At 38.5% G+C, this 68,995-nt stretch overlaps 11 protein-coding genes across 14 annotated transcripts in view; 8 read left to right on the top strand and 3 right to left on the bottom strand.

Moving 5' to 3' along the window:
* Positions 1–3,199: 3,199 nt before the first annotated feature.
* Positions 3,200–4,756, bottom strand: LOC112189050 (peroxidase 25). The gene is made up of 4 exons (XM_024328314.2): positions 4,484–4,756; positions 4,221–4,400; positions 3,967–4,129; positions 3,200–3,723 (listed from the first exon to the last, which is right to left on the bottom strand). Exons 1-4 carry the CDS (start codon positions 4,676–4,678, stop codon positions 3,302–3,304), a joined length of 960 nt encoding a protein of 319 aa, XP_024184082.1. The 5' UTR covers positions 4,679–4,756; the 3' UTR covers positions 3,200–3,301.
* A 762-nt stretch (positions 4,757–5,518) lies between these two features.
* Positions 5,519–7,775, bottom strand: LOC112189339 (SPX domain-containing protein 1). The gene is made up of 3 exons (XM_024328648.2): positions 7,404–7,775; positions 6,801–6,927; positions 5,519–6,175 (listed from the first exon to the last, which is right to left on the bottom strand). Exons 1-3 carry the CDS (start codon positions 7,677–7,679, stop codon positions 5,739–5,741), a joined length of 840 nt encoding a protein of 279 aa, XP_024184416.1. The 5' UTR covers positions 7,680–7,775; the 3' UTR covers positions 5,519–5,738.
* Positions 7,776–19,288: 11,513 nt separating this feature from the next.
* On the top strand, positions 19,289–20,429 carry LOC112186973 (ethylene-responsive transcription factor WIN1). Its single transcript, XM_024325557.2, has 2 exons — positions 19,289–19,598; positions 19,696–20,429. The coding sequence occupies exons 1-2, from the start codon at positions 19,516–19,518 to the stop codon at positions 20,228–20,230; spliced, it is 618 nt and encodes a 205-aa protein (XP_024181325.1). The 5' UTR covers positions 19,289–19,515; the 3' UTR covers positions 20,231–20,429.
* Positions 20,430–22,880: 2,451 nt separating this feature from the next.
* On the top strand, positions 22,881–26,526 carry LOC112186972 (TBC1 domain family member 13). Of its 2 annotated transcripts, XM_024325556.2 has the most exons (9): positions 22,884–23,399; positions 23,767–23,859; positions 24,640–24,744; positions 24,856–25,008; positions 25,098–25,196; positions 25,378–25,506; positions 25,695–25,874; positions 26,009–26,125; positions 26,202–26,526. In XM_024325556.2, the coding sequence occupies exons 1-9, from the start codon at positions 23,070–23,072 to the stop codon at positions 26,385–26,387; spliced, it is 1,392 nt and encodes a 463-aa protein (XP_024181324.1). In that variant the 5' UTR covers positions 22,884–23,069; the 3' UTR covers positions 26,388–26,526. The 2 variants fall into 2 exon arrangements, with proteins under 2 accessions (XP_040370896.1, XP_024181324.1); XM_040514962.1 differs by lacking the exon at positions 26,202–26,526 and having other exon boundaries at positions 22,881–23,399; positions 25,992–26,118.
* Positions 26,527–26,721: 195 nt separating this feature from the next.
* On the top strand, positions 26,722–30,610 carry LOC112186971 (phospholipase D alpha 1). The gene is made up of 4 exons (XM_024325555.2): positions 26,722–27,023; positions 27,477–27,597; positions 28,020–29,919; positions 30,038–30,610. Exons 2-4 carry the CDS (start codon positions 27,502–27,504, stop codon positions 30,469–30,471), a joined length of 2,430 nt encoding a protein of 809 aa, XP_024181323.1. The 5' UTR covers positions 26,722–27,023; positions 27,477–27,501; the 3' UTR covers positions 30,472–30,610.
* A 1,463-nt stretch (positions 30,611–32,073) lies between these two features.
* LOC112187670 lies at positions 32,074–33,253 on the top strand. Its single transcript, XM_024326560.2, has 2 exons — positions 32,074–32,474; positions 32,585–33,253. Exons 1-2 carry the CDS (start codon positions 32,318–32,320, stop codon positions 32,851–32,853), a joined length of 426 nt encoding a protein of 141 aa, XP_024182328.1. The 5' UTR covers positions 32,074–32,317; the 3' UTR covers positions 32,854–33,253.
* A 5,774-nt stretch (positions 33,254–39,027) lies between these two features.
* LOC112189327 lies at positions 39,028–41,389 on the top strand. Of its 2 annotated transcripts, none has more exons than XM_024328631.2 (3): positions 39,028–39,156; positions 39,666–39,822; positions 40,964–41,389. In XM_024328631.2, exons 2-3 carry the CDS (start codon positions 39,671–39,673, stop codon positions 41,124–41,126), a joined length of 315 nt encoding a protein of 104 aa, XP_024184399.1. In that variant the 5' UTR covers positions 39,028–39,156; positions 39,666–39,670; the 3' UTR covers positions 41,127–41,389. The 2 variants fall into 2 exon arrangements, with proteins under 2 accessions (XP_024184399.1, XP_040371084.1); XM_040515150.1 differs by having other exon boundaries at positions 39,041–39,156; positions 39,669–39,822.
* Positions 41,390–41,772: 383 nt separating this feature from the next.
* On the top strand, positions 41,773–44,723 carry LOC112189326. The gene is made up of 5 exons (XM_024328630.2): positions 41,773–42,152; positions 42,605–42,861; positions 43,716–43,806; positions 44,152–44,224; positions 44,344–44,723. The coding sequence occupies exons 1-5, from the start codon at positions 42,094–42,096 to the stop codon at positions 44,395–44,397; spliced, it is 534 nt and encodes a 177-aa protein (XP_024184398.1). The 5' UTR covers positions 41,773–42,093; the 3' UTR covers positions 44,398–44,723.
* Positions 44,724–60,844: 16,121 nt separating this feature from the next.
* On the top strand, positions 60,845–64,378 carry LOC112186700 (EIN3-binding F-box protein 1). The gene is made up of 2 exons (XM_024325201.2): positions 60,845–61,086; positions 61,690–64,378. Exons 1-2 carry the CDS (start codon positions 61,062–61,064, stop codon positions 63,594–63,596), a joined length of 1,932 nt encoding a protein of 643 aa, XP_024180969.1. The 5' UTR covers positions 60,845–61,061; the 3' UTR covers positions 63,597–64,378.
* Positions 64,379–66,388: 2,010 nt separating this feature from the next.
* Positions 66,389–67,216, top strand: LOC112189250 (EPIDERMAL PATTERNING FACTOR-like protein 8). The gene is made up of 2 exons (XM_024328546.2): positions 66,389–66,722; positions 66,824–67,216. The coding sequence occupies exons 1-2, from the start codon at positions 66,650–66,652 to the stop codon at positions 67,084–67,086; spliced, it is 336 nt and encodes a 111-aa protein (XP_024184314.1). The 5' UTR covers positions 66,389–66,649; the 3' UTR covers positions 67,087–67,216.
* A 253-nt stretch (positions 67,217–67,469) lies between these two features.
* Positions 67,470–68,995, bottom strand: part of LOC112189249 (CBL-interacting serine/threonine-protein kinase 24) — a 4,869-nt gene continuing 3,343 nt past the window's right edge. Inside the window, exons 11-15 of one of the 2 annotated variants that reach the window (XM_024328544.2) lie at positions 68,982–68,995; positions 68,449–68,565; positions 68,148–68,204; positions 67,972–68,046; positions 67,470–67,853 (exon numbers count right to left, since the gene is read on the bottom strand). The exon at positions 68,982–68,995 is cut by the window's right edge and continues 106 nt beyond it. In XM_024328544.2, the coding sequence (XP_024184312.1) occupies positions 67,812–67,853; positions 67,972–68,046; positions 68,148–68,204; positions 68,449–68,565; positions 68,982–68,995 (305 nt within the window). In that variant the 3' untranslated portion in view covers positions 67,470–67,811. The remainder of the gene's footprint in view (positions 67,854–67,971; positions 68,047–68,147; positions 68,205–68,448; positions 68,566–68,981) is intronic. The other variant, XM_024328543.2, reaches the window with a different exon arrangement.

The raw sequence follows: 68,995 nt of genomic DNA, 5'->3' as shown, positions 1-68,995 counted from the left end.
CTGACAAACATCGGCCGAGGAGTCCGTTCAAGGAAGAAGTCCTCACAAGAAAAGAGTTCAAATCAATTAAGGATTTCAATTGTGAAGATTCCAGATATCAGTCGAATCATAACATTTATGGACGAATCAATCAAAAGGAAGGAGAATCCTACTTAAATTCCACGGCTTGGAGGACAAGTTAGGTAGGGTTTTGATTTGTATATATAGCACCTTGTAATTCATTGTAAATGGTCCTGCACCACACAAACAAATCAATATACAACTTTTATTCACAAACTTCTCTCTTACTATCTCATAGGTACTTTGCCTTCGATTCAACTTTTATAACTTGTTTTCATTTCTAGTTTCTTATTTCAATTAAGTACTTTACATTCAAGCACCTTACTTTCTTGTTCATTTATTTTATATGCACTTTAGTTTTCGCACTTAGGAGTAGTTCGTAACGTAGAATTATCATCCATTGACCTCTTTTGGCCAGTCCGGATTGGATCGATGCGATTTGCTATTCACACACATATCATCTCACAACGCTTTGATAACCGAGTCCACTTCACCTTCGTCTTCACCGTAATTTGCGAGTACAATCACCCGATAGATCTCTCGCTTGTCACTCGAACCTTTGAGTTTACCCAAGAAGTAAACGTGATAGAAGATCCCGGTCAAGTTTGACGCCTAACCGAAATCCTTGCAACAAAGGCATTAGAGTCTAACGGCCGAGAAATCCTTGCAACAAAGGCATTAGAGTCTAACGGCCGAGAGGGTTCCTTCCTCGGCCTACAATCACTTGAAAGCAGTTAGATACAAGCGCAAATCAGATCTAAACCTCGCCTGGCCATTCGGCCCCGAGTTGGCACGCCCGCGCAATCTAGAAGGACGATTCAACCACAAGTCCCTCGGCCCTCATTTCGGCCGAGACGATTTTAAGGCAAACAAACCCCTGATTACAATAAGCATCTAGAGTATTTTCTGAAATAATATCAGAAATCTCTACATGAGACTTATATTCTAACAAGCACCAACTAGCAAAGAGTGCATAATTAGCTACTCCATTTGTTTTAACATAGCAGTGACGCAGCGGAAAGATAACTTGATATGTAACCCGATTACAACATACCATAATTACCAGCTTTAGCACAGCTTTCCTCCTATGTTGCCGCCGGAGAATAGATCCAGCGACACTTAGTCTCACCCTGCCACTAGGCGGTAGCGACCACTTGACGAAGCAAGGAATTTGTATCCTACCCAGAACAGATAAGGCACTTTGAGTGCATACACAGGTACAATGCCAGACTAGTTCTACACAAAAAGTGTAGGTACTTATTATGGGCAAAATGCGCAACCAAACTAAATAACATAAAACAATAACATTTAGAAATAAAATAAGAGCCCAGGCATGGCCCAATAGGAGAGCCCAGACCCAAACACTAGCAAAGAGATCACATCCATGTAAGGCCCGACCCAATGCACGCAGACCACTCTCCGACTGCCCACTACCCCCGTCGCACCACCACCTGCATGCGGTCGCCTCCTCCAGCACTCCACAAATCAGACAGCCCCAATAAGGTTGCTCCGCCACCCACGCTCTCCCAATAAGGTCATTCCACCTCCGGCGCCTTCCATCAACCCCTAAAACCACCAGATCCAGATCGGATCTGAGCATGAACAGGGCACCGACCCAGCCCAGAGCAAAACAAGAATCGCCGACTCTGACCGCGCTGGACTCAGTGACCTCAGGCAGACCCAATGACGGCATCAGCCTCCAACCTCGCCTGTGAGAATAGGACCACCACCCGACAACGAACCCGATCTCTCTTCCCACCTGTCCCGGCTCCCCTCGATCAGGAGCAACCTGAGGCACCATACTGATCCATCAACAACACCCATCTGAGGACAGCGTCCATGGATGCGCCGTTGGACGGAGACTAGAAATTTTTTGGAGAAACCCTAGTGCGGCTCTCTCTCTCTAATTTAAAAAAAAACAGACCTTGTTCTGAAAACTAATAAAGTAAGAAAAGTAAACTGTTGCAAGGAAATTCGAAATGACACATATTTTGATGGAAATTGAAGTGCAGAATTCAGACAATCAATTTATTCATTTATTTCCACAGAGATTCATAATTTCTAAGTATAGAATGCTAAACGAGGTAATTCATGTTAAGAAATTATGAATTGCTTATTTTCATTTAAATTGCATCTTTTTTTCCTTCATTCAAACACACCGTTGAGGTATGTGTTATTCATCTTGTTTATTACTCCCATGTTTAAAGATTTGAAGGGAACAATAATAAATCTCTAAGGATTTCCCAATATTTGACACAAGTAATCAATATGGGCATTTACAAAACATCAATATACTAATCATACTAAATAGTAGCCTTAATACGATATTTCATGGTTTTTTAGATTAACGGTATTTTAGGTACTTTAGGTTGTGTATTTAGTAAAATATTAGAATAAGATATTAAATGAGTGGTGTATTGAGAATGAGATGTGTATTAAGTAATTAGGAGTGTGTATCTAAAATTTCTCAAAAAAAAAAAAAATAAATAAAAATGAACAAAACAAAAATGAAAACAAGGAGAGAGAGTTCCCTGAGGTTCAGGTCCTGGCAACTAAAAAGAGAACACCTTACCCAACTACGCCACTTCACACTTACATAAACATTTGACATTTTTAATTTACATATTATATATACATGCTCTGAAATCGGCCGCCCTGCATATGAGCGCCTGTAGCTCAGTGGATAAGAGCTACATTCATCAATGATAAATTGGGAACCTTGAGCTCAATAATCGGCACTAATAATTGTAGGCTAGCTACATTCTCTATTTGATCGGAAATGTTGATTAAAAAAATGGTTTTTCGATTTTGTGTCTTTTATATGGATATTTTAAAAAAAAAAAATTAAAGAATAAATTATTCCGATCATTGAATTGCATAAATAAATAACAAATTTTTTTGAAAGTTTACGCTTTTTCTCTGGGCGAATGTTCACTCCAAGTTCGTTATGCACAGCTACTATCTACTGCTCTGTTTGACCAAAAAAAAAAACTATCTACTGCTCTAGTTTCCCATTGATTATGTTATTTAGTTCAAGTCCAAAGGTAGCTCCTCTTCAATAGTGGACCAAGCAATGGCAATTCTTCCTCTCTTTAATCTCTTCCTTTCAGTAGGTTAAATTCAACTTGAGTCTATATAGTTTCATCCAAAGAGATATATGTAGATAAGGCTTGGATACAGTAGTTGAAGGTGTGATTCACCTCTACACATGTATTTTCTATTACAATCACCCCGTTTGGTGCTAGTTAAACTTGTAGCACACTTTTCTAATCTCTCCTTCTGCACCAGTTTTCACCTCAATATTGCTCATTTTTATCATAGCTTTTGGGAACTCCAAGTCAAATCTAAACCCTAGCAATCCTCTTATGCTTCCAGCATAGTTTTGCAGTATGTTGCTCGTCGTAGCATCACCTAAAAGCCTCTGATCCGACTCCAGGACTGCGTTACCATCCCTCACATTCTTGAAAAAACTCGCATCAAACTTGGTCTGGCTACCTTTATCTAATGCCACACGTTTGGAGCCATCACCATCTTTGGGGCAGAGAGCTTGGAGTTGTGCTAGAGATGCTTGGCTTATGGTTGGGTCAGAATTTCCGGTAGCTGTGAAGTTGTACAGGCGGTACCTGAAAAATAAGCAGTCCGTTTGGCCAATAGTATGTGCCCCTGCACGAAAATAATTCAATCTCCTTCACTAATTAGCATTATACCGCAACAGTTTGGAATTAATAAAGGTGCCTAAATAATAAGCTACTGTGAAAAAGTAATACTATTTTGAATAAGTTACTTCCAAATTTTTACCAAACACTTTCTGCTACTTAAATCATTTGATGAATAGTAATTTATCAAGCACCTCGTTATTTCAAAACCAAACTAGCCGTAGCCCCTTTAGTACTAACAAAGTCTCACCAACTAGAGTTACAAGATCGTGATCGTCAAGGCCTTTAGCAGCAAATTTCTGCCTTTGGACGGCAATGGAATCGAGAGGAGATGGCAAATTCGATGCCTGAGACGACGAAGAGATCCTGCCGTCTCTTCTTCCGGCAGGTACTCTCCAACTTGGACCGTCACTCTGAAATAGAAACCATATATGCTGTTAGTGTCTTATAACAACATATAGCAACAGTTATTTGGACCAGTGAAGCCCACAGAGATATTGTTACCAAATCAACAGAATCACGAGCAGCCAATGCAATTATATCAGCACATGAAACAAGTCCAGGACACAAGGCCTCTAGTTGTGCCTTTGCATCATCAATAACTTCAAATCCTCTTAGCCCCTGATTCGGCACAGCATTCCTCTCCGCGGAGGAACCCTTTATCAAAACCGAAGCATCACAACCCTGCATAACAACACAAGCATCTATAGGAATGAAACGAAACAACCCCAAAATGTACAGACTTAATAAAGCTGGAAGTACAAAACCTGAACAAAGCAGTCATGGAAGTGAAGCCTAAGCAAGCCAGCTGCAATACTAGGATCTTTGTTGTAGTATGACTCAACCGTGGACCGGACAATGTCCTCGGCTTTCGGACATGAAGAGGAATAAAACCCGGTTTTCAATTGACCTTTCACAGGCAAAAGCATCACCAGAATGACAAAGAAAACTGACTCTTTCATATCTACAATGAACAACGAAAACACCAAAACCAGTTGTGTCTATAGCTAGTTTACTCTCCACTATATACCAAAACATGAAGCACTAGATCGTTTATAAATAGATTTTACTATTTTAGGCCCTGCAATCCTTTCATTAGTGGAACGTGTGGGGCCGTACACAAACTTTCAAGTGGATTTCACTGTATATATGCTTGTTGTAAATGAATCTGAGGTAATGGAGTAGGCCTCTCTGGTTTTCTTTGATTCGATCTTTAGCTTTACACCTCGATCCACGCGTTTTTCCCCATATAGGTATATATATTGATGTTCGTGGTTTCAAGGGCTTTCGGCTTTTTGCTTGATTTGGTTTCACATTTGCTTTTGCTTTTCTACTTTCGCATGGAAACGTTTGCATGCAAATTGTTTTGCTTAATCGATCTGATTTAGTGCAGCACTTTGAGTGCCTAATCTGATTGAGTTCATGATTTAGTGCAGCACTTTTATATGGCACAGTAATGTGAATGGAAGGAGCAAAGATATTTGTATTGAAACAGATAACCTTTTATATGGCACGGTAATGTGAATGGAAGGAGCAAATATGTTTGTATTGAAACAGACAACCATTTTATTTGCGAAAACATTGCCCAGAACACCTGGAGTTCAAAGTTCATCTATTTGAGATCTCTCTAAGCCCGGTAAGATTCATCTACAGGTTCCATACGGCTACAAACTTGCTTTTAACAGTTGTTTATATTTGATCAGTATATCATAATCATTAAATCATATATATGAGTCACTGATTTTTTTAACTTCAAAACCAAATCCAGACCAGGAACAAGAGTTTTCAAAAGTTGGATCATAAGTTCAGAACATGACTGCTTATATTAGGCCACAGAGATTATTATACAGAACTTATCAAATTCTACTGAATTCATTACAGCTACAATTATGGATTTTACATCTTTGTGAGTATATAAAGTATGCAGAGCAGATGCATGTAAACTTTAAAAAAAAAAAAAAAAAATTACAAAAATATAAAGAGAGGGACAAACTTGTCCCCTATTACATTTGCATAACCTAACTACTTAGCAAGCTGTTCCAGAACAGGGACCTTTTTCCAGGCATCTTCTTCTAATCCACTTAATTGCAGTGGTGGCAGTGAAAATGCGCTCACAGTTGAGCTTCCGCTTCTAATTTCTTTCAAAGCTCGCAATGCCGATATAGTGCTTTTCATGTATAAGCTCTCGATGTACTCTATCTCTGCAAGTTCCTTGTTTACTCTGCTAAGTCCGTTACTCTTGGAAGTTGAGGGACCATCATCTGCATCATCAGATGCTTCATTTGAAGCTGGCGGTTCACACATTGCAAACAGCTGGTCAAGGGTGCACTCGCACTCCTTCACAAGCTTGTAAAGCAAGTCAGTGGTGAAGAAAGGTTGTTGCAGGACCTTCTGAATAAAGGGCAAGCGCATAAGAGCACCAGTTCTTTTATCGTACTTCTTGAGTATCTTTACCAGTCCTGTAAAAAGAAAACAATTGAGCTTTCAATACCAGAAATTTCAAATAACACCAGACTACAAGTACCAAAAGGCTCTAAGATCCACCAAATATAAATTCCAGGGAGACATCGATTCTAACCAAAGAAAGGCATCGAATATTTTCATTGTGTAAATAAATATTCCATTATAAGGTACACATATAAGCAGAATATATCATCAACATATCTATTTTGATGAAAGTATGCATATTAAACGACAACCTTTTGGAAAGTCATATCAAAATGATCAACAGATTCAAGTCACTAATTTTGTCAAACTTGGTTGATAAAGAAGACTAAACAATGTAATGTTCTTTGGAACTGATCCATACAAAAGTCTGTGTTGTCCATAACTAGCTATCATTCTTCTACATATCGACACCATGGCTCATACCAAGTTATTACTGCTACCCAAGTGCAAATCTTTATTTCTTATTAACATGCATTAATTTCTCAAAGCCTTAATGCAAATAACAAGGCTCTCACAACAAGTTTTAAGAACCTGTATGCCTCGTTATATATAACTTAAGCATGAGCAACGCTAACGAAAACCATATATACTCGATCAACTGCTAAGGTTCAATAACGAAAACGATAGAATCAATACCTGTATAGTTGAGGGCGCTGTAATTCTCCAACAAAACCATCTCTCCATGAAAATCCACTATCTCCTTGCGTATCTTCATAACCTCTTCATTCGAATGCTTCACTTTCGCCACACTATCTTGTATCTCCTGCATTCCATTTCCATAACATAAAAGCTATTTAGAAATTCTGCTATTCCAACAAAAATACATTAGCAAAAAACTAACGCACGAGAAACCAGGCGCAAAAGTCAGCATTCGTTAACGGCGTTTATTCACACTAACGGAATATACAGCCGCCTTTTTATAAAGAGCGGTGCAAACCAGCTCAACGTGGCAGGTGGCAGCCTCTCACGCACATGAAGTTACGTGTGGCTGACGTAAGAACTAAGAAGCAACCACAAATGAGTGAGTAACGGTCTAACGGTCCCGTCACATTAAACGGAGAACAGAGATTCCGAGTGAGCGAGCGGAGCTCAGTACTCTATACGGCGACGACGTCGTTTTGTGTGTAATTAATGTTCTTTAGATGAAGATTTTTCGAATTTCTACTCCAAATTTACAACTAAATTCCGATCCCGCGGCACCACCACCAAGAAACTAAATATCTCCAAACGAAAGCATACCTTCAATCTAATAATATACTCTTCCTCCTTTTCGACGAAGAAGGAATTGAACTTCTCCAGCTCGTCTTCCAGCAGCTGAATGAAATTGATCTCCTCGGACGACATGTCGTCGCCGTCGAGCCTGGGGCGCTTGGCGGGGCGGGTCGAGGAGTCGCCGCCGCCTTTGGGCTCGATGAGCTTGAGGCGCTTCTTCAGCTCCTTATAGGAGAGGAACTTGTCGCGCCATTCCGGCAGGGTCTCGTCGATCTGGCTACTCAGGCTCTTGCCGAACTTCATGTTTCCGAATTTCTCAGTCGCTGAGTGGGAGTAGAGGTGAGGAGAGAGGGAGGAGGGGAGAGGAAGGGGAGGAGGGTGATATAACGGTAAAGGGTGGAATATTCGCGGGATAATTGTTCGAATATCCTATTTTGGTTTCAAAGAGTATATCTTGGGTTTTATTCCCTTCCTCGCTTCACAAGTCATGCCTCATTAATTAATTAATATATCTTAGATTTTTTTCTTTTTTTTTAATATATATTTTTCTTTTTTTTTTGAAACTTTTACATTCTTTAGAGAATGGACACGTGGGTCTGTCTTGCTTGCTTTTGCAGTGGCTAGCTCGAGCCTCGATATCTTTGTTATCCAGCATCTTTATCTTAGTTACAGTTACGTCTAATGACTTATCGGTCACATTTTCGCCACGTTTTGCAGAAAAAATAAAGTAAAAAACAAGCGATAGTTGAACATTGTAGCGAGTCAACAAATATTAGAGTGAAGACCATACTGTTTACTGGTTTGACTTGGATAGTATTTAAATTAGTGTCACATTTGCACCGTCTTTTAGTTTAATCTTTTTGCGAGACGGTGGTTCTAGTTTTCTAGAGGATTTAATTTGTGATTTCTTTCTTTATCAAAAAAAACATATATATGATCAAAATCTTTGCCTAAAATAAATACATTATAATTATGCATTTTCCAAGTTGCACCAAAATCTTGGTAGATTTTGAATGCCAATTGTAAACAGAACTTTGATATCAACAATTGATTATCTCCTCAAGTAGTGCCCCTCCAATCATTGATCAAGAGCGGGATTTGGAAGTGACATAGATAATATTAAACTTTGAAGGAAATTTTGCCACGTTATCCATTTAATAGAAACAAATAAGAAGAATTATCTCATACTCTAAAAAATTAGAAGAAAAAAATAAAAGAGAGAGGCTAAAATCGAGCCAAGCCGAGTAGAGTAGTGAGTGAGCTGGGTTTGCTGATTAGCGAAGCAAAGTGTTTGGTATAATTCTGGAAATATCCCCTTATCCCTATCTTGTTCTGGTCTTACCAAGAAAATGAAATTGAAAAAATACCACTAATGAATGCGTCCAAGTTCATCCATTAAATTCTTGATTTTGGGCTTTTTCGGATTTTGGGCTAGCAGGACAAGATTCGGATCTTCCTCTCGGATATTCTTCACTTCCTTGAAATCAGGAGTCTTGGGGAGTTGGAAATTTCGCTCTCTTGTTCTTTTTCATCTCCAACCTTAGCTTTACAGCCAGGCAAATGATGTTGTTTCCCTTGTCAGCACAATGTTCTTCATTTCCTCTTCAGCTTGGGGTGAACACGTTGAAGAATGATTCATAGCTTCTAGATTCGGGTATCAAGATCGCTCGATAACTTTTTGTTATCGAGCGTCTTTATTTTAGTTACGTCTAACGACTTATCAGTCACATTTTCTCCGCGTTTTCAAAGATTCAAAGTTAAAAACAAGCGATATTTGAATACTGTAGTGAGTCAACAAAAGTTAGAGTGAAGATCATAATATTCGTCAGTTTAACTCGGATAGTGTAGTTAAATTATTAGCCCATAAAGTTAGGCCAACTAACTATTTTGTAACATATAGTATAATCCAAGGCCATCAGCATATTCTTCTTTAGGTCCGTTTGTGCTTCTAAATCTTATGCTTCAAAGTTGGCAGTTTTGTCAACGACGTACTCTTTCATCAATTTCCCCACCCAGAAAACCACTATTTTTACGGGTTTGCATTGATACTGAGAATAATACTAAATCACTAACATACTATATCTGGTCGTGCCCATCTCTATTTTCTACAAATTTGAACCCAAAAAAAAAATCTTTTGCCGCTTCACAAATCATAAACAACCATGACGAGTCAGTTTTCCCTTCCGGGTTTGTTAAACATATCTTCGAGTTTTTAATTATGAGAGTTGCCTTAGTTGCTTGGTGCCTTGGTGGTAGTGATTTAATTAACAAAAACAAGCATATACCTCGTATAAAAATAGGTATAAGATCCCCATGTTGCAGTTAATTACTAATTAATTTAGTAATTAACCTTAATCTTTTTGTCTTTGGCCCAGGCGTATCTATGCTGGTCCTAATTCCTGGTTCATTACAATTTTTCTGGATATTTTTATTGACAGTATTTTTAAATTATGAAATGTGTTTGATGTTTCGAGGGGTTGAATATTGAATCATTATGGGCCTGCTATGACTGAGAATATTTGATATGTCCCCATTTCTTCACATCACAACACTGTTGTTTATGATCAATGCCCATCCATATGAAAATTTAAACAATTTTGGACTTCCAAACCCAGCAAACCCTGAAGACTCAATTACCAGAAAGAAAGCCTTTAGGCCTAGTGATGCAAATGATACATCCATACATCTAGCTGAAAAATGAAAACAAAACTTGTTTTTAACTAAAAAAAAACTAAATTTGTTCAAGTGTTTTTAAATTATTGTATCTACCAAAAGAAATCTGTTGATCGATCATGTTTACCTGATTAAGGTTCGAGTGGAAGAAAACTCCAAGTTGCTGATCAACTACATGCATCAAAGACTATGTTGTTACTTTGTGTTTAGTCCGTGAGATTCAATTTTAACAACTCAATTTCATTATTTTATTTATCTCATAAATTTCATGAAACTAATTTTGCTGCAGACATTTTAACTAAAGTAGAATATATTAATAATTTCAATCAATAAGTTTGGCAAAACAACCCATGCCCCTAGGCTTCTATCGTTAATTCTTTGTTTATTTTACAAATAAGGGATTTGGAGTACTCAACGCACTTGCACGCGCCCTAAAGGCAGAGTTTGATTTGTGCATTTCCGCTCGTCCGGCGGCGCACGATGTCTGGGTGGACACCAGCTTTGCCGACGTTTCGTGGCCTGCTGCCGGACGGGTGATTTCATCAATGGGCTCGGGGCAGTTTTCTTGGAGTGTTGGTGCTTGAAGTTTGGCAAGAGCAACTTTAACGACGGCAAGTTTGCATCTCTGAAGCATGGTGGTAGGGCTTATCTAATTATGAGAAGGACAATGGCGAATTGGGAGGGACTAGATGTCGATCTGTTTCATTTCCAAGCGGCGACTCTGACGTCAGGTGAGATCCGTCGATCTAGCCTTTGTGTGAACTCAAACATGGTTGTGTTTGGTTCTTGCCTGGGGTTCAAGGTCTGGGCCTCATGGGTGGTCAGAGTGGCTTCGTTGTGGTGACCCGAGAGGGGGGTCCCACAGCGCCTTGACCCCGAGCCAATGAGAAACCGACATGTCATGAATGACATCCCGATAACTCATCAACCCGAAATCGCAAGGCCTTTTGGGTCAAACTGTTGGTTTACAAAACACTTTCTTGAACAAGTCGTTCTAGCAACCAAATAACACATTTTCAAAAGCGGAATTTGAAATGGGCTAAGAATTTTGGGCTTGCAATCGGAGCCCAATTCGAAAAATAAAACAAATCACTAAGTAATTACAAGCACGGGAGACGCGCCCCAGGGTTACGGGTCTCCCAGAATTTTTTTGGTAAACGAGTAGGAAATAAATAAATAAAAAGTAAATAAATAAGTTACTTTAAAATCCGATAAAGGACCAAAACCTTCTTTAACAAAGTCAAAGAGAAATACGCCAAGCCGGGCCATGTGCCTCTCCTATGCGCTTCCCGACCACATGCTTGAAACCTGCACACTGTTGTAGGGTGAGCTTTCGTCCTCGCATGCCCAATAGGGGCCGACCCAACCATGCTAGGTTTGAAAGATAATGTACTTGAAAATATCTACTACATAATATTGTGCACATTTATCGAAAATACTTTAAAAAGAGGCAACCACAAACATTTATTTTCTTTTATAAAACATATGCAATATGCTTCACACCATTTGGAGCTCCGAGATACTTACCTGCCGGCTAAACTCAAACAAATCGGTGACCGATCTGGTTCGTCATCCTTCGAGAACCGGCCAACTACTCTATAGTCCTTATGACTACAAGTAGCGAAAGTATCCATTTCCTGGCCCTGAGTCTCCTATGACTGGTTCACTGTTTGTACTCACTCTTCCTCGACAAACATAGGAGCACAGCCCCCTCCAGAGGTTCACGGTTATCGACACCAGGGGATCCCTAGGAATCTACGCGTCTAGGTCCCATTCACTTTCAGGTCACAAGTACAAACATACAATGGGGTACAATATCTCAACATACAAGTCTAGCCTCGATTTTCGTAATCAGCAAATATCAGTTATTGAAACACAGATATCACGAGGCATCGACTAATGAACAACCAAAAACGTATTTACAGGCAACATACTATCTTAGAATAGCATTCCACATATACCGAAAAGCCTCTAACAAGGAAGGGACAGCTCACCCTGCCTGGAATTGGAGTGCTCGCCCAAATTTAGCTTCGTTTCCAACTTTTGATACTTCTTCCAATTTCATGTGCACACGCTCGAGTCCTTTAACAAAGATTATACCAATAAGTAACTTAACGTCATTATAACTCAACCAACCGAGCAACCAAAACATTTACTTAATTTCCTTAAAGTCCATCGGATTATCTTTTAACATAAAAATCTACTATCCATTCCCAAACAATCCAAATGATATTGCATTTGAACCATTTAGGATATGGTGATCACACTCCTTTCAGTAATATAGTTCGGGTCAAATATTTGATGTCATTGTCTAGCATTTCTTTCTTAAGCAACAAATACACGTACCATTCCCAAATAATCCAAGTGAAATGGCACTTGAATCATTTGAAATATGGTATCACATTTAACACTTTCTTTAGTTAGCATCTCTACATTAAACAATTAAATAACAGTTACCATTCCCAAATGATTTTGTTCTCTACGCTCATTCGGGGATATGGTAATTCCCGAGTTCTTTAATTGTAATTCAATTTGTGAACCTTACTAGCTTAACTTCCTCATCATCAATTTTCCGTCAATATTAGCATTTACTCAAACTCCTTAACTTCCATTAACAAATTGGTTTGCTTCTCAATTACCACCAAATTAATTTCTCTTTGTTCAACTTGTAGAATGACATTTCCAAAACCAGACACATCTTCTTAATTTTCAAAACCAACTTTGTCCATACATACAACCAGACTCATTCTTGTCCACTACCATGTTAAATTCCCAACATAAATAGATATCATATCAAATAATCCAGAAAACCAGGATTCCACCAAGCATGAACAACATACGGCAAAATAGATCCAAAAACCCAGACCCTTACCATGTCCCTTACAGAACTCTTCGACGCAGTGGTGGCCTCAAACTAAGGTCCTTCATCCAAAACTTCGCTCTTCATCCCCACCACAGAACAACTATTTTAATTAGTCAATCACAATAACCAACTTGAATTCATAATCTAAAAGGATGGGATTCTTACCCTATCCCGATTCTTGCCAAGGTCATGAACTTAATGATCTACTGCACCTCATGGCCCTCATCAGTCCTTCCTCATCTGGTTAAGAACAGAATCAAAAACAAGACCAGAAGCTTTCCATCCAATCTGAGTCCATGTTTCGAAATTCGTAGCGTTATTGACTTCAAAGCAATCAAAGACTCCTTGAAGTAAAGAAAACTAGCTGCTAACGTTATAATCATTTGAAGATCTTTTCTTGACCACTTTTAGAAACGTTGCTGGTGATCCTACTAATACCAGTACAAGGGCGTGACCCGGTGATCTTGAAGTGTCCTAACATTTTCAAGTACGTTGCTGGTATCGCAATCATTTATTTTCCCAACAATTTCCCTGATTATAGGGAACACAATGGTAACCCAAGAATAGTTTCTGTGACTCTACTAGTCATTTCTCACTTTCGTGTGTTTCTCAACAAAGTAATCATGTCAACACAACGATGCAACAATAGATTCTCCCAAAGCAACAAGGCTTCATATCGTTCCACAATTTAACAACAGGATTGGGGAGATGTCAAGCTCAAGCAATACTTAATTTCATGTTTGTGTTGCCTTTACAAGTTTCCCTGTTAGTCCACTAGTTGGGGAACACTTGAGAGGTGTCTACCTTACTCGAAATTCACACATTCTTTCCGTAGAGCATCGATGGGGAACTGCTGCAGTCGGGCCATCGCTCGGAAGGAAGAAGAGGAAATCGAGTGAAAATATGAACACCACCTATCCAAATGACTACATAGGGGTCATTATCTCACTTTTTACCCCAAATTTTCACTTTGATCCGCCCAACACTATATATATATATATATATATATATATATATATATTTTTTTTTTTTTCAATACGTGCAACAATATATGTAGTACAACAATTTAATTCATCAATACAATTTGCTCTACAACACTAGCATGGGGGCACACAAATATTCCTTTCAACTTCATTTCGAACCTACTTTTCCGAGTATCAACTCTCCCAATATAACCTCGTTCACTCCTTGATGCTCAATCCCCTAATAATTTATCCAACACTTTATCTAATTTTCATACTTACTACCTTTGGAGTGTTTGTGGTCGATCGAGTGGCATCATGACGGCATTGGCAATTTTAAAATTTAAACCAAACTTTAAAGCACCACAAAAACAAACTAAATAATTTTCCAAGAAACCTCAAAGGTATCTTTACTTTTCAAATCCAATGGTAGTTCTTTGAACAACTCGAAAATAGCCTCAAGGAAAAATATCAACAAGTGAAATGAGGTAAAAAGGTATCATCCAAAAAGAGTAAAATAAAAGAAAGGATCAATTTTTTTTTTTTTTTTGCCCAAGAAAACCGAGTGTTTTGCTCAACCAAATTCGACACTTGAAAATTTTGAAAAGGGTTGCTAGTTTTGCAAAACCAATTTCCAAAGTGCTTCGAAACCTAGAGCTCTGATATTCGTCAGCGGCATCTGGGATTGGAATGATGTGGGCACGGTGGCGCCGTAACGGCATTGTTGTGGTGTGGTCGTGGCTGGTGCCATCGTGCAAGGAGATGGAGACTTGGGTCGGGTTTGGGTCATTTTTTGCTAGGGTTTTGAGCGAGACTCTCCTTTGGGCTGCAGCCAATTGGGCCTAAATGAATTGGGTTTGGTAGAGTCTAGGGCTACCTTATGGTGGTACCTTTGTTTACTTTCAATAATTCCCTAGCTTTTTAGGGCTATGCACTTTTGTGCACCTATGTCTTTCTTTAGGCTTGCTATTTACTATGTCTTTTCATAATGAGAAAAATGCACCATCAGTGCCTCAACTCTTGTGCACCGGCCAAGTTGATACCCGGACTTTCAATTGTATCAATGTGATACCTGAACCCATATTTTGCTATCAACGAGGTACTTCCGTCACATTTCACTGACAGCTCCATCAGATGTCTGACGTGGCAAACACGTGGACCCCAAAAATGCCATGAAATGACTTAAATGACCCTAGACTCTACCACACCTTGATTTCCCGCCATTTTCCATAGGGGATGACCACCATTCCCTCCGTCGTCATTTTCCAGAACCGCCTGCCTCTCCGACCTCCACTACCTCAGCTCTAAGTTTAAGCATACAAAATGTTCAATGCGATTTCGATTTCAGCTCAATCCAAAGTTTCAAACTTTACTAAAGCAATGCTCCATTAAACCAAAACCCAGTTCTAGATCTAATCACAACCAAAACTCAACAAATTGCCAAAACCCAGTTCTCCAATCACAACCAAAACCCAACAAATTGTACACAAACCTTCAACAGGGTACGAAGCAAATTAATGAGGGAAAGTGAGGTTGAAGAAGATAAAGAAAAGGGCCCAGAATACAGATGGTATGAATGCATTGCCATTGTAAACCAGACGCAAACAGATGCAGGTGCTCCACTATCCCAAAAATCTCAGAGCTTCAAATTAAATTGTAGAAATTCCACTTGCAAGTCTTGACCAAAATTGAAATTCGATAACAAACCAAAACCAAATATGGAAAACAATATATTATCCAATCAATTGGCATTTGACATCATTCAAAATCAAAACACCATCTGTTAAACATAAACTCAAGCTTTATGCTTTCTTTCCTTAGGAGCTAGATCAAAAACCCATTAATCAATACTTGCCCAAAAATCACTTACAGCAACTTGGCGGTGAACTCGAGGCTCTGGTGGGGCGGAGGCGGCGACGTACTGGCAACCTGTACCGGCCGAAAACGCCGACGACCGGTTCCAGATCAAGATGGAGAAGCCGATCTACTACACGGTCAAAGAGGACGAGTACGACGCGATCATCGCCAAGCGCCGCGAGGAGTTCGGGGACTTCATCCAGGAGGATGACGGCCTAGGGTACTGTGACGACGGCGAGGAAGAGGACTGGACCCCCCGCGGGCTTCCGACGTCGTCGGATGAATCAGACGGTGATATGAGGCCCAGGAGGAGGAAGAAGGTGGAGAAGAAGGAGAAGGAGAAGGAGAAGGAGCCGCAGCCCAAAAAGCCCAATTCGTCGCTTACGGCAGCGGCGGCGATGATGGGGGAGCAGAGGCTTTCGTCGACTGAACGACTAAACAGAGGAAGAGGAGGAAGAGAAAGAAGAAGAAGAAGAATAGAAGAAGAGGAGAGGAGAGAAATTGTGTAAAAAAAAAAAAATTGGGTTGCATTTGGGCAAAAAGACGTATTTGCCCTTTTTTTGGGCAAATGTGATTGACACGTGACTTTTTTAACATTCCCGTTTGAGAAATTTGACAGAAGTACCTCGTTGATAGCAAAATATGAGTTCAGGTATCACATTGATACAATTGAGAGTTCGGGTATCAACTTGGCCGGTGCACAAGAGTTGAGGCACTGATGATGCATTTTTCTCTTTCATAATTCATAGGTTTGCTTTACAACAAGTGAGCATGGATGTTCGTTAATGAGTGGTACTAGATATATATACACCACGTTTTCTAGCTTATTTGCCCTCTGTATTTAAGGCAGTGGAAAAGTATGTAATGTACGTACTACTCTAGCTTGAGACTATAATGAAAAATCGTTGATTTGATTAAAAAAAAAAACAACCCATATGCCCCTAGACCCCCAGTTACTACTACTAATAAGTTCCAATTTGATCAACAAGGGCCGGGGAAGGCTGCTCTCGCGTGTGATTTTTGTTTGTAGTTTGGTTGTGCTGTATGTATGTACGTTTATCGCTCTAAATAACCTTCAAATGTTAAAAAATAAGAACTTTTAAAAGCAAATTAATCTAGATGATTAGTTCAGACTTAGAAAAGTTAATATATATGATGATACATAGCACGTACTCCATTAGAACTAGATTAATACCACTTGGGATATTATTTACACGGGACCAATGGACCCACATTCGGAAACATAGTACTTAATGTGATGGCTGCCGGTGAGGTCTATTTACACAAATAATAGTCTCCGGCCGTTCGTAATCAAATTCAATTCTCAAACAACGTAGTACAAATCTAAGTGAGCTTGGGGTTCACGCCTTTAGGGTGCCCTTATCAATATCCTTCGAAGAGCTCAAAGACCAAAGAATTAATCTGCGAATTACTCTTAACTCTTAAGTTCATCAGTTCATGTAAAATTATATCATGCATGTTCTCATGGAAAAAGTATATATATCGATATGCAGAAACAAAAGAATTACAGTTCTCTCACTGCTATACTGTAAAAACTTCCTATAATTGGTGTAGGCAATGAGCATGTATATATGTTTATATGCATTAAAAGCTAGAATGAACTATGGAAAGGGGAATGATGAAAAGGAGACTTTGAATAGTCTATTCAGACACGGGAATGATGAAGGAAAGGACTCAAAGGAGACTTTGAATAGACGATTTGACACCAGCAAAGTGCCCTTAATTAGGGGGGTAACCGGTAACTAATCACTCAACAATGACCAACAGACCAAGTCATGTATCTGCAGATATATAGATATAAAAATGCCGGTGGCCGTCTAGGTCAATTAATTGTCCATCCGGCCATCCTAATTTTCCGATAATTACGGGTGGTTATAATTCAAACCAACTAATTAAGAAGAGACTAGCTAGTGCGGAATTGCGGAGTATTCAAATTTAAAAGTTATCTGGCTGATACAGGTATTACAGCCTGTGCCAGTACTACACTTGAACTCATACAACTGAATCTTGATTCTTGGATATCTGTTACGGGATCCAATAATTAATTAACAGCTATATGTTCTTCTAAAATCTAATCCTAACTGTATTTTTCTAAAACTATTATATGTAATTAAAGCCGTCACGGTTTCCGGAAATCTTAATTATCCAAAACGCCAAGCTAATTAACACTTGAAACAATTGATAATAGTTTATATTCTTCATATCTATAATGCAGGCTTGAAGGCAGCTGCACCAGTTCTTATTTCAAAAAAAAAAAAATAATGTAGGCATTATATCAGATTATCAGACTTAATTAATTGATTAAAGCATTTTAACTTGGATCTATATAAAGTTGAGCCGTAGAATGTGTAATTAGATGGAGCTAGGTCTGACGTCACACGTACAGTAGTACGTTATACGTATTAGCAGTCGACCCCAAAGGCTGGAATACATAGGCATCGATGGATGCATGAACCAAAAAGTCGTATCTATGACTTGCATATATGACATGGAGATCTGAGGGAACAAACTGCACATGAGATTCATTCAGGAATACACAGTTCGATCACCATCTCATAGTTAGCTAGCTAGCTAGTACTCCTAAACTGAATGAAATTTGATTAGCATGGTATCTCTACGTACATACCCGGCCGGCCCTGTATAAACCCTAGCTAGGTAGCTGACATATAGCACCCTCGATCTCTTAATAGTTAATTGGCACGGCAATTGCCAGCAGCAATAGAATTCGGTCCCCGGACTGGTCACTAATTGAACGGAAAAAGATCACTTTTAGAACCGAATATTCATGCCAAAGCGTGGATAAATTCGTCCTCCCAAAATACGGCCTCTTTGCATTTGTGTACGTATGTGTATATAAAACTATATATTTTTCTTTGACAAGCATCAATGATTAAAGTGGTCGAGCAGCTCTCTCTATTTGGTAAGCTGTCAACTTGCAGGGTATAACATGAAGAGACTAGCTAGCACTGTAGCAGGGAAGGTACAAATACCGATTAAAGTCTCGTCTGTTAGCAGCTGAAACTTCATATATAGCGGTCATGCATCCATCCATGACTAAATTGTCACGAGAGTCCATGGAATTCATTTATTTTCAACTCAATGTACGTGTACGTTTGAAATAATGCAAGAGTTAGAAGTAACTAGCTAGTAAATGAGTTTTACAAGTGCAAATCTAGCTGCTGCATAATTCTAAAGGGTGCGCTGACAACGTGTTTTACGTTCTTAGATTTATCCCAATTAACAACAGAGTAAAAAATAATTAAGAGTAAACTAGCTCGAGCTCACTTTCCTTGACCAACTGACTATCAAACAATTTGCTACTGCAAAAGTGCAAATATGAAGCACTGATCTTAATTCATGTTCACCAAATGGTGGAGCAGCCCCCTCTTTATTTCGTGCAAAGGCAAAGAGACACTTGGCTAAACTACGTGCAAGTCTTTAATATATGAGAGGGATCGAGAGCAGTGGGGGACTACTGACGATCGATTCATCAAGAGGGGAGCAAGTTATTTATTGGGAGGAGAAAAGGCACAGTGTATTATGGGAGTTGTAGCTGAGAAAATTTAATACAAGAGCAGTGTGCCCTAAGCTAGCTAGCTTTTAATTCGCCGACACTGTACGTTCCCTTTTCGATCTCTCCTGTTAACTACCAGACTCTTTCAACGTTTCTGCACCTGCATTCTATATATTCTTCCCGGCCCTCATATGTGCATGCTTAGAATATTCCATCTCCTAGCTCTCTATCTCTTTCAAATTGGCAAAAATGGTGCAGTCAACAAAGAAGTTTAGAGGTGTCCGGCAGCGGAATTGGGGCTCTTGGGTCTCTGAAATTCGTCATCCACTGCTGTAAGTTAGCTATACATCTTTCCAAACATTGTTTACATAGCTTTTAGAGTTTGTTAATTGACTAACATGATGTTATCGTGTGCGTGTGACACGATAGGAAGAGAAGGGTGTGGCTAGGCACATTTGACAGTGCTGAAGAGGCGGCAAGAGCATATGATGCAGCTGCCATTTTGATGAGTGGCCGAAATGCCAAAACAAATTTCCCAACAACTACTCAAACTAGTAGTAGTACTACTCCGAAAACTAGTACTATTAAGGATTCTTCGTCAACACCAAATGATTTATCAGATATCTTACGCGCAAAGCTGAGGAAATGTAGCAACGTACTCTCTCCATCCCTGACGTGCTTGAGGCTGGACAACGAGAGCTCTCATATCGGAGTCTGGCAAAAGCGAGCAGGTCAACGATCGGATCATTCCAACTGGGTCATGACTGTCCAACTTGGAAAGAAGAATATTAAAGCTGATGATGGTACCACAAACCAGCAAAGTGTTTCATCACCATCAATGTTTTCAGAGTCTCCAGCATCATCATCATTAGAAAAGCCTAAACTAATAGCAGATGCTTATGAAATGACTGAAGAGGAGAGAATTTCATTGCAGATGATAGAGGAGCTGCTTAACAGAAATTGATAAACGAGGGAGGGAAAGCTATTACTTGTAGCATACCATATGTACTATAATTACTAATTTACTTTTACGTACATATATATATATATATATATATATGTTCTTGTTGCGTGTAATAGAAGCTATATATCTAAATAGTTTGTATATGCATATAAGGAAGAAATGAATTAATAACAGTAAACCCTTACTGGAAAACAGGGTTTCTAATCAGAATTAATCATAGCTATCTGTTTATAAGATAATGAAGGAGGAACTTAAATATTCTTGTAGCTGTTCTTGTTTATCATACATATTTTCCATATCAAATTAAACTTCGCACTAGAAAAACTCGAAGACTGTTGTCGGTTGCATGAACGTCGATCTCTGTCTAGCTAGGAATAGTACGTTTATGATAATGAAGTGTACCGGTGTACGTGCTTGTCATCTAAACTTGTAATAAATGCCAAGGTTTATATATACAAGATTGTAGACTACTTTATATATACATATGTAACATCATCGAGCCTGCATTTGGGAAAAGAACATAATCATTCAAGAACGAGTCAGACACATACATACGTCTTTACGTCTTTTGTCCCAGAAAAAAAAAAAACGCATACATACCTGTCAATTGATTAATAAAGAAACATCACTAACATGTATCGATCTTTTGTATAACAAATGTAATGTTGATTTAAACACGTCTCAACCAATTAACGACTTCTTTTATAGGTCACATGCACTGAAGCACCTAACGTACTCTGACTACTCTCACACAATTTGTGAGGTTCATCATTTTTTTTTATCAGATAAATAACTCAGATGCTATAACTAGTCTTTCGTGAGTCGAACGCACAACCTCCCACTTATGAAGGGGAGACTATGCCACTAGACCAAATGGTACTAGGTGAGGTTCATATTTTTTGTGTTTTTGTTTTTTGTTTTTATAACTTAGTTCATATTTATTTTAATTCCCAAAGTAAGAGCTTTTCCATAATCGGTAACAGAAATATCAAACATGTTTCTTTTAATATTCTTGCTTTCAACTTTGAAATATTAAAAATAATGGTTAGAAAGTTTAGTCGGTCAAATGGAATAATTTCTATTTAAATTGTCATGTTTCTTAGTCCAAATCATGGTAACACCTATTTCTATTTAAGTTGGTAGGAATTTATTAAAGCCCTAAGGCTATGAGCAGTGCAGGTTCTGAATTTTCTAAGGCGTGGAGCGAAAATCTAAATGAGGCCTTACTAGTTGCAGGATTTCAAGAAGAAGAAAAAAAATTGGTCAAATCGATATAATAAAGAAAATATCAAACTCTTTTAAATAAAAAATTTCTAAGGCTTGAACAAAGAAAGAGAGATTCCTAAGGCTTGAACCTGGGTCCTGAGAAGAAAAAGAGTAGCGCCTTAGGCCCATGACGACCACCCAGCCCACACACCCAGCAGGTACCATAGGCCCAAAAACCTTCAAAGCCAGCACCTCCAGTTTTGCATCTCCCTCACACCACCGCCACCACGCCGGCCACAGACGACTACCAGCGTCCCTATCCCTGAAGCCCAATAGACTAGGACAGATCTTAATTTGAGATGATCCACTACTTGGTCTATGTCCACAATCTCATTCACCGCATAACGCATATAAAGAAATCCCGGTCGGCAATCGCCGTCACTTCACTGTCAGCCCCTCAAAACTACCACCAACCGACGCCAAACCACCAAGCGCTTCCACCTATAAATCCCATCAACATTTCGCAATCTAGATCAGAAAAGATATGTTGTGAGGCACGTTCAATTTATAAATATCTTGGTATCTATATATCTCATTTTCTTTAGGGTGTGAAACTCATACTTTATTTTTGGTTGTTGTTGTATTTTTTTTCTTTCTTTCTTTTGAAAAGTGATATGAGTTTAGTTTTCACGGTTAGAATATGAGCTGCGGTTAGATTTATATGTTGAGAATAAATAAATACAATATTATTAAAATTAAAAATCACTAATTAGAGTCTAAATAATATGTTAAAACAAGAATCTTAAGATGGTATTAATGACTAAAATAATGTCATTCGTAAACACATGACATAAACATTTGAACAATAATATTTAATAATCCTAAATATGGATTAGTAAAACAGATTCAAATAATAATACAAGTATTTTGATAATTAGGAATTTATAGTTGTACTCCCATAAAGATAAAGTCAGGCTTAATAGCATTGCCATGATTGTTTGAAGTCTTGATTCAGAAAAAGATACATTTCGTCCCAAAGAAGATGATGAAGATGTGCTAAAGAACGGAGTACCCTATTTAACTGTAATAACTATTATTTTTAGCACAATACACAATACCGGATATCTCATTCGCGATGAACTTATTAGCTAGCAGCCCCGTTTCCCTGGTCAGCAACTGACTAGGGGAACGGGACTCTATTAGCTAGATCTAAAATATCAGACGGTAAGTGACCAAATAATCTCTAGTTAGCTGAGCTGACTAGGGGAACGAGACTCTATTAGCTAGATCTAAAGTATGTACCAACGCGTCGCTGTTGAACTGGCGTGAGATGCCCAGCTCAAAACTCGTCACGGATGACGGGATGAGCATCAACTGGGCCCACTCATCCGGTTCTCTACAGCCCCAAGCCCACAACACTTTGGGTGTCCTACGTGGCGGTGCGCCACCAACCATTCAACGGTAAACTACCAGTCTCTCAGAGAGCGCGAAACCCTCAACCCAGAACCGCCCAAAACCCTATCTCTCTCTCTCTCTCACTCTGCTCTCACCTTCTTCAATGCAATCACACCTTCCGGTCCAACTCGGACCCTAACTCTTCTCGACTCAGCCCAACTCGGTTTCCGCAGCCGCAATGCTCAAAGGCAAGCTCAAGCTCCCGGACAAGGCCAGGCGCGTGTTCCCGGACCGCCTCGGCAGCCTCGTCGCCGGCTTCGATGAAAAGGCGGACGACGACGGAGGGTCCGATTTGGTGCTCGAGTCGGGGGAGGAGCTCGAGACGATCCAGCCCAACGGGTACGGGTCGAGTGGAGAGAGCGAGATTGCGGATTTTGAGGAGGAGAAAGTTGGAAGGGAACCCGATTTGAGGGCCCGGCTGCCCAAACCCGACAGAGATGGGCCGGGTTCGGTTTCGGTTCTGGCGGCCATTGCCGCCGATGATAAAAGGTCCGATCTTGAGTATGAGGTGAGAGAAATTGAACTTCAAAATGCATTGCATTTTTGACGTAATAATTAGTAATAATTGATTTTTGTGAGTTATTTATTTTCTAATTAGGGATTTTTGTGCTTCACAAAAAAAAAAAAATTAGGGTTTATGTGGGGTTTAGTTTTTGTGAGAGAAAAGAAATGAGTTCTTTCACAATGTGGTTGAAGGTCTCTATAATACTTGATGGAGAGTAGTACTACTGCACTTACAAGCTAAGTGGCTTTACTAATCCTACCTACATTTCTCAGATTCGTTAATGTTTATGCTTTGCAAACTATTATACTTATTCATTATTTGTTATCGTTATTTGAAGCCTTAAGGATTTTGTTTTTTTGTTTTCGATTAGGTTAATCAGCCAGAGGTAAATTTGGAAAAGTTACAGAGAATAGCGAGTTTAGGGCTTCCGGATGGAGGAGGTTTGCGAGCAACAGCCTGGAAGGTACATGACTTACACTGTTTTGCCACCAGGTTCTTCCGTTATGTTACATTAATTTGATTACCATATGAGCACTTTTAATTGATGTAGGGGTATTGGTTTCTGATATATATTCGTTTTATAGGGTATATAACTATAAACACATAGTATGTCAATCTGTGTGCGTGTGTGTGTGTGTGTGTGTCTGGATATATGTATGTTAATCAAACCTCTGAACCTTCAATTAAAGTAACAATGCCTTAGGTGTGGCAGTAACTTGCCGTAAAAGGTTGTCATCACGCCCAAAAATCTTAGCTTATATGGCCATAACCCACAGAGAGAATGGGTTAGCCGTTGCATAGAGCACAGGAGGAACTGTTCATTAAATCTGTTTATTGTGTTTCCTAGATAAAAGCTAGAATAGAGGTTGAGCACATAAATCCATAAATAGTAGACAGTACTAGTATAACGTATATTCACTTACAATCGGGAACAGATGTAGATTCAGACTACCCCTTTTCTTCTCTTCTTTTCATATTTCAATGAAGAGAACTTGCACCAGAACTTGATTTTTAGTTAGTTCCCTTCTTATATCCTGAAGTGTTAGAAGAATATTTATTGGAAGAGTTTTCATATTAAAAATGATAACTTGACACTTCACATGTTGTGGTCTAATGATAATTTAGATGTTTTATGGTTAAGGAGAAGAGGTAGATGCTTCACTTTACACAATTTCACTATCGCAAGTTTTTAAAAAGTTGTTAATTTGTATTATTGATTGTCCCTTACATTTCTTGCACGCAGCTGCTTCTGGGTTATCTACCTTCTTCTCGTGAGTTTTGGGAAAAAGAGCTAATGGAAAATCGACTAAAATATGCCAAGCTCAAAGAGGAGCTCCTTTTGAGTCCTGTAAGATGCTCACTCAGTTGCATTTTAGCGAACTAAATAAATATATACTTCAGTTGCATTATCTTTGGTTAGTGGTTATAATGCAGTAATCAAAATCTTGTATCTAGACAGTCAGAACTCGCAAGGAAAAAAGGTGGTGCCTTGAGTTATTGTGACCCGCCTGCTGACAGTGCTGTTGATGGACCACTGAAGAGACGTGAAATTTCCCAGGAAGACCACCCTTTAAGTCTTGGTAAGGCTAGTGTTTGGCATCAGTACTTTCAGGTAAAATGACTTCTCATATAAGGGCTATTATAAGATGGATACCATGTGTATAATAATGTGAGGCTTATCATGCTGCACTTTGTTTATAGCATACAGAGATTGCCGAGCAGATAGACCGTGATTTACCACGCACACACCCAGATTTGAAATTCTTCTCAGGCGACTCATCATTTAGTAGAAAACACAGGGTATATGATCTACACAGCCATTTTTTTCTTCCCTGTAATGTGATCTTCTTTTTATTGGCATCAGTCAACCTGGATTGTATATCAAATTTACTGGGTACTCTTGACAGTTCTTTGTTTTTGTCTCACTTGTCCAGCTAATTGTTTAGTTGTCACTGACTGCATGCTCTGTTTCCATTTTCAGGAAGCACTGAGAAATATTCTTCTCCTGTTTGCAAAGCTAAATCCAGCAATCCGTTATGTGCAAGGCATGAATGAGGTCTTGGCACCAATATACTATGTATTCAGTACTGACCCTAATGAGCAAAATGCTGTAAGTTACCTCCCTGCAAGTTTTATGGGCTTATAAAAGTTTGATATAACATGTAGCTATCTGCTGAAACGTAGATTGCACAAGTAGATTATTTTTTATCTGTATCTTCTTTTCGTGCCCAAGTGGTTATAGTAAGTACTCTTGCAATCATGAAGAGAGGTAAAGCCATATGATGGTTAACTTTGCAGGCAAATGCAGAAGCAGATAGCTTTTCTTGCTTTGTTCGACTCTTGAGTGACTCGGTGGACCACTTTTGTGAACAACTGGATAACAGTGCAGTTGGTATACTCGCCACTCTTTCCCGCTTGTCAGACTTATTGAAAGCCAATGATGAGGAGCTTTGGAGGCATCTTGAGTTCACCACAAAGGTAATTATATTATATTAAAGAGATCCCTTTTTCAAGTTGTATCATTTTTCTTGCTAGGTCCTAAGATTTACCATTTTCAACTGCTTAGGCTGATCCTAACTTTGGCACCTTATAAAGTATGTTTTCATGAGCAGGTGAAACCACAATACTATGCATTCAGATGGATCACATTACTACTCACACAGGAATTCAATTTCCAATCCATCATGAGAATCTGGGATTCACTCTTGGGTAATCCTTTTGGTGTACAGGTCCGGTCTCTACCTCCTATTCCCTTGGTCTTCTGTTTATGAATTAATACTGATCTTTGGCAAGACAACTCGACAGGATATGCTTCTGAAAATTTGTTGCGCGATGCTGCTATGCATGAAAAGCAGACTCTTGAGTGGTGATTTTGTGGCCAACTTAAAGCTCCTGCAGCACTACCCTGACATTAACATAGAACACCTCCTTCAGGTAGCTCGGGATATTAAATCGGACTCATCTTCCTATCGTTTGTCTTTGTCCCTGTAAATAAATCCCTACACTGCACATGTTTTGTTGTACCTTAACATGGTCTGTAACGACGAACAAGACGAGTGCTGTTGCCTGAGCTGATTTGTACCCAAAATTTTCAATTGCATATATGTTTTGAAGGGGTTTGTGCGGTTCATTTGTGGCAACCAGCCTTGAACTCAAGGTCAACATCCAAACGTTTGAAGATCCTAGTCAATGTGATCAATGGTGGCTACCCTGTAAGGACAGCACACAAGTTGACCCTCAGAATCAGCTGCTGAAATTCTAATTTGTGCAATTTAGCACGATAATGGACCAGAACCAGAAATGCTTGGATTAGTACCACGTGTAAGGTTGATGTGGTATAACAAATGAACAATGAAATGACATGTAGACCTTGTTAATTAAAAATGGGACGGACGGGGGGCTCTCGAAAATGTGGGTGATCTTCTATTTGGAAATTGGAATAGGAGAAAGGCACTTTCTGCCGTGTTGACCGACACTGATCAGTTGATCGATCTCGACCGGATACCTAATACATCGGCCTCTCCTTATTGGCAGGGAAGACCTTTTCTTCCAGCCGCCGATGGGCTGTTCAGAGCCTCATGATGAACAAAAGACTTGAAAACATATAAAATGAGACAGTTATGCAAGGTATCCAATTAGATGAAACTAGTACTAATTTTAATTTAAATTAATTGAAGACAAATCAAACCTAATTTCTAGCTGAGTTTTCCATGACATGATTATGATAGTTGAAAATTAAGGTTGCTCACCTGTACCACAACTGGATATATATAGTGCATATAATAAATCTCCATTAGCATTTTTTATATTCTTCAACTCCAATTCAACGCATATATAGAAGATGGATCATAGAACACTAGGAAATATATATTGCGTTCTCACATTGCTTCCTATTCTTTAAAGGAAATAACACCTCAATCTCTCATCTACCATTCAATACGTAGTGATTGACTCTGAATTTGTTCCTGGTCTTCTTCCTTTTTGCGTTCAAATTAAGGAACTCCTTTGTCTTGCTGTTTAAGACTTCTGAATGCTCATGCATGTCAGCAGCTGCCATATTCATTTGTGATTGCTTAACAGAGATTGATACTTGAATTGAGAGATCATGGCGCAAACTGTGCTGCTGTATGGAGTACTTCATGCAACGATTTTCGAAGTCGATAAGTTGAAGGCTGGAAATTGCTGCACCTTCTTATGCAAGGTACATATATTATACAGTGTTATGTTCTTTCTGTACTTCTCTTTTTGGTTCAGTTCCTATTATTGAATTTTGAGGTAAACATGACCAAACTGAGAAAAATGGACTAATTTTTCACACTTTCAATCTACATTCCTAGGCTTCAAGTGACAATTTTCTGTTTCCCGTATTTATTTTCTAGCTAATTAATGTCCTTCAAATACTGTGCGGCTGATAGAACATTAGAACTTATCTAATCTATTTTCCATGCTTCATTACTTGGCTGTCCTTAGTCCTGCTTGGTGGCTAGTACAGCATTCATGAATCATGATATATCAAACTTTAGTCCTTAATTCTAATAAGGCCAATTATATTAATTAACAAGTTAAGTTGCCAAGTACAAGTCCAACTCGAGTAATGAATGTGATAATTTTGAATCACTGTAGCTGATTGAAGAGTCAGTTGGATTGGGGAAAGGTTGCAGACCCTATGCAACCATTGATTTCGAAAATGCAAGAGTTGGAAGAACTAGACTGCTGGAAGAAACAACCACAAATCCACAGTGGAATGAATCCTTTCACATTTACTGTGCTCATATGGCTTCTAATATCGTTTTCTCCATCAAAGAATACAATCTAATTGGGGCCAATGTCATCGGAAGAGCTTATTTGCCTGCTGCTGAACTCCTCCATGGAGAAGAAGTAGACAGATGGCTTAAGATCAGAATGGATCATCACAGTGGACCTTTACATGGAGGTTCCAAAATCCATGTGAAACTGAGGTTTCATCCTGTAACTAAAAACTGTAATTGGTCTTATGGAATCAAAAGTCCTAAATATCCAGGAGTACCCTACACATTTTTCCCACAAAGAAATGGCTGCAGGGTTACCCTTTACCAAGATGCTCATGTTCCAGACAATTTCATCCCCAACATCCCTTTAGCTGGAGGCAAGTGTTACGAACCTCATCGGTGTTGGGAAGATATTTTTCATGCAATCTATGATGCAAAGCACTTGATATACATTGCTGGCTGGTCTGTATATACTAAAATCACATTAGTAAGGGACACGATGAGGCCAAAGATAGTAGACGGAGACTTGACTCTGGGAGAGCTTCTTAAGAAGAAAGCAAAGGAAGGAGTGAAGGTCTTAATGCTTGTATGGGATGACAGAACTTCAGTGAAGGTACTAAAGAAAGTTGGACTGATGGCTACTCATGATGAAGATACCGAAAGTTACTTCCATGACAGCGGAGTTCACTGCGTGTTGTGTCCCAGAAACCCTGACAATGGGCAAAGCATTGTTCAAGATATAGAGGTTGGAACAATGTTCACTCATCATCAAAAGATTGTGGTAGTGGACAGTGAATTGCCGAATGGAGCATTAGAAAAGAGGAGGATTGTGAGCTTCATTGGCGGCATTGATCTTTGTGATGGAAGATATGACACTCAGTTTCATCCCCTTTTCAGGACTTTAGGCACAATCCACCATGATGATCTCCATCAACCCAATTTTAATGGTGCCTCAATCGCAAAAGGTGGACCAAGGGAGCCTTGGCATGACATACATTGTAGGCTAGAAGGGCCTATTGCTTGGGATGTTTTATTCAACTTTGAGCAGAGGTGGAGAAAGCAAGGTGTGATAGACTTACTTTTTCAACTCAGAGATTTTGATCAGACCTTTATACCACCATCTCCGGTTATGTATCCCGAAGACCATGACACATGGAATGTTCAGTTGTTCCGATCCATTGATGGAGGAGCTGCATTCGGATTTCCCAACTCTCCTGAAGATGCTACCAGGGCTGGTCTAGTCAGTGGCAGAGATCATGTGATTGACAGAAGCATTCAGGATGCATATATCAATGCAATTCGTCGAGCAAAGAGTTTTATCTACATCGAAAATCAGTACTTTCTTGGAAGCTCTTTTGGCTGGCAGTCAGATCATAAAGACCTCAAAGTTGAGGAGGTTGGCGCTTTGCATCTTATTCCAAAAGAACTGTCACTAAAGATTGTTAGTAAGATTGAAGCTGGAGAAAGATTTACTGTCTACATTGTCATGCCTATGTGGCCAGAGGGTGTTCCAGAAAGCCAATCTGTTCAGGCAATATTGCATTGGCAGAAGTTGACAATGGAGATGATGTATAGGGACATAACAGAAGCTCTAAAGACCAAGGGGCTTGATGCAAACCCTAAGGAGTATTTGACATTCTTTTGCCTTGGAAATCGTGAGAAGAAGCGAAGCGGAGAATATGAACCTCATGAGAAACCACAGCATGATACAGATTACAGTAGAGCTCAACAATCTAGGCGGTTCATGATCTACGTACATGCCAAGTGTATGATAGGTAAACCAACTTGTGACATTCCTCTCATTTAGAGCTGTAATGTTAATAAACTTCCAAAATTTTGCTACTACACATTAACATATACTAACTAAAGCTTCGAAATGTCTGCATTTTGCAGTTGATGATGAATACATAATCATTGGATCCGCCAACATAAATCAGAGATCAATGGACGGCGCCAGGGATACTGAGATTGCCATGGGAGCTTACCAACCATATCACCTATCTACCAATGTACCTGCCCGGGGCCAAATCCATGGCCTCAGAATGGCATTGTGGTATGAACATTTGGGGTTGCTCAATAACACCTTTCTTGAGCCGGAGAATGTGGAATGTGTGAGAATGGTGAACCAGATTGCCGAAAAGCATTGGGAACTCTATTTAAGTGAGACCTTAGAGGGTGACTTGCCAGGACATTTGCTACCCTATCCCGTAAAAATTACTGAAAATGGAGAGGTCACTGAGTTACCTGGGGTTGAATTTTTTCCAGACACCAAGGCTAAAGTTCATGGAACCAGATCTGACTTAATTCCTTCAATCATCACTACTTAAAAGCCTACATTACCCTTTCTGATTCCTAGAGTTATGATGTCCTTTCTTCCTCCCTTGAACTTGATTTCTCTGTACTTCTTTCCCAATTTTTTTCCTCTGTAAATGAATTCAGTGAATAATACACATATGTTTGTTTTTTTGACTGTGTAGTTTAACTTTCTTCTAAAACTTCCACCTGTTTTTCCAGTTGACCAGGAAATAGTGTTCAACATCATTGATAAGAAACTTCAGACGCCGTTATTGGGATTTGATGAGACAAATTGCAAAGAACCTTTCACATCTCTCAAAAGTCCTATTGGGAATTACATGTCAACACTGAGATTATCAATCAATAGCTGTTTCAATTATTTGGATTTGATATTTTCTTTTGGAACCGTTGGCGTTAAAACTTTAAGGTAGTCGCCATTGTTAGACTTCTAAGTTCCAACTTGCCTAATCAGTATTCAACTGTTCAGACTTATCTGCACTAATTAGTTATTACACCTCTAACAAACATTGCTTTCAGAAGAAGTGATGATGTGCAAGACTAACTTGCTCTCATATTCTTCCCAAATATACTATTTATCTTCTCATTTCTGCCTTTTCTGTCAAAATGTCCAAGTTAGATATCACCTAGTTCCTTATCTTACTCAACCGTCTTTTATATATAATATTTTCAACCAGCTATATGTTCTTCTAATCTGTTCTAGAATTCAGCCAACATCAAACCACAATCTAAGGCCATACTGCCCCCTATTGGCTATTCAGAACCTAACAAAGGCCACAAGTGAAATTGTGACCGAGGAATGAGGTAGGTCTGAGTAGAATATGATGAACTACATGTGCAGATTGCAAAAGAAAAATATATCTGATTTTGAAGCTCTATAAGCCTCTAATCCATTGGTCCCCTAGTCATTTTCCTATCTAACTGGATATAACCCTCAAAAACTCCTATCTTTTTGGCATGGAACGGCCTGACATGTCATTCATGACGGAGGCTGCGTATATTCAAAGAAAAACCCAACAATAATTTATCACAATTTGTACCATTCTCTTATTAACGTCTTCTGGGTAAAATTCATATCACGCATTTCCCACAAAACAGAGGGATATTTGAATCCTATGTATATAATGCAAACTGAAGTATAGTTCAGGGTATGCGACAAAGCGAGCTCGAGAACTCATAACATACAATTAGTAGTGTACAAATTCCTAATAACGTGATCAATTATTATTATGAGACGGATTTTAAATGAGAATTATCTCCATTAAACTATTCGGGTGTCCAGCACGCAGTCTAGCTCCGTCATAAAGATTCAAGACCGTGAAAAAGAATGGCAAAAAAGTAACAGTGAGCTGAGCTAACAGCTAAGAGCTCAGTTAGTCATTCTCTTCCTCGGTCCTCCCCAAACAAGAAAGCAATGACCTCAGCAAGAACCCTTTTCTTTGCCGTGCGGTACACAACAGAGAGAGGGACAGAGTTGGCTGAAGTAATGAAAACACACACATTCAAAATTATTCAATTCCTTGCACACCTCATTCACCTCACATGGTGACCCACGCTTTTAACTTTTACCAGATCAAATTGAAAAAGGCCATGACCAATGCTTGATCAAAGCTTTGGTAATAAAATAAACCCCATTTGGGTCATAATATTCAATATGATATTTCTTCATTCACATGTAGTCGTGTAGTAGTTGTAGTTCCCACTGCCACCACCATAACTATTTATCCACCTTCATTCTAGTCCCTCATTCATGTAAAGACTGCCTTTCTTTTCTTTTCTCATTTCTTATTTTCAACTGGGTTCCTCACCTTCTTCTTCAAAATTCTAATTCTTGAATTCCAAACTTTGAAAAAGAAGACTATGTCTTCCATGTTGGGCTCACAAGGCGTGGTCTTGGCGACGGCCATGGCTGTCTCCGGCACTGTCCTCCTCCTCGCTTTTCGCCTTCAGAAACCGGCAGATCACCACCAAATTTCTCAGTCCACTCCCAAAATTCTACGATCTTGTATCTCTTCTGGTATGCATAACCATATATAACACTTCTGTCTTCCCTACTCTGTTTCATAATTAGCATTAGTTAAATACGTATGTATGGTTTCTGATTCTTTTTCTTGTTGGGTTTTGCAGAGAAGACGAGGAAGAACAAGAAGAAGAGAGTTCACTTTGCAAAGGATGTGGTGGATCCAATTGGGGATGGAGAAGAGTTCAGAAGGCAGATCATTGCTTCTTCTTCTTCTTCTTCTTCTTCTTCATCATCAGCATCAGCATCACTAAACTTTAAAAAGACTAGTGGAGGTGCTCAGAAATATAAAGGAATGCCAGCAAACCGAGTGGCTCTCTATAATGGGATACTTAGAGATCGTGTGGTTCATCATCGATTGGCCTACTCGCACTGATCGATCGTCATTCTCCCATCGATCTATGTATATTTTGGGGTTTGATTAGTTGTGTATAATTAAAGATTAGACCTTTCGTTAATTAAAGATTAGGCCTTTCGTTAAAGTTTGTATATTATTTTTCTTTTCTGAGGTTACAAGGAATATTCGGAATTGTAAGGAATGATGGGCCATAGGTTTTGGTAGTTCTTGGCTTCTTGCCGTTTTTATGTTTGTTGTAACATGATGGGATTGGGTGCAGGATATGGTTCCTCAATTTTTGTTCATATTTCAGCTCCAAATCTTGTTGGAATGTAATCATGTATAGGTAGGCAGCTGAATCCTTTGGGTTTAGTTTTAGGGTTGAAAAAAATGTATGAAATCAATTTAAGAGTAAATGGTGAATTACCTTTAATCTTTCGAGTGATCACCTATCATACGAAACTATAGTTTATGAGCATTTCGACCATCATGTGTCTATAATTCGGGTTAATTTAATTGGTCTATTCATATTTGCTTAATTATCACTATTGTATTGGATTGAACCACTGTGTAACATATGTAGCCCGGAACAACAAAATAATAGTTGGATTCAAGTGCTATGAAAGAGAAAGGAAAAGCTTGTAGAATGACTTTAGGATGAGAAATGAGAATTAAAGATGGTCTTCTTGAGCCTTGGGGAGCCCTTTACAAATCAGAACTGCTGGAATTTGACTCTGTGTTCAATAATGTGATATGGGTGTGCTTTATCAACTCTATGGTGTTTGTTTGGACAGAAAATTTGCATCACATGCGTATGTATGGAAGCATCCATGCATAGTGTGAACAGAGCCATGTGCTAGGATGCTTCCTCCATCAACCCACCAGATTTTTTAGCCAAGTACATAAATAAATGGACTACAAAGACTTCTACATTTGACCTCATAAAACCTTGGATGGGAAGCAAACCAACTATGAACCAAATATATTTAGAGGGGTGAAATTTGTACGTGCTCTTTTACATTCCACACGTACACCCTTTGCTTTTTTTTAAATATTTTTTATCAATCCACTATATTTCTCTTCCAAAACTACCCTTCTCTCTCTCTCTCTCCCCCTCCCTCCCTCCCGGTTTCCACTTAGGCAACCCACTCTTGGTTCTGGATGCCTCGCTTTCTCTCCCTACTCTCTCCCCCACCATTCTCAGATCAAACTACGTCGTTCAGTCCGCGCTGCCTTAGCTCAGTCCAAGCCGATCAATCTCCGCTTCTGCAGTCTCCGGCGAGAAGCCTTCGAGTTCTCCTCGCTTAGCCAGTCTGACTCGCACCGCGTCTGGCTCTCGACGGCGTCGCGGTCCAAGAAGGTTTCGGCAGCCTTGTCAGGTAATGGAAGCGCTCCGAAGTCGTTTGACTAAGACTTGCTCATCATTAGCACTGGCGTCTGCGGCTACACCGCTGCTCTCCACGCCGTCGAGAAGGTATGATTTCTGACGGTGACACTCGTTTGGATTTTGATGAGAAATTGTGGCTCTGAGCTTGGGATTTAGCTCAATTGTTACTGTAGTAGCTTGGATCTCTGTGATTTTGCTTGAGTAGACTGTATTAGCAAGAAATGGTTAATTTCTATCTGCTTCTGGTTCTGTGAGCTTTGTATTCGATCAAATACACTCAAAGTGTGCATGCAACAATTGCATTAGTTACTAAACATTTGTAATTCATTGTCGCTGAGCGGTCCAAGTTATTTGACCTTCACCATTCGTTTTGATGATGAAAATTCAAGTAGTAAGCTTAAAGTGTGGGTTGCCCAAGTGGAAACCAGGAGGGAGGGAGAGAGAGAGAGAGAGAGAGAGAGAGAGAGAGAGAGAGAGAGAGAGAGAGAATGGTAGTTTTGGAAGAGAAATATAGTGGATTGATAAGAAATATTAAAAATAGGCAAAGGGTGTTTGGAATGTAAAAGGGAGTGTGCAAATTGAGAGAGAGAATGGTAGTTTTGGAAGAGAAATATAGTGGATTGATAAGAAATATTAAAAATAGGCAAAGGGTGTTTGGAATGTAAAAGAGGGTGTGCAAATTTCACCCCCCATTAAATATTAAAACATAGAATTATTGGCCTCACTTGTAGCTTAATTATCAATTGATTCTTAACTAACTCATGAACAAATTAAAAAAAGACTATTGAATAAATCATTTGACCATTTTTGTAGAACCTTTTTTTTTCTTATTGGTTTAATTCAATTTTGTGACAATATTTGACTTGGATTTAAAGATTGATGTTATTGGGATCTGAAAACACTTGATCCAAAACTCCAAACACATGAAAATTTGGTGGATATAGAAAATATTGCAACACTACTATTATATAGTATACGATTTCACATTTTGTTTTTCCTTGTTGCAAGGTTGTTCTTTTTCTCTTTTCTGTACAAAACCTTTTGTAAATGAGAGATGTCAAAAAGGGCCGGGAGAGGAGAGGAGCGAGTAAACAAAGAGAAAACCAGTAGAAGCTTAGCAACATTATCATGGGCAACTGAAAATTTTGTTGGTTACCAACTTTGCATTTTGATTTGGGAACACAAACATTATATATATATATATGGACCTATGTGTCTCGCTGTTTCTGCATTTTCTTGAAAAAGCTCGAGGGCATCAATATTTCCAGAATATTTATGTTGCTTGTGGGGGTACTCGATCATGGTGCGACCCATATGTCCTTTGTTTTCCTCATTATTTTTGCTGCTTTATTCAATATTAACAACTTATAGTTTAATTATTTTCCTATGTCGTGGTGTCCACAATGGCACAAACGGTTGGCTATATGATATATGTGCTAAGATTGATTCCATAGTAATGATAGTATTGGTTTGGGGTTGCTAGCTAGGTCATGATCGACCACTTGATCATATATATGTTTACTCGACATGAAATGATGTCACAAGCCACGAGAGAATTTTACATGAAATGATGTCACAAGCCACGAGAGAAGTTTGGCTATTGGCCTAATGCATGAGCCACTTGAAGGTCTAATTAAAAAGAAAATTAACATGAGGTTGAATATTGAATAATTGCATTAATTTAGATTTATAATTGAAATTAATTTATGTAAATCAAGAAAAGTTGAATGAATTAAGTAGTATTACGTACGTTATTGATTATGTTCTAATTTGATCTGCAATATATATCTATACTATTATTAAGAGAAGAGGTTTTATTAGTTAAACTTGAAATTTTTGACAGATTTAACTCTGAAAAATTAAAATACTCTGAGAATAAATTAAATTATAAGGGTAAATATGACAGTTACAAAGTAGATTTTTATTAAGAAAATTAAAAATAAATTATCTCACAATCCTTACTTTTCTCTCCTACTATTTTCTCTCTGCAATAATTGTTTTTTTTTTCTTAAATAAAAAACTATTACACATGCAGAGCATGTAAGAAGAATGCTAGTATAGATATATACTAGTCTTTATTGACACATGCGATGCATATGTGTGTGTTTTTATACAACATTTGAGTCTCGAAATATCAATTAAATTAATAATATCTTTGAATTAATTGAATTATTAGAGAATATATACTTGAAGAAAGAAGCCTAAGAATTCAATCCATGTAGTTTACAGTACATGCATCATAGCTTCACATGTAGGTGTACAAACAACAAGAAATGAATGGTTAGGTAATATGGTCCCAAATCCATTTTGAGAAAAAGGGTCTAACAAAAACTTGAGAAACTTATATATCAAACTTAATTAGCAAGGAGAAGGGAACAATTTGGGACCAAGTTGGCTGTTTAATATTGACAGAAGAATCAAAATGGAACCTACATACCGTGTAAAATGAGCTCAATGTGATCGGTACGTACGTACAGATCACAAATGTATGGATTATATGTAGTAGCTGGGTCATTGTGAATGAGCTCGCAATAATTCTACTTTTTAATACCTATGCATGTGTGGAAGTGTGAATCATATGCGTTCCAATTCAAGTGAAACAAGTCATGTGAGAATACTTTTATGTCTCCCTCAGCTCCCGTGCATATGTATCATTTTAGTTCAGGGTTTGAACTTTGAAATTTGAAGTGAATGATTAAGAGTTCGATCGACCTGTTTTCTCGATCAATCTCCTATTTAATATTCAACTTAAGAAACTAGATGCAACTTGAAGTTTCTATTTCTTTGAGAGATAGATCAGTGTTCGTTCGATCTTTGAGAGCTTTGGCACTGCAGGGCCGCGCCGGGGTTGTTTAGATGGGAAAACCAAATGAACACGTACCACAAAATCGAAATGGGTCAAAGTCTTCCACTGAGTAGCTAAAATGCAAAGTTAGGTTTTGCGAATCTGAGGAACACGTACATTAATTGGTTTCGAACAAAGAAGAAAGGTGTGAGCTAGCTAGGTGAACCTGCAAGTCAACAATATCTAGTTCCACTACTAATCCTCACCAACAACGACGACAAGTAGTACTAGAACTGTACATGCATAGTTCTGAATTAGGGTTTCGTGAGCAGAGACCAGAGAGCAGCACCAATTATTTAAATGGAGGGCACAATCATGATGATATTATATGTACTAACAGTGGAAGATGACCAAATTATACATTCACAATGGTCCATTCACCGATCAGCAACTCGGTAAAAAAGGAGTAATGACATCTTCAAATCCCATTCTAGATGCTTCTTTGGATTCACTTTCTTCTTGATCTCATCAACTTTATAATGTTTCTCACGAAAGAGAAGCATTTCCTCCATTAATTTAGTCAACAAAAGAGACGATGCTTTTTTGTTTTAACCCTTTCCTTTTTGGGTGTGCACATTAGTGATTAAAAATTTAAATTATAAATCTAAGATCCTATAGGTATTTCATTATCATTTATATTCATTGTACACAGTTTTCAATATATTTGAATGCACTGTTTAAAGACGAGTGAAATCTATAATTTTTATTTTAAAATTCACACTTCATATTTTATTTTTTTAGTAGTTTAAATTTTGTCTTTTTATGAAAATTTTGACCAAATAATGAAAAAGAATGTGTGGATTACAAATTATGGAGTGTGAATTTCATTTCCCTATTTAGAATATCAAGTACCTATTGATGAAGTGGGAGAATATATATTTATAACACTAGTGTTTGTATAAAAACCTAAGGAATTAACTATTTGAATCCTAAAACTAAATTGTAGCATGTCCGTGAGCTATTTAGCCGTAACAAAGGTTTCGATATGGTGTAATAGAGAAGAACACATACTAGCTAGTCATTCGGCCCTCTCTGGTAGTTGCGTCCTTGTGTGTTTGTTATAAAAAAATCATGTTCGCAGGTTTCCTCTTTCAAATTAAACGAAAAATAAATAGTCATTGACTAAAATAGAAATATAATTAAGAAAGTCACACCATAATGTGTCCTCATCTTACCACATCCTTGCCTAACATAATGTATTTTAAAAACTGATGATGAACTAGAAAGTGGAGTAAAGATGCAACTATTCAAACCAAGCAATCAGATGCCAACATGTCTGATTTAATTAGTATAAATGACTTCATCATTGGGGAACATTAGGTGGAGAAAAGGGCTTCTTCCCCCTGCCCAAACATGCAATGAAATCGATCAAACTCATTTCTACCCACCAATAACGTGAGTTTTGCTGAAGATAAGGATCACCAGCAAGCAACCTGTACTACCTTGGCTAAGCTAGTACGTGTTAATAATTAATTAGGCTAATCAACCAAATTGTACTTAATTAGTGGCCATGACGTTGAGGTTTAAGGTTCAATATATGTTTGAGATCCCTAAACATAACTTTTTACAGCAATTATACTGACTAAATCACCATCCTTAGATTCAAACGCATTTGTTTATATATAGCCCAGCAACTTTTATCCTTCCAATGGAAACATCCTAGTTATAATCAATCCTTGTCACTTTAATGTGACATTTCACCAAACTACCAATCGATATAATATTCATACCATTCAGATAATCATATTTCACATTTAGCCTCGTCGGTCGTAACTTTTTTGTCTTCTTTCTTTTTCTGTTCCAAGTACATCGAAGGAGATTAAACTCTTGACTTATCTAATCGTAACACACACTTGGGCTCGGGCTTTAGATCCCAAAGTCTGTTTGAACTCAGTCAATTTTGTAGAGCTTATTTGAGCCCATCAGAGATGCAGATTTGGGCCTCTCTTTTCTGGGCGTCGTTTCTTTCTGATTTAAGCCCAAGTTAGGTCTGCTACAGCCTACAACAGAGACCAACGCATCTACTCCCCTCGCAGTGAAGAAGAAGAAGAAGAAGAAGAACATAGAGGAGTCATTTCTTACACAGCAAAACGCCGCCGTTTTCAATCAGGTACTTCTCCTACATAGAATTATAGAAACTCCGATATTAATATGATTAGTATTCTCTGTTAAGTAATTTGATGAGGCTCAGTTTTCTTTACTAGGGTTTCTTGTATCTGCAAATTCATTGATGACTCGGTAGTCCTATATCCTGTGTATAGGAAATTACCCTTTTCAAATTGATACTAAAGATTCAATTTTTAGACCTGTTTACTTGTTTTGGATGAGTAAAGAATCGATTCTTGATCTAAGAGTTGGCATTTGTTTTGGGTTTTGATTTAGATTTATGAATCTGCTGTAGTTTGTGAGTTTGGGTTCGTGCTAATTAGCAATTAGAACATGAAAGTTGACGCCTTTTAAAGTTATGAACAATCCATTGATGCAATGAAGGAAACTAAATTGGTAATTGGCTGATTGGGGAGCTGGGTTTTCAATTTGGCAGCCATTATTTGTTTCTTGTTAATCATATCGAGTATGATTGGATGCTGAATCCGATGGCTTCTTTGATTTTTACTACAGTAGCCATGAAGGTGCGATCATCGGTGAAGAAGATGTGCGAGTTTTGTAAGACAATTAAACGCCGTGGACGTGTTTATGTGTACTGCACAGCCAATCCTAAGCATAAGCAGAGACAGGGCATGTCTACATTTGCATATCAAGGCACTGATGCTCCCATGTATGTGCTTTTTCACGCTTTCAGTCTGTTTTTTATATATGCTATCTTTACTTTTTACTTTTCTGAGTTCATAAGTTTCAAATGAAAAGTCCCATTCAAGACTTGCATTTTAAGCTCCATCATATTATGTAAGAAATGTTAGGCGAGTCTAGTTCCTAACTCTCTGACTCCGAGTCTTCCATACAGCTGGGAGATGCTTGCCTCTTTTGTAGTTGTCATATATAGTTGTTGGGTTGTTTCGTCAAGTCATTTCTTGGAATTATGTTGACTTAGGTATGCAAGTTTAGCAGACAAAGAAATGATCCATTGTTGGATTCCCCTTCATTGTGGCAGGCCTGTGCAAGGTGCTGTGGCGGGCTTACTTTAGTTTAGGGCTTCACAATGTCTTCATTTTACTATATTCATAGACTTTACAACGGTTGTAAGTCACTAATTTGGCTTGAAGAGAGAAAGCTTTAGAGCCAAGGATCTAGCTAACTGCTTTGTCCTGTTTTAACTTATGATCTGGTTGTTGCCATCTCTTACACTATTGCAACTATCTTGCCTTCTGATGCCTAGTTTTCCATACTCGTGGCTTTATATGAAAGTTTTCTCTTTGAAGTACTTTGTGTTATAAGGTTATAAGCTCAATGATTTCAGCCATACGTGTGAGGACTTCAATACATTAGAAGGTTTGTTAGTAGGAGGTGCTGTAGGGGTTCTATCTTTTCTCCTTGCGGCCCTGTGTCTGGGTTCTCTTTGTCCACATATTCCCATTCCCTCCTCTTAAGTCTAAGTTCGTACATAGAAGTCTGCATGCGTATACACAATCTCATGAATGCTCCCACGCAATTCCTTCTTCTAGTGATTATGTTCATTGAGAGGAAGCCACTCCATTAACAATTTGATAGTTTGGTTTGATAAAAGTCTGCATGCGCATACACAATCTCATGAATGCTCCCACGCAATTCCCTCTTCTAGTGATTGTGTTCATTGAGAGGAAGCCACTCCATTAACAATTTGATAGTTTGGTTTGATAAAACTACTGATTGATATATAGGCATTTCACATGAAAATCTTTTCTTTCAATTTACATCAACTTGCATAAAAAATATGCCAATGTGGAATCCAAGTGCCAGCTGAATATTGGAATCATTTTCAGGTCTGCGGAGACTAGTATCACCAAGCAGGAGAACAACATTGGTCAGAGCTCTCATGTAGGTCTGGCATCTCTGATACCCAGAAAGAATGAGCCGTCAATGCCCTCTCCGACCCTTGGATGGAGGGTAGGCTTGGCATCCCTGCTGTTCAGAAAGTCCAATTAGCTTCTGAACCCTAAACCAAGGAGAAACGCAAATTTGTTCCCAGTTCTTAGACTCTTTTTGTTGGCTGTGCTCACCATTTGTAATCAAAATGCTGTCGGTTCTCTTATTTGTCTTGCTACCATGGAATAATTTGCTTTCCGGCGTGTGCGTGTGTGGACTAGCTGTGTTACACGGCATCGATTATTGGCCGTTGCCAAAGTTTCCCTTCCATATTTTCCGATCATATACGGAGATTCCAAAACCTGATAAGGGATTCTCAATCATGGAGAGGCAATCATATAAGTTCTTATCAGACTCGTCATTTCACAATAACATTATTCTAGCCGGTCACCAATTAATGCCATGTCACCATGGACCTCCTTAGAAATTGCCCGCTCACCTTCTCTAACCACCACAACTGTAGGTAGGAAAATGAAACTCTTCAAAATGCCGCATTTTGAAGTTCTAACTTTTAACTGCTTTATCAGTGAGCTATAGACTGTTGGTTAACCGCTTCGTCGGTGAGCTATAGCCTGTTATTATCTGAAATAACCAACACCAAGGAAGTTGCATGTTTAAATCTCACTGATATTATGGGATGCGTCAGGTGGCCGCCTGGTCGGATGGGGATAAAAAAATGTCGTTTCTACTAAAAAAAATATAACCGCCTCGTTAATTGTGAAACGCCGTCGTTTTGGAGGTGAAAAAACAGAAGAAGCACTTTTCATTCTCACAGTGGTTTAGCTCAGTTGCCCAACGCAGCACACTGATGAAGCAAGTGGTAAAGGACTAAAGAAACCGCAGGTGCTTATTTAATAATCCAAAAGCAGCAGCCAATAGCAAAAAGCGATTCCCCAGAATCGGAGAAACGCACAAATTCTGCAATCAATTCCTATTCCCTGCAAATTGGAAACCCTAAAAGGCAAGTCTTTACAGTTTCATTCTTCTGGAAACCGAATTTGAGCTGTTGGATGATTCCGGCGACTTGATGGTGTCGCTCAACGGTTCCCTATCTGCTTGGATCCATCACTTGCTTGCTTGCATGGGGTAAGTCGCCGTTTTCCGATTCAAATTTGCCTTTTTATTTCGATTATGTTTTTCAGGTTCTTTGGTCGTAGAAGCTTGACTTTCTAAATTTGGGAGCTAATTTCAGATTAAAATGAGAAATTTATTATTGGGTTTAAAGAAATTTTGAGTCTTTTTTTTTTTTTTTTTTGGTAAAAATGGCAAAGCTTGACATGGTTAACATGCAGTAACTTATATATGTTTGGACTTTGGAAGAAGCATTAATAATTGTGTTTGAATGGAGTGTGTTTACTACTTGGCCATTTTGATTGATATATTTTTTTTCTTTTTCAAAATGTGTTGAGAGAGAAGGGAAGCAGGATTAGTTTAGTGGTTTACATATTGAGAATGGTTACTGTGGTATCAATACACTATGGTGCTTTGTTGGTGGAAATTGGGGTACATATGGTTTAACCCAGTTTTTAACAGAGCAGTGGTTGTTTTGGATGTTGCACGAAACCCACACCGATTATTGCTGTCGACGAGCCTTCAAAGGGATTGAAAATTCAAGGGCGGTCGGTGAAGAGACCTGGCATATCGGATGATTTTTGGAGCAGCAGCACGTATGATTTGGACAACAGCGCTATGCAGTCCCAGAGAAGCATCTCATCCATCAGCACCTTACACCAGACCCTCCTCCATGGCAGCGGCGCTGGTAGCACGAGCAGCCAACCTGACTTTGTAAATCAAGGCAAGTTTTGATTGCGTGTTGCTTTGGTATGGCGATGATGGTTAAGTGTGTTTGCTGTGTCACTTAGTCAACTCCATATGTAGTTGTGTTGTGTTAATCTAAACCCAAAGTCCCAGCTTCTTTTTTTTTTTTAATGTACAGTGCCCCGCTGTGTTCTACCCATGTTTTTGTTACTACACTTAACATTCCAAAGTCAGTTTGAAGACAGTTTACATATATATGATATGTATGTAAGTTAGTTGCTAAAGACATTTCTAGTTTCTTACGTTGTTTTGTGGCATATTCAGAGAGTGTATATATACTTCCCTACTTCCGTTGTTTCTAAAATGTTTGTTTTTACTAAAATGGTAACTCAACCTAGATGCTGGACTCAGAGAGGAGCGGTCTGGGTTGAGAGAATCTGAGAACAAATGCATATATAAAGAGTCATTGTTGGGGAAAAATAAAGAGTAAATATTAATCTATCCCATAGACAGCGTAAAATGGGTTCTTCAAACGGAACATGTCACGACCTAATAGCAGGTTCCCCCTTTGATGATTTGATCTGAAATTGTAGACCCAAACATTGCTTTCACATGAAAGTTAACTGGTTATGTAGATTTTAAAATTTTGTGAGGTGTGTTATGATTACATGTTGAGCAAAGTTTTTCTTCTACGTCAGTTTTATATTTTCTTTTCACCCTTTTGATTGATGGTCATGCTAATATATGATCTACTCGTTGTGCTGCTACATTATTGTGCTGGTACCCTACTTCACTCAAGTGGGTAAAGCAGTTATAGTTGTTCTTTTGAACTTTCATATTTGTGAGTGCATAGATTGTTGGTACACAACATGAACACCTCTTTAACTGCAGGTCTTGTTCTCTGGAACCAAACCAGGCTTGAGTGGATTGGAAATGGCAAGCCTAAGGATGAAACTCTAAGAAGTCGGGAAAACAGATTAAGGTAGGTTCCTTGTTTTTCAGTAACTTCATGCTGTAATACCAGTCATCAGTTTGTACATTAGTTTTCCAAAGTGTAATTGCTCCTGTTCCTATCTATTAAACCAAAGTTCTGACCTATAACGGCTATAATCATTTTGAGAGTAGCCTGTTTATGTTTTCTAGATATATTAGTTGTCCTAATGACTTGATGCCTCACTAGTTTCAATGTAGCGACTTGCAAATTCTGATGAATTCTATAAGCTTTTGCAAGTTCATGAAGGGGTGAAAATCCAAAAGTCGGTCTAGCTGATAATATATTGCAATGCCTTGTGTTTTAATTTGTATTCCACAAACTATAACATTGCAGTTGGAATTCAACTTACGAAAGATTGGTTGGACCCAAACAGAGACAGCCTTTTCCCCAGCGCATTCCTCTGTCTGTAAGTCCTCTTTGTGCTTTGGTGGCTCTCTGTTCTGTTAATTTGGCAGTACTTCTTTGTTGAATTGCATTTATCCCAGTTCATTTTGTTAAAAATGCTAATAGTGTTTATATTGGCAGGAAATGATAGAATTTCTAGTGGAAGTATGGGAGCAGGAGGGGCTGTACGATTGATCGAGCATCTAATATGTCAGGAAGATGGTTCGTCTTTGTAAATCTCAGAGGTTGGCGTGGATAGCTGGGGCAAAGAAGGAATTAAAGCTACAAAGATATATCTTTTTAGTTTAATTGTAATATTACACACTAATATTTTCATCTTGTTTTGCCCCCCTTCTGACATTGTATGCACCATGGATCTGTTGAACATGCTCTGTTCCATGCATAGCTGAATCATACAGAAGCGGTTACCTTTGCTTGTGTGAATACCAGAGTTAAAGAGGTTCTACAATATACAATGGTGCTGTTATTGCAAGTTCTGAGGAAGGTTTTTTATTTATTTATTTATTTATCTTCCCCCTTCATCAGTGCCTTTAAGATGATACCAATAGCTAATATAATTCTGGTAACATGGAGCATCAATGCATTAGATTCAAGGGAAAAAAATGTAAACAGTACCTGATTATTGGCCCATTAGTAATTTTAGTATCTGACAAAAAAAAAAATCATTTTGGTAGTTGAAGTTCGGATCCCGACCCAACTTTAGTACCTGAAACACTTTTGGCTGTTACGGCGTTAGCCACCTGGCAAACTTAGAGGGGTATTCTGGTCCATTCAGCTTTCTCGCCAATTCAATCACAATGAATCTATTTCTCGGCGTCAACTGACCAAAGTATATATCACTTTGGTACTTGATATTTGAAGCCCGACACAATACAAGTACCTTGCCTATTGATACAGAGCTTCAAGTACATCAGAAACCTCTACTTCATTGTCTCAACCTACCTCTGTTTTCTCCACCTTAATTACCTCCATTACCAATAAAATTTCTCAGCTCCAGATCCTTGAGCCTCACCAAGAGTCCCTCCTTCTTGCCTTGCTCTCAAATCCGATAGAAACTTGGTATCCGATGAAGTACGAGATCAAGCTGGAGTTCATAATCAACGCAGAAAAATCGGAGGTCTCTCTCCATCTCCGTCTGAGGATTCGATCTCAGTGACAAGTACAAAATCAGAGGAATCTGAGATTGCCTCGGACGAGTGAGCTCTTACAGGAATCGGAGCTTCTTCTTCATTTTCGAGCACCACATCGTTGCAAGGTTTAGCTTCGTGATCTGATAGGACTTTAATTAAACTGAATCTGGAATTCAAATTTGAATTTGAGAGGATGTGTGGAGGCTAATTTGTTTGAGATTTGGTTTAACAAAAAAAGGAAGACTGTGAAATCTTTCAATAGAGGGAAGGAGAGACCCAAAGCCGGTCTTGTAGATGAGGTCGTCGGCATCAATTTGAGGCTGATACAAGGTGGATCAAAGCCTAATGGATCTAATTTCAATTTGACTAGAACTGGGGATGGACAGATGATGGAGCTTGTTGTAGTATTGTTTGGGTAATGTACTGGGTATATCTGAGGAGTGAGGAGACCATTTTGCTTTCTAATCCAAATCAACCATAATTTGTAGAGAGCGAGAAAGGAAGAAGAAGAGAGTGCGTGGAAACTAAAAAAAAACATAACATTAGAGTTGAAATTACTAATATGTCCTTCAAGTTATGTCAGTTGACTAACACCATGACGGAGTTAACGGCTTCAGGTACTAATGATGGGTCGGGATCGGAACTTCAGGTACCAAAGTGATATTTTTTTTTGTCAGGTACAAAAGTTATTAATTGGTCAAAGGTCAAGTACTGTTTGCATTTTTTTTTTCCCTAAATCTATACTATTATTAAGAGAACCCACTTTGTTAGCCAAAGTGGGTGTGAATTTACGTAAACATCCTTAGACTATAGGTTAATTTAAAATACTTTTTAATATATGAGAGGTGTTATGGTAAATAGAAAAATATAAATAAAATTTCAGAAAAAAAAAAAGAAAAGGAAATGCATCCCACTTTCTACCGATACTAGACCAAAACACACACTTTGTGTGTGGGTTTAATTTTCATAAAAAAATAAATAAATAAATAAACAAAATAATCATTGGAGAAACATGGGGATTTTTGGAATTTTATTTATTTATTTATTTTTCCTCTTTTGCTGTGGAACTGTGGAAATGGGAAGTTATAGAGAGAGATTTTAGGGGGGAAATAAATCAAAATTTTATTCTGTTATTTTTTTTATTACGATTATGACCTCTATTTTTATTACGATTATGACCTCCATTTATTAAAAGATATTTTTAGATAATTTATGGTCTAAAGATTAAGTCGTCTTTTCCCGTCCACTTGTTACTCAAGCCATATCCACTTCGATCATCTCTCGCGTCCGGCCTTCAGTCTCCAATCGTGCAACCTGGCAGTCGTTCTTCCAGGAGATCGTGCTTACTGCCGGCAATTTCTGGTTTCCTCAATGATTCAGTATTTATATTTTCTAATTTTTGTTTTTGTATTTTACATTGTTATCCCTTATTGATAATTTTCATTCAAGTTGAACTGTTATCTAAATCATGGGTATTATAGGAAGTTTAATAATTTGGTGAAGTCTTTAACACCAAAAGAATGCCTGGCTTTATAGTAGTAGAGAACTAGAGATAAATAACTTCCCAATCTTACAGTTGTAACTTCCTACTTTTTTTTATCCTATAAAAAGTAAAAGTAAAAATAAAAATAAAAATAAAACTATTTAACACATGCATCGCATGTGTCAATAAAGACTAGTGTATTCTAAAAATTTTGAGAAAACTAGGCAGAAGAATTTGATGGGCTTTTCAGCCCGTGTACTCTTGGAGATTTTTTTAGATTTTTTAGATTTTTAGATTTTTAGATTTTTTTTTAGATTTTTTTAACCTCATTACAAGCCTTTTTGAAGAATTTGATGGGCTTTTAACCTCATTACAAGCCTTTTAGATTTTTTTTTTGGGTTCTTGCCCAAAAGCACCAAAATGAGCCAAACTTTTCCCACTTACCCCAGCAACAGATTTTTTTTCCCACATACACAATTTCACACAAAATGACCATTTTACCCTCAAGTCAATTAAATAATTACAACCACTACCGCTCAATATCAATCTCTCTCTAGCTAGTGCCGATATCTCTCTCCCTCCCTCCCTCCCTCCCTTCCTACTGACCTCCGGCTCCGGCGCACGAGCCAGGGCGTCTCCAGCTCCGGCGCACGAGCTCCGGCGCTCGACCCAGGCAGTCTACCTCTCTCCTCCAGACTCGGGCCGCCCACCACAGCGTCGTCACCAGAGGAATCGACCTCGACGACTCGGTCCAGATCGGAGTCGACCTCGACGACTGGCTGGTCCTAATCCAGATCGGAAGAATGCTGAACCTGAAGGAAGTGAATCGGAGATTGGGGATGTTGACCAGGCTCCTTCACCTCCTCCAGCCACCACTTCTCCGCAGATCACAGAGCCGAATTCGAAGTCGATGACTTCTCTGCCAACGATGACGGCGGTTCCACTCCTAAGTCCTCCTCCGCTGCGGCGATTCATCGAACACCTCGAGCTACAGGTCCACCGGTAGCCTCCGGGAGCTCGATCTCATCCCCTCTGATGTGGTGAGGACGATGATCTCGGGTTCTGATTCCCTGACCAGCCGCCTCATGCGCTGTCTTCTTACTCCAACAATAGCGCCAATAACGGCGGCAGTGGTCTTCCGGCGTTTTCCACGACTCGACCTACTAGATCTTCGTCTCCGGCGGTAATTTTCGAACCTAGTTTTGAATTAGGATGCCGCTTTTGAATCTGATGTAGGTTGGCTAGGATGCTGAATGATTTGAATTTTGTTGAAACCAAGTTTGCTTTCAGAGCATTTGTTCAATTCTGGTGTTTATGTTGAGATCTGAAGAATCGATACTGTGAATCTGTTTTTGAATGAATTAGACTGAAAGAAGTGTCAACATGATTTTGGAGCTCTCAGAGTTTATTGGAGTGTTTCAAGAATGGAGTCGATCTAGATGGGGCAGAAGGCCTATAATGCAAGCAAAAAAGACAACAAAATGTTTTATTAGGGGCGCAAGTCCATTTGTTTCTTTGGTTTTTTTTTTATTTGGGATAAAATGAGGGCAGAAGGCCTAGTAGGAGAGAAAAATGAAAAGAAAAAAGTTATATTGAGATAATAGAGGTCTATTGAAGGTCTATTAAGAGGCAATAGACGGCTATTAGGGGGCAATAGACGGCTATTGGGGGGCAATACATGTCTGATAGTCGTCTATTGGGGGGCAATAGACGGATATTGGGGGGCAATAGACATTTTGAATTGATGTAATCTCCTTGTTTTTTTTTCTGTAATCAAAGTTTTATTTGTCTAAATTTATGGAGATTAGTTCCCATTCTGGCAACTGAAAGTCCTATTGGGGGGCAATACATGGTTGATAGTCATCTATTGGGGGCAATACATGGCTGATAGTCGTCTATTGGAGGGTAATAGACGTCTATTAGGGGGCAATAGACGTCTATTGGGGGGCAATAGAGGTTTATTGCCCATCTACTAGGGGGCAAAATAACTTTCCGGTGAGATTTTCAGCAAATTCCTGTGGGCGGCAGTAGGTGACCGAAATCCGGCGACCGGTGACCGGATTCCGGCGAAAGTTGGCCGGAATCCGGCGAACGTTGGCCGGATTCCGGCGACCGGTGACCGGATTCCGGCGACCGGTGACCGGATTCCGGCGACCGGTGACCGGATTCCGGCGGCCGGTGACGGGCTCCGGCGAAGTCTCCCATGGTTTCTCTCTCTTCTATTTGTTTTCTCTCTCTCTCTCTAAGTAACAAGGGGGTGAGGGTAAAATGGTATTAAAAAAAAATTAAAACAAAAAAAAGGTATTAGGGAAGACTCTCTTAGAGTGTATTGGGTAAGAGAGAATTAAAAAAACTTAATGGGGTAAGTGGGAAAAAAATCCCTAGAAATGGGGTAAATGGACAAAATCCCTTTTTTTTTTCTCTGCCTGTTACAGCGAGGTTCAAAGGTCCTGTGCGGAAAGAAAACTAAACAAGAAAGGTTCTACCTCTATAAACCCCAATAATGTCATCAAGCAAAACCTGAATAACTTGAAAGGAGACTGGTTCATAAAGCGAGTTCCTCTAGAGCAATTTAAGCTTTCCTTGGCTAGGATGTCATCAACTGTATTCCTCTCCCTGTGAATGTGTTGGGGAGTACAATTAAGAGTCAAAGAGCTGCATCATGGACTTGCAATTAGATAGAAAAGTCCCAAGGGCGTGAGTGTCATACGAATTCGGCTCCAGCCTCAGCCTGAATAACTTCACCAATCCCAACATGATGAATAAAATCATTAATCCATTCTCCAGAGCTGTTGCGAATAACTCCACCGGCCCCAATAACACCAGTTCGAGAACGAACCCCATCAATGTTTAATTTGAAATAGTTTCTAGGGGGTTTGACCTAATGCATAAGCACAGTGCTTTGGCCTTTGACCTTCTTTAGAACTGGAAACCTTAGATGTCTTGTACCACTCATTCACATAGTTCAGATTCTTTTCAATATCATTATTATTTTCCAATGCTATTGTCAATGGCAGGAAGGGAATTAAGAATTAAGAAGCACAGCACCCCTCAACTGATTCAATGAAACTCAAATTTTGGTTGTTGCTGAATATTCATATCCATCCAAATATTTCAAAGCATTCTGTGTATCCCACATTTGCATATGTACGTAGTGTCTATGTAAGCTTATGGATACCTTCTTGAATATTCAAAAAGACGAATGCAAAGAATTTCTCCAAAATTATATATATATATATATATATATATAAAGTATACACACACACGGAGCAGTTCAGAAGTAGACATTCGTAAAACAGAAAAAGCACGGACGTCCATCCTCACAGCTGCTGCATCAGGCGCTGACTGTGGCGCTGCCCTTGTTGGACGGAGACCCTAGGAATCCCGGATGGCGTCACCATGAAGATGAAGGCCAAGCCAATCGAGGTCGAAGGTTTGGGCGGCTATCCCTCACGCACCATCAAGGTCGACTGTAAACTCGTAGCCGACGAGTCCACCAGCAAGAATAACCTCAAGATTGAAACCTAGTCTCCGTCCGACAAGAGGAGCGCCGCCGTTGGTGCCTAATCGAGGCCAGATGATGGACGACAGCCCTGAATCCACACTTTTTCTGTTTTGCGAATGCCTGCTTCTGATCAGGCCTCTGTGTGTGTGTGTGTGCGTCCTCTTATAAAAGGCCATTCTAATGAGGGATCCATTTTTTTAGTTATTTTAAGGGATCGCTCATTAGACTCACTTTTATATGATCATATTCACATCTTAACCATTTAGTTTTTAGGTATATATGAGTAGATCATCTCTGCAAATTTTCAGCCAAATTGATAATCATTAAGGCATTCATAACTGCGATTTATAATTATAAACACGAACGGTTCATGTTAGATAGATTCGGTTCGTCTATTGATTTAATTTAGTTCGATACCTTAACGATCATCAATTTTGCTGTTACATGAATAATCAATACATTAAGACTTAAAAACTAAACGGTATACGATCGAAAAGTGAGTCCCACAAAAAATCCCTTAAAATGTCCAAAATCAAGGATCCCTTAATGGAATGATCATCTATATCAAAAGTATATATATATCCAGAGCGGAGCTCCTCTTTGAAATTAACTTGTGAAGTTTGAGTTTTGGGTCACTTTTCAGTCGCACATCCACATCTCGACCGTTCAGTTGTTAGGTACTAGTGTATAGATAATTTATGCAAATTTTCAGCCAAAATGATGACTGTTAAGGCATTGGTAACTGCCTTAAAGGTAGTACGGTTCAGGTTGACAGATTCAGTCCGTCTATTGGTTTAAGCGAGTTAGATACCTTAACGATCATCAATTTGGCTGAAAATTTGCAGAGATGATCTATGCACTAGTATCTAAAAACTGAACGATTGAGATGTGGATATGCGACCAAAAAGTGACCAAAAACTCGAACTTCACATGTTAATTTCAAAGTGGAGCTCTGCTGTGAATATGATCTATATATATATATAGACACATATACATATACGGAGCCGTTCTAAAGAGGACGTCCGCACTTTCGCTAAAGTGCGGACGTCTACACTGTAGCTCTGCTCAGGCCACGACGGAGCGGCGCCCCTTGCCGGACAGACCAGTCTGCAGTAGGGTGGAGTCGCCGGCGACGAGGTTGCAGCGCTGCCCAGAAACTTATAGTTGCAGGTCAAATCGTTGCCCAGAACCTGCAACCTTGATCTCCTCCGACCTCGATCGCTACCCATAACGGTTTGGGATGCCTCCGGCCTCCGTCCGGCAAGCCCCAATCTGCTTGAAACGCCACAGAACCATCAACGTCCGCTTTAGAACCCACCTATATATATATATGGACACACACACTGTATACAGAGAACCAGTTTTTGATCATCACCAGATGAAAATATATCGCACATTGTCGATGAGATATTGATATTGACCTCCATCGACCCAAAAACAAAGATGCTGATCATACCAGAAGTGGAAGACACAGTATACGATACTTGTATCCATCACTTCCTTTTCTTCTTTTTTTTCCTTCTCTTTTTATTCGTTTCTGAAGTTATGAAATGTTATCATAAATGGTTAGTACACAGAATACAAGTAAAGCCAATGGCAATAATGCAATATAGCTCATTCAAAAATCAAAACCCTTCATGTTTGACAGAAAACTAGAGCTTACACAAAATCCAAAAATCTACTAGTGCGGGAACCAATTACAGGAGCAGACAAACTAATCAGGCATCTATACCCGGACTGAAGTGACACATATCTTCACGTACTTATGAAATCACAAGTGGCAAATTCATTTGTATATAAATCACAAAAGAAGCTACATACATGCATGAATGATATGATTATGATGCAATGCTATCTGCTCAACAATAAATACCGCCAAATTAAGCAATTGCATTACAACAAGCTAGCTATAGTAGTTCAGTACGATACCACCTGCAATATTTTCCAGATCGAAACCAGATTGAGACAGAAAAAACAAGTTAACATGCACCAAGTGGCAACTTGCATGCCACTCTTTTATTATGGTTACAAAATCTTCAATGCTCCCTCCACTAGGTGTTCACTGAGAAAACTTTGAAAATTAATTTATTCCCCACACAGCCGGCGCGTACACACACACATATATGTTTGTCTCCTTGTTCAAATTTTTAGCTTAAATCATTGAAATAATTTTATATGTAATTTCAAATATGATCTGACTATCAAAACCACCATTCGTTTTTTATATCATCATTAAAAATTCATTTCTACAAAAAAAATCCACCAAATTGGAGGTTATAATTTAGTCTTCTGAATATTTCAAACAAACCAACAATTCTACTAACAAATTTATTTCTTATTGAACCTCATATTTATTGATATATTTTGATGACCGAACATACTCCAGTTCAACTCACAGGCAAATGTCTTTCATCCCTTCAACTACTCCTGTATGTGTATATAGTTTCCAAAAGCATAGCTTTTTAAATGTGAGACCATCTTCCTCACGAACATTGATCTACGCAACTTTGAGATATATATATATATATATATATATATATATATATATTCCCCATGCAATGAATGTTTCGGGACATTACAAAAAAGCTAGCTACAACTTGATCGATCAATTTTCAAAATGCAAATTGGTAAGTATAAACAATGCTTGTATTTCCAGGTCATAAGTTTGAAGTCATCATAGATTATTAGATTTAGGCAAAGTCTCTTATGACTAAATAAACAAAGAAAAAGGTGGAAATTAAACAAGAAATTTTCTAAGACCAAGACTATATGCAGAGACTCAATTAAGATCTCGGAAAAAATTCTAGGTTCAACAAATTAATTTAACCAAGATTAATTTGACTATACATTTGGACTAATATATTTCGATTATTTTTCTTAAATTAGATGCATTATGTCAAATATCATGACATACCATACCACTCTAATTAGATCAACATGAACCTTTTCGTGGAAAAAGCTAAGCATCCAAGTTGGGTTTGTAGCTATTCCGAAAATTAACAATCTGTTTGGAAAACATCTTGATTGGTTTTCTCAAAAACATCTTGATTGGCACACTGTAATATTCACTCTTATATAGCTGGCATACTTGTCTTTGAGAGCACTGCTACGTACCAACTCATAGGGTTTAATTTAAAGCGACTTGCCTCGATCGTTGGTTTAATTCTAATCTCAGATTAGAATAGCTCAACTTGATCATCATCGAATCGATCACACTAGAGCTCTTATAATTTAATTGGAACATCCGGTAAACCACTTAGTGGTTACCTAAAGCTGTTTTGTATATTAGGGTTTCTATTTGCATTCCAAGAAAAACCAGACAGTACGTACAAGGGTACGTGAATTCGTACTCTCTTTTACAAAAAGATAAAAGTGTGAAAACCCGTTAGGGCATAGAACAATGAATAAAGTAAAAAAGAGGTGCATGCACTGTGCACATTCAGGGATTTGATTCATTTGAATAATCTCGTTGAAATTTCCGAAGTTGTTTACTTCTACGGAATTCCATGGATGCCCTTATTTTCTGTGTAATTTACCAGAAAAATATGTAACATGCATAAAGTCGAAGCAAGGGGGGAGGGATCCAAATGTTTCTAGCCTTACAATTTGTATGTTTCTGTTCTGGTCACGTTTTCAGTCTCCAACCCATACTTGGCTAGCACTACCAATAGGACCATATTATCATACTTCTCATGCCAGCAGCCAATTCATATGATCATATCCATGAACAATGAATGAATGGACATTAATCAAATTTGGACATAAAACTAAGAAACAAATTCGGACCTAAAAGTAAGAAACAAATTCATGCATGCACCTTTTAACCTACCTATCATACTTGCTTTGGAAACATAAAATTCAATTATGTATTCATTCAAGAATTGTTAATTCTTTGTGATAAAACATGAATTTGTAGCGGACTCTAAGCATTGTGCAGACTTGCAAAATTATCACATTGTTTAAATCAATAAGTATATAGTCCGCAAAATTATCACTTTCACATTTAGGCTGAAATCGATAAATATATAGTCCGCTTTTAGTTAATTATTTTAACTGGAGCCAGAGCCAACAAGTTTGATCGTTTATGTAAACCGCAATCCAAACAAGTATACATTCAAATTTGCAAGTCAGCAATCCTTTTTTTTTAAAAAAAAAAATAAAGGTCAATATGGCTGTTCTCAAGTTTCGATTAATGAAACTGCATAATACAAGTGAGAAGACATAAGGCCTGAATCCCAAAGTACTTATGTATTATAACATGCACAAATTAAAAAAAAAAGAATGTTGTACTAGCAATTATTTATTTATATTGTCAGCAATTAATCCTCATATGCTCCTCTCATGCTCTTATGAATTAACTAAAAAACAAAAGTAGCAAGTTGCTCACACGCATGTCTGATTTGGACCTATGCACGGGATGGGAATCATGAGTAATATATTTTCAACTCAAAACATATAAAAATAAAATCACCGTTTTTTTTTCTCTCGCTCTTGTTTATAATACCTTGCTTGCATGCTTCTTATGATTTCAGCGAAATTGAGATTCGATGTATAGAATGGGCATATTGGACCAAAACTTTAAGGTCAGAAATTCCCTGAAACTAATAAGAAAGGATCAAGTGGATGGACATAGATAAGCCTTATTAACTGTAGTTGATTTTGTTCTGGTTGGCTTTCAGGCATTCAGTTGTCTATGGCTGTAGATGACCCTCTTGAATTCCAGTGGCCAACTTATTCTTTAATTGCTATCAACCCTAGTACCGGTAGGTACAATGTTCATCTTCCACCATTAAATGGTTTATACTACTCCCCTGTTATCTTTATTGTTTTTTAGCGAAAATTCTTTTGAGCGAAAATGAGAAAGGCCATTTTGTAAGTTGTCTTTTACCGTAAGGTGCTGTTGTTCTACATTGATCTTTACCGAACAATTTAAACTCAGTGGCAAAAAATTTAAAACAAAGAACATATCGTTGCTACGTGTTCATACGTTGGCTCCATTTTTTGATGACATTATATGTTTGCTGCATAGAACATCAGCTTTCAAGCACACTGTCAATTAGCTTTGATGGAATCGAGTAGTTTACTTTTAAATTCATAAATAGTATATCGACGTACAACATAGAAATAGGTCGGATCAATAATTAGGTTTGTGACTCCAAGTCTCCAACACTGACATGAAAGGAGCGTCGAGTGACACCACCCACACTCCACAGTACGTGATGAATTGATGATTGATTTTTTTGATCAAATGAGTGCATTCATACGGAAGATGTTACAAGTGGTATGAACGATACAATCTGGAGCCACTAATAGGTCACTTATAGCAAGAGTCAAACCAAAAGGCCTGAACATAACTTCCTAATAGAGCTACCAAATCTCCGGTACACCATGAGACAAGAAAATGGTCCTATCGACCAAGAAGACTCATAATCCGACAAAATTGCCAAACAAAGTTGGTAAGACGACGTCGGCATTCCACCTGGGTAGCAGCTCTAAACCCATGAAGGATTGACAAAACCTCGAGTCAACTCCGCCTCCTGAGAAGTGAATACACGTGATAGTTGCAGGTGTAATAACATCATCACTCGATCAGCGGTGTATTGAATTCAGCCACAAGCACGACCACAAAGGATCAAAGAAAAACAAAACACAAAAACAAACAACAGAACAACAACAAGCAACGAAAAAACAAAAGGAGATGCAGCACTTCTCCTGGGCCAACACAACCAGATCCAAAACTGGGTAGGCCCTCGGGACAAGGCCAGGGCCCAACTCAGGACAGCCCCGCCCAACTCCAGTAACCCAGCCCAACCCCAGGAGCCCTCCCGCCTCTGCTACCATCAAAACCACCTTATGCCGCCCCTCAGAACCTCCACCAACACTGCCATCAGTTGATGATCAAGGCCAACCGTCCCAGCCATCGAAGCCTCCCAATCCAGATCCATAGCCCACCGCACCGTACAACACCCAACCCCTGGAACAGCTCACTGGAAACCTGACTGAGAATCCGATCTGACATCAGATCACCAGAGATCCTCAATACAACCAGCTACGCGCCCAGACAAGTTCGATCTGGAAACAAGAGGACACCAGATCGGGACACAGAACCCCCAAACCCTCTCAAAGCCACCGCTGCATTCGGATCTACCTTCCTTCACGGCCGACGGCGGATCTGCAACTGACACACACACACACCCTCCTCCTAACCACACCAAACACCAGCATGAGATGGTAGACAAAAGGTAGAGCCAATCAAAAACGGCCGCCTCCAGACAAATCCCTCCCGGCCGAGACGCAGCGGCAGAAGATGCCGGCGGCGTTCGACCGGGAGAGAACCCCACACTCTCACTGTTTTTTCTTTTTCTCAAGGCGCGTTCTAGGCGCGTAGTCAAGAGAGGCAAGTTAATTGATGATTGATTAGGAGTGCTAATTCACCACCCGGGTACTTTCAAATATATAATAAACACTAAATAGATAAGAATACTAAACCCCTTAAAAAAAAACCAAATAAATATATAATAGATAAGAATAAGAGGATCAGTTGATATTGTAATGGATGCCCTAAGCTACCTTGTGTCAATATAGAATGATGAGGTAAGCTAATGGCTTTCAGTATGTGTACAATCAGACGTTAACCAAGTTACAAGAAATGGATATTGAACGAAAACAAAACAAAAAATGTAAACCACAAGAATTCAGAAGAAGAATAAAAAAAAAAGGATATGGAGAGAAGGAAATGGTCGGTAGCTTGGCGTAGTCTTGAACCAAAAGAAATATAGTGACTTTCAATTATAGAAAAAGCAAAGAAATGAAAACCCACAAGGAAAAGCCAATTCTTGTAGCCTCTAGAGGTTTTTGAAAGCGATCCATCGATTGTAACCCACATTATTTTCAAAACCCTAACCCACCAATTAAGTCTAAAATGTTGATATTTTGAGCCATATATGCATTGGACCTACATAATTAAAAGATTAATATTATCTTTGAAAAATGCAAATTCATGCACATAACCTCACTAGTCACACCACTGTGATTTGTCCAGGAGAAGAGAACCCAAGTGGGAATATGACAGTTGAGTACCTTTGCCTCTCCTAAACCGTGTTTAAAATTCTTTCTAGCCTACCAAAACATATCATATTATATACGTCGATACAAGATGCTTTGTATATATATACACACATGCATTGTGTGAATCCGACTCTCTGCTGTGGCTGTTATAGGAAACAAATTTTGACCACTTCTTCGTTCTAAGTGAATGAATTGAACCCTGAATTTCAAGTCTGCATTTTGACTTGTATTATTTGTACGGCCGGTCTGGATTACAGGCAACTTCCTGGACTCCTTCAACATTTACACACTTAACATTAAGTCGTCATTGGATAATTCATCTAACAATCTAGAGGAAAATCAAGAAGAAAACTTCCAATACAATAAAACAATTAATGTCTCTGAAAAAATATATCAAAATAGTTTAATTAAATAGTTCTAGTTAACTACGTAACTTACATCTAAGTTTTATAAATTATAGACATGTTAGTAGCTTTCTCTAAAACTCTCTTATCTTTATAGTCAGTGACAACTCTTACATTCTAACACTATAACAAAAGTATTTAATAGCTAAATGGCAATTGCAATTAATTAGTGTTAATTTACCCCCTTGTTAATGATAAGATCGAATTTTTTTTTTTTGAAAGGAATGATAAGATCGATTAACCTTTCATGGATCGCAGTGGTTTTGCCCCTAGCTCGTTTTTTTTTTGAGGTAGCCCCTAGCTCGTTTTAAATAGTATTAATACTCTCATTAGTCGTAGTGTGTAGTTATAGTGCACTTGAGATGGTTCCAAGCTCCCTATTCAAGTCATCATGTAGTTACTAATTAAGTAATTATTAGACTGATTCTGTTTCAGCTGGATATCACAATTTAACAACCACTTGTCTTATATATAAACACGGTTTCAATTAATGAATGAATTGAACCTGTCCAAAAACTTCAACCAATGTTAATAATAATACGGATTTCTTTTAAATCTAATCTTGAAAAATAATAAAGCAAAAGTAAAGTAGAGATTGGCCCAAATTGGAAATAATTATTCATATCGATGATTGAGAAAGTGACCCCTTAGAAAACCTTGTGATCCCTGGTTTGCTGTCACTAGTTGTGTGTTATCATTGTTAACCAAGTTGTGCTATCATTGTTAACCAAGTTGATTAGGAAAGCTGATTAAGAAAGGAAAGTATATAGCTGCTACAAAAGATGGAATCTCTAATCTAACCCATTTGTTTCTATCCAGACTAGGAAAACACACAGCTTCACCTTAACTAGCAATCTATATGCACTGTGAGCACTTTCATCCACTTTGTCAAAACCCTAGTGGGAGAGGATCACCTATTATTTTTATTTTATTTTTTGATGACAAGAGGATCACCTATTTAATGTTTTATCTCATTCCCATTTGAGTAATATGAAACTGCATCTTATTATTAAAACAATGACAAGCTAACTGCTCTACTTTTTTTAATTCTTCTTCCATTTTGTGAGGGTATAATTCCATCCTTTGCTGGATTCTCATTTGTATGGAAAAGGGGTTGTTGGACCACAGTGTTTCGATTCAATGAATGGTGATTAACAAATCAATACCTTTTATAAACTTGGTAAATGAAAGTTTACCAACCATAATTGGTAATCCATTGGAAAAGATCACCCAACTTTGTAAAATGACTAAATTTGAATGGAAAATAAACTACCAACCTTTTTTTTTTTAGAAGAATAAACTACCAACCATTGGACACAACATGTTACAAAGTTTTGACACAATGCATGAATCTTATAGTTAACTATTTTCCATTATGAATAGAAAAATCTCCAAGCTCTACTACAGTCTAACAGCAAGGGCTAAATTATAATTAAACAAACACTTAAGCATAAACAGTTGGTCAAATTAGTGCATTTTTTCTTGGTGGATTTGTCCCCAATTCTTAAAAAAGATGTTGTAGAATGCATCAAATAAGGGGCTGTAGAGTAAAAAATGTTACCTACAAATTGTTCCAATTTTTGACAGGCTTACTTACATTTTTAAAATATATTAAAGTACGTTGAATATATATTCATACTCTAATTTATGCATATGTAAATCATATTTATCGATTGTAATCGTTTAATTTTTATTTTATTTTATTTTATTTTTTATTTTAAATAAAAAAAGATTATTAAAGGATTTTACTCTAATCCCATGGTGACTTGAACCCATGACCTGGTTCTTAGGTAGTGGGTGCTCTAACCACTGAGCTAACACCACTTTGATTGTAATTGTTTAATAAGTTCTCTGTATATAAGGAGAAATATCCAGATGCCGTAACTATTTTTAATAGAATTTTTGCTTATATTCATATACCAACTTTTTATTGTTTAAAGTATTTATTTAGAATATGTAGAATGTTGTAAATTTTCTGTTTCGACGGTCACATAGTCAAACCTAGCGTAAATTGCGTTAGGTATGTTTTTACATAAAGGAAGAAAAACATGAATGCCATACACTGAATTTTATATAAATTTCGTTCACATTTATACCCTAACTTTTAATTGTTTATGCAAAATCATGAATATTGTCTATTTTGTCTGTCAAACCGTTAAACGCGGTGTTAACGGCCTTAGATATGTAATCCATATAAAAAATAAAAATTTGAATGTAATGTACTGGATTTGGTACAAATTTCATTCACGTTCATATACTATCTTTTAATCTTTTCAAAACATTTGTTCATAAAATGCAAAATTATTTATCTGTTTTGTTGGTCAAACCGTGAAATGCGTTAATCACATCAGATTTATTTTTCACATAATAGGGGAAAAAATCTAGATGCCATATGCTTGATTTTGGTAGAAATTCCGTTCACATTCATATATTGATTTTGATCTTTTAAAACGTTTATTCAGAATATGTTGAATCTTGTATATTGTCCCGTTCTTTGGTCAAATCGTCAAAAGTAATGCTAATTGTTTTGACATTTCTATATTGGATCGCTTGGGCCGATGTTAGAGGTATATTCGGTTTGAAATATTACATCGAGGCTCACGTCAGATTGATCTTATAAACTACATTACCCGACAGTTAAAATTGACAATTTTGTATGATCACGATTAATGCTAAGTAACTGTATGAAAAATTAACTACCAAACACTTCGAGTCATGTTTGATATCTCGTTAATGTAATAAATGAATCGACGATTTGCATGAATATGTATATAGTAAGTGCGAAATTACATACCAAAATTTTGGGTTCTATTTTATGTTTAATCCTAAAATAAACAGATAAAAAAGATTTCCTAGTTTATTAAAAAAAAAAAAAAGATTTCCTAGTTTCCGGTTTGGTTGTATTTGGGGCCAAGGGAGGAGGTTATAGTTGGGAAGACCGGTTTTGGGGAAGAATGCATTGCATTTGATTTGCATGTAGGGAGATGTATGTGAGAGCGACACCTTAGTATTTCTTTTCCCCATATAAAGCTTTTGCCATCGACACTCACCCCATCATCCCATTCAACCTCTTTCATTCCTCTCCTCCATTTTTTCTCCTCCATCTTTTTTTCCCTACGCGTTAGGGTTGTTTCTTAAATGCTCTGCACCCTCTTCACTCTAATCTCAGCGCTTTACATCTTCAGCTGTCTTGTCTTTTGCCTTCAAGAACAGTTTGGACTCTCCTCGATTGTTACAAAGCTGCACTCATGCCTACCCTGGTTAATTACAGTGGTGCGTTTCTGGGTTCTGCTTTTCATTTTGTGCTATTGTTCTGGCTTTGTTAATTCAGTTTTGTTGATCTTGATCTAGTTTTGGGAGGTTGATGTTCATGTTTTGGTCTTTTGTTGTCATTTCATGTTGATCTATATGTCTGTAGCCTTTGATTTCTTGGTGTTCTGTTGGTTGAAGAATGCTTAGATTCAATGTCTGGTTTTGATATTAAATACATATGTTGTTGAAGATCATAATCTGCAATATGCATTTATGCCTTCGGTTTCTATATTAGCAATTTGATCCCTGGATGGGAGCTGTTTGAATTGTTTTGTTAAAAAGCCTATGCCTTTGTGTAGATTTATGGAGATTAGATCGCTGAGAAATTTAAAGCAATGATCTTTAGGGAAAAAAATCCAATAGGATTGGATAACAATGATACATTGATGCATTGAATGATAAAAGTATAACCTTTAGATCTAATTCGTGGTGAATAGTTAAGCTGTTTTAATGTTGATCGGGGACTAAAATCCCTTAATTGCATGTTATGATTTGACTAGTTTTGAGCAAAGCTCTGGATAATCTTTGCTGAATTTTCCGGTTCTTTTCTTTGGGTGTTTTCAGGTGACGATGATTTCTACTCTGGGGGCTCTTTCTACTCAAATCCCATGGATTTGGGTTGCCTGTTGTCACTTGGCTCCAATGCAGATTTGTATTACCCTTCTAGCAAGCGGGCTCGCATCAGTTCCAAATTTGACTTTGCAGGGAGCAATTTTGAGCAAGAGAAGAAAGCTTCCATTGAAGTTCTTCCTGAGGAATGCCTCTTTGAGATCTTCAGGCGCCTACATGGTGGCAAAGAGAAGAGCGCATGTGCCTCTGTCTCCAAGAAGTGGCTTATGCTCCTAAGCAGCATCCGCCCATCTGAGAAGGAGATCCCCAAATCAGATGACACTGAACTGACCACAGGCGATGAAGATCAAGAACTGGAAGCTGATGGTTTCCTTACAAGATCTTTGGAAGGGAAGAAAGCAACAGATGTCAGACTTGCTGCTATTGCTGTTGGAACCAGTAGCCGTGGGGGACTGGGGAAGTTGTCAATTCGAGGTAGCGATTCAATTCGTGGAGTTACCAACCTTGGCCTGTCAGCAGTTGCTCGGGGATGCCCTTCTCTCAAGGCTCTTTCTTTGTGGAATGTCTCTTCTGTTGGTGATGAAGGTTTGATTGAGATAGCTAAAGGCTGCCCTTTGCTGGAGAAGCTTGATCTTTGCCAGTGCCCTTCAATTGCCAGCAAAGGTTTGATTGCAATTGCAGAGAACTGCCCAAATTTGACTGCTTTGAGTTTTGAGTCATGTCCCAAGATTGGAAACGAGGGCTTGCAAGCTATTGGAAAGTCATGCTCCAAGCTGCAGTCCATATCTATCAGGGACTGTATTCTTGTTGGGGATCATGGAGTATCTAGTTTGTTATCGTCAGCGTCTTCTGTTCTGACAAAGGTAAAGCTTCAGGCTTTGAATATCACAGATTTCTCGCTTGCAGTAATTGGGCATTATGGCAAGGCTGTTACCAATTTAGTTCTCACTGGTCTCCAGAATGTCAGTGAGAAAGGCTTTTGGGTCATGGGTAATGCTCAAGCTCTGCAGAGTCTGATCTCATTGACAATCACTTCCTGCCGAGGAACTACAGATGTCAGTCTTGAAGCCATCGGCAAGGGCTGCACAAATTTGAAGCAAATGTGCCTTCGCAAGTGCTGCTTTGTATCCGACAATGGATTGCTTGCTTTTTCCAAAGCCGCAGGATCACTTGAGAGCCTGCAACTGGAGGAGTGTAACAGGGTTACCCAATCAGGGATTATTGCTGCCCTGTCGAACTGTGGAGCAAAGCTGAGGTCTCTTACCCTAGTAAAGTGCATGGGAATCAGGGATATTTTTGTAGGAGTACCTATGTTCTCTCCTTGCACATCTCTTCGATCGTTGTCCATTAGAAACTGCCCTGGTTTTGGTAGTGCTAGCCTGGCTGTGGTGGGAACGCTGTGCCCTCAGCTTCGCAACATAGACCTGAGTGGTCTTTATGGAATGACTGATGCTGGGATTCTCTCACTTCTAGAGAGCTTGGAGGATGGACTTGTCAAAGTGAATCTTAGTGGCTGCTTGAATTTGACAGATGAAGTAGTTGTGGCCATGGCTAGGCTACACAGGGAAACCCTGGAGGTTCTGAATCTCGATGGGTGCAGGAAGATCACTGATGCAAGCTTGGCAGCAATCGCAGCCAACTGCTTGTTTCTTCGTGAGCTAGATGTAACAAAGAGTGGAATCACGGATTCTGGCCTTGCTGTCCTCTCCTGTGCTGAGCAGATCAGTTTACAAGTGCTCTCCATATCTGGTTGTTCTAAAGTATCAAACAAGAGTCTCTCTTCCCTGAAAAGATTGGGCAAGACCCTGTTGGGATTGAATCTCCAACACTGTACTGCAATTAGCAACAAATCAGTTGAGCTGCTTATAGAGAGCTTATGGAGATGCGATATCCTTGCCTAATCAGGAACAGAACAACTCGCCAATTTGCTGAAGCAGAGTAGTGCATATGCAGTTGGTGTCCAGAACTCCAAGAACTCTAGTTTGGCTCATCATAAAGTAGATCTAAAAGCTCATACAGTCAGTTCGCACAGGTAGCAACGTTCAGCATGCAACATTTTTGGCCCATTCGTGGTGGCGCTGCTGGTATTTAGGGTTCAGTGGCTTGGTTGTTTTCAGGGGACTTTGGCAACTTTCATCATCCACTTTTTGCCAGGCTTCATGGTAAAGCCTGTTTTTTAGCCTCTCATTCAACGTGAGGCCTGCCTCTTCCATGCCCATGGTTCCCTGAAATACAGTCACCAAGCTCTGATTTAAGGTTTCCACTTGCGTACCGGGTCCTCCTTTTGTCTTGCTGGATCATCTGCTTTACCTGGTGTTTTTAAGCTCTGTCCTGCATTCCTCGAGGGATGTCTGATTAAGCTTTCTTTTTATTTTCAGTCTTATGGAAGTCTGTTGTCTGAGATTAGTGTTCTTTCTTTTCATTGAGGGTCTTGCCCATGTTTATGGAACTTTGTTTTCCTTCCATGGAGCATCTAGTGTGGTTGCTTTGTGCTTTTTGTAAGTTAGGGTTCCTCTTACTTTTTGCCTTTGGTGTGGTGGCAAGTGATTTCGGTTATTCTGCCATGACAATCTTGTTTAGGGTTGTTCTTTTTCCCACCAAATGTCCTAGTTATGCAGGTTTCTCCTTTCTTTATGAATTGTACTCTGCAATTACCAGTAATGAAATCAGTCATTTTGCTCAATGTGGTTTGCTTTCTCTCATACATGAAATTCATAATTGGACATTGCTGATTAAATCTGTTTTATGTACTACCACAAGCTTAGAAGAGTTACATTGCCGGAAAAAGTTCTGGCGATGCGCATCATTAGACCTTGATGGTTTTGCTGGTGATGATATTGAATTATTGATACAGACACCGATGGGGGAAGTGGAATTTCATAGTGGAAAGCTTAGAAAAACAACTGTAATTACTATAAAAACTAAAATCTGAAGTGAAAATTCTTTGGGGTAGAGAAGATGAGATGGCAGGGCCAAAGGTGTTGGTTTAGGCAGATAGCAAGTAGGGTTTGGAAGAGATGCTGAAATAATGGTGAAAGCAACTAAATGCAGAAGTGAGAAGGCAATGAGATGAAACTCAAACCTGTATCAAAGAGTAGGCATATGTTATTTACAGAGAGGACATGGGCGGTGGTAGAGGGGTGGGAGAAATGTCAGGATGATGCAACTGTTGCTGCCAAGTGAAAGCCAGCAGTAACAGTGGGCCTTTGAATTTGATTGATAATGGAAATGAATAAAGAAAATGCAGAACCATCTCTTCTGAATCCTGTGAGAGATGCGTATATGGCTAAGCTACTGTTGATTATGTTATATCAATGATATGACCATTTGTCCTATGTATAACAGTATCCCTACCCTATATCTCTATGAAAGGTGACAAATGTCCACTATGCAAAAGCTAAGGTCCTAAGACTCCTAGACTACAAGGGGGACTGGTAGCCCACTAATGTTGTCCTCTCTTTTCCATGTGGTTTTTCTGAACCATATTACACTGTCCCCTGTGGCACAGATTCTCTACACCCCCCCCCCCACTTTCAACCTTACCATCGTCATGATCTTCACCATAAAAAGAGAGACTCTAGCTAGCTGTAATTAGAAAAATTAAGTGATAGTACCAGTTTATCTGGCTAATTCTGATGAAGTGAGGTACTGGGATCTCTCACCAAAACTCTGTGCTAGGATTATGGAAATAGAGTTTACATGATTTTAGCTATTCTCAATATGTATATGATTGTAACACATATAATAATACATAGGCTAACGCATATACACTTGCACTATTCATATGACAGTTGAATCATAACTTGCTGCGTTCTATACTATTTCTGTATTATGAGAGAGTGAGATATTAAAAGTAACTAAATCAATGCATTATAGAATACACATAATAAATTACTGTATGGATTATGAACATGTGGTTTATATAACCCATCAAGTACAGATGTAAAAGTGACTGATGTATTAGTAGTAATAGATGGAAGCAGGAGTTTTACATGGGAGTGTAATACATGTTTGGATTTGTTTTGCTATAGTGATTATGTACTTATGCTATAATATTACGAGATTAGATTGCTAGAATTTAAATGTTGTTGGTCTATGTATCACTAAAACCTAAAATCAAATTGATTTCTATACCATGTGTTTAATTATTGTGTCGTATGATTAGTAATGATGATTGAGCATATTGTTCGTTCACTGTTTGGGCAAGGGTAATACTAAAACAAATAACAAAACTACAACTCCGCTCTACTGAGAGAGGTACCGCTTGTTGGTCCTGGAAGCATGGGCTCTTAAAAGGAGAGTCATGGCCTCATGGGTGCTATTCCAAAGTACAAATTCCCTCCCTCATCAACTAACATAGATTGATCGTAGTAAATTATAGTAATCATACCAATCAAGACAATGTCGAACCACAGTAAATCATGCTCGTTATCTAAGCTTAGTGTTTACTGCGAGATTTGAGCTGCTGTACGTATAGCATATTCCAATCACGTATAGATACAAAGATGATACTTCAAATCATGCAGAAAAGAGTGGAAGACCATATGTGATTTATAGCAAAACAAAAGCAAAGTGGACAAATGTAACAGGTAAAAGCCACAACATGTACGGTGACAAAGTACACAGAGAGCAATCCCTCTCCAATAATGTCAAGTTTGCAAAGAAAAGTCAAGTCAGCAAAGTTTATATTGAAAAAGATGAAGCAAAACTTGTAATTTTGTCACTTAAACAGAAACAACAAGTCAGATAGATATAAATGAGTAAATAACAGTTGGTTCCAAAAAGAAAAGCTTAAAAACCCAGAAGCCATTCAAGTCCAGAGACCCCCTATTAAACTAGTGTGAGTCTTAGATTCACTTCATTACTCATCAAAAGCCACACAAGCTCATCAATCATCATCAAGACCAAAGGTCCAAAGCCATAGCTGATCTCAAGGTTTCTAACTAGACTGGTAATGATGGCTGCTTCTTCTAGAATCATTCTGATGATGCTCATCTTCTGTCTTACATTCCTTTCTTCCAATTCAGGTAACTGAAACAAACCCATTTTAGGTGAAACATGTTAGCTAAACTACCTTGGTATTTCTAAACCTTTGTTTCCTTTCTTTTCTGGATTTTTCTTTCTGTAGGTGAGCCATTGTTGCCAAGAGATCAGCATGGTGATCATGAGCAGCAGTTGAAAAAGCAAATGAAGATGGCGTTGGGTTCGAGCCCGCCGCGGTGTGTTAACAGGTGCATGAGTTGCAGACCTTGTACGGCCACTCTTGTGGTTCCTCCACACCACCACAAGATAAACAATCTCAAGACCACACCGGATCATTACGACGGAGATGAGACCTATTATCTTCTCTCATGGAAATGTAGATGCAGGAATAAGTTGTTCCAACCTTGAATAATCTTGGCCTAATTGACCCATGATTATGTGTGTTGCTATATTTGTATGTACTTATTGGTACCAGCTATGATGATATTATAGATCACCTTCATGGATTTGTCTTCATAATTGATACCAATAAGTCCTTCCATGGACGAACTCTCTCTGTTTGCGCTTGTATTTACAACTGTTTATCAGCATATATATGGTTATTTTGCTCTTTCGTTGTAAAGGTTTCAGTTGCACAGATTCTGGGTTCAGATTTGCCATTGAAAATCAATGCTTCTACGTACAGTGCTATGATTCAGTGAACGAATTAGGTGAACGTCTAGTTTGATTAGTTTAACTGATTGCTTGGTCATGGTCATCAAGATCCAAAGTCATGAAATTGCAGTGAAGAATTCGTGGGGTGGTGAAAAGCTATAACTATATTGTTGGATTAAACGAACAATCTTCGCGACAATACATTCTGGGAAGAACTTCCGCATGCTAAATACAAGGTAACGAGTCCTCACAGAAGTTTACCACAACATTCTTGGCCTACCACTTTAAAAATATAGTAGATTTAGGACACACTAGCTAGTACATGACTTTTTTTGGGGGGGGGGGGGGGGAGGAATTGCCTCCCTCTGTTGGCCTGCTTGTGGATTTGCGTCACACCCAAGGAATTATGGGTCAGCAAGTCCTCGTTCTAAGTAAATTGGAACTCGCCATGCCCTCTTTCGGTTTCCATATTATCTCATCTAACTTGGCACAGAAATTTTTGTAAAACTGCAAAAAGAGAACCGCAGGCATGTAATTTTTGCAAAATAGTGTGTATTTTTTTTTGTTTTGGAGGGGTGGAGGGGAACAATATAAGAATATTTGAGTGCATGAATCTCAATAATCCAGTAGGAATCTAACCTTGTGATATTCAAGAGTTTCACCAGCGGCCTTTCGAACATCCACCATAAAAAGGGATGGTGCAACTTCGAAGATCTATATAAGAAAGATAACAACCATATTAAATAGTGGTGTACTGTATTCAAGGCATCCTCTGGAAAGATACTTGAAATATCATGCAGATAAAGCTTAATTACCTCGAGGACAACTGCAAATTGCCCAGCCTTATTTGCAGATATACCTTCAAGTCTTGTCTGTGGTGCAAGATTTGTAAACTACATTAGAACATGTCTTATAAAAGTTGAAGGAAAAAAAAAAAAAAAAAGCTAAATGACTTTCAGGTAGCATCATATGCAACACATATTGACTTCCAGAATTCCAGTACACAACAAGGTAGTTCAACAAGTTATACTACAACCTCAGTCAAGATCATTAATCAAGGTATAAGACTTGGGAAGATCAAATAAACTAAGAAGCGAGTAAAATTACAAAACAAACCTTGAAATTCCGTGTATGGACCTTGAGACCCATTGATTCTGCAACAGCTTCTACATTTGAAATTATCACTTTAGCTGGTTTGCAGGAAACAAAACGAGTTTGTCGTTTTATACAATCCTGCAGGAGAAGAGAAACTTTAGAGAGAGAGAGAGAGAGAGAGAGAGAGAGAGAATTCCAGTACTGATAGATTTTGCAACATTATACTAGTCCTCATCACATTTCTAGCATAATTTTGGGAATCAGTCCCTATAAAGAGCTTTTAGTAGACTGTGAGCAATGGTGACAACCAGAAATAGAGACATCCAATCAATTTGCAGGAATACAAAGAAACACTTCTTCGTACTTCTAACAGAGTAGCAACACTTTTGTATAAAAGGTTAAAAATACAAAGAAGCAAAAGGTGATAATTCAAACTTTCTACCAAAGTAATAAGTAATGGTTAGTCCCATAAATACTTGTGGAACTATGAAGAAATATTTGACAAGGGTCTTTCTGGAAATATATGCAGAAGGGAGTAAAGTATACAACTATACCTGTCTCCTGTCGA

The sequence above is a fragment of the Rosa chinensis genome, chromosome 2 (assembly GCF_002994745.2).
Source record: "Rosa chinensis cultivar Old Blush chromosome 2, RchiOBHm-V2, whole genome shotgun sequence".
Taxonomy (NCBI): Eukaryota; Viridiplantae; Streptophyta; class Magnoliopsida; order Rosales; family Rosaceae; genus Rosa; species Rosa chinensis.
The sequence above is the reverse complement of the archived record's forward strand: the minus strand, read 5'-3'. Positions and strand labels throughout refer to the sequence as shown.

Coding starts and splice junctions, on each gene's coding strand:
- LOC112187670 (XM_024326560.2), top strand. CDS start 32,318: ATGTCTTCCATGTTGGGCTCACAAGGCGTGGTCTTGGCGACGGCCATG. Junction 32,475..32,584: donor ACGATCTTGTATCTCTTCTG/GTATGCATAACC, acceptor TGGGTTTTGCAG/AGAAGACGAGGAAGAACAAG.
- LOC112189326 (XM_024328630.2), top strand. CDS start 42,094: ATGGTGTCGCTCAACGGTTCCCTATCTGCTTGGATCCATCACTTGCTT. Junction 42,153..42,604: donor CACTTGCTTGCTTGCATGGG/GTAAGTCGCCGT, acceptor TTAACAGAGCAG/TGGTTGTTTTGGATGTTGCA. Junction 44,225..44,343: donor CCCAGCGCATTCCTCTGTCT/GTAAGTCCTCTT, acceptor TTATATTGGCAG/GAAATGATAGAATTTCTAGT.
- LOC112186971 (XM_024325555.2), top strand. CDS start 27,502: ATGGCGCAAACTGTGCTGCTGTATGGAGTACTTCATGCAACGATTTTC. Junction 27,598..28,019: donor GCTGCACCTTCTTATGCAAG/GTACATATATTA, acceptor GAATCACTGTAG/CTGATTGAAGAGTCAGTTGG. Junction 29,920..30,037: donor ACATGCCAAGTGTATGATAG/GTAAACCAACTT, acceptor TGCATTTTGCAG/TTGATGATGAATACATAATC.
- LOC112189050 (XM_024328314.2), bottom strand. CDS start 4,678: ATGAAAGAGTCAGTTTTCTTTGTCATTCTGGTGATGCTTTTGCCTGTG. Junction 4,401..4,483: donor TCCATGACTGCTTTGTTCAG/GTTTTGTACTTC, acceptor GTTGTTATGCAG/GGTTGTGATGCTTCGGTTTT. Junction 3,724..3,966: donor CGATCTTGTAACTCTAGTTG/GTGAGACTTTGT, acceptor ATTTTCGTGCAG/GGGCACATACTATTGGCCAA.
- LOC112189327 (XM_024328631.2), top strand. CDS start 39,671: ATGAAGGTGCGATCATCGGTGAAGAAGATGTGCGAGTTTTGTAAGACA. Junction 39,823..40,963: donor CAAGGCACTGATGCTCCCAT/GTATGTGCTTTT, acceptor AATCATTTTCAG/GTCTGCGGAGACTAGTATCA.
- LOC112186973 (XM_024325557.2), top strand. CDS start 19,516: ATGGTGCAGTCAACAAAGAAGTTTAGAGGTGTCCGGCAGCGGAATTGG. Junction 19,599..19,695: donor GAAATTCGTCATCCACTGCT/GTAAGTTAGCTA, acceptor GTGACACGATAG/GAAGAGAAGGGTGTGGCTAG.
- LOC112186972 (XM_024325556.2), top strand. CDS start 23,070: ATGCTCAAAGGCAAGCTCAAGCTCCCGGACAAGGCCAGGCGCGTGTTC. Junction 23,860..24,639: donor TGCGAGCAACAGCCTGGAAG/GTACATGACTTA, acceptor TCTTGCACGCAG/CTGCTTCTGGGTTATCTACC. Junction 25,009..25,097: donor TTTGGCATCAGTACTTTCAG/GTAAAATGACTT, acceptor CTTTGTTTATAG/CATACAGAGATTGCCGAGCA.
- LOC112189250 (XM_024328546.2), top strand. CDS start 66,650: ATGATGGCTGCTTCTTCTAGAATCATTCTGATGATGCTCATCTTCTGT. Junction 66,723..66,823: donor ATTCCTTTCTTCCAATTCAG/GTAACTGAAACA, acceptor TTCTTTCTGTAG/GTGAGCCATTGTTGCCAAGA.
- LOC112189339 (XM_024328648.2), bottom strand. CDS start 7,679: ATGAAGTTCGGCAAGAGCCTGAGTAGCCAGATCGACGAGACCCTGCCG. Junction 6,928..7,403: donor AGTATATTATTAGATTGAAG/GTATGCTTTCGT, acceptor AATGGAATGCAG/GAGATACAAGATAGTGTGGC. Junction 6,176..6,800: donor CAGCGCCCTCAACTATACAG/GTATTGATTCTA, acceptor TTCTTTTTACAG/GACTGGTAAAGATACTCAAG.
- LOC112186700 (XM_024325201.2), top strand. CDS start 61,062: ATGCCTACCCTGGTTAATTACAGTG. Junction 61,087..61,689: donor TACCCTGGTTAATTACAGTG/GTGCGTTTCTGG, acceptor GGGTGTTTTCAG/GTGACGATGATTTCTACTCT.